The following is a 72,089-nucleotide window of genomic DNA, read 5'->3' on the forward strand; positions in this document are numbered from 1 at the left end:
AGGGCCTTCCTACAGCTGATCAGTGTTAAAAGGCAGTGTGGGGGTAAACCAGTGCACTCCAAAAACAAATGGGTAGACCGGTGCCTCCAAAAACAAATGAGTAGACCAGTGCCTCCAAAAACAAATGGGTAGACTGGAATGCTCCAAGAACAAATGGGTAGACCGGTACAGCTCTGCAAGCAGTTAAAAGCCTGGTAGACCAGTACCTCTGCTAAATCCTAAAGAATTGTCACATGACCATCAAACCACGCCCACAAAATAAGCCACGCCCACAGAACCGGTAGTAAAAGCAGCCCCTCTGAAAACACAGAATACATCTCAATAACTCAATTAAAAAAAGAAAGAAATCCCTAAACCGAAATAAGTATTAACTATTTCCACACATTTCCATATACATATATGTATATAACATTATATTGTTGGAAGAAATATCCTTCTGGGTTGAAGTTCCAAGTGGGCAAAAAGACACTGGATTCATGGAAGTTGCTTGGAAAGAAGGTTTATTGATGAACAGGATCACATGGCTTGGAGATCTTGGGCGAAAAAAGGGGGAGAGATGCTGAGAGTCCCTGGGTTTTATACCCTCTCTGGCTTTGAACTTCCTGGGGCACAGGAAGAGTATCGTGATTGGTTGCTGTCAGAGGTCATAGCTAGCTCTTTAGGTTGTCTGTGTGTTAAGTTTGGTTGAATCTTGCTGGGTGATGCAATAAAGGGCAATTAAATGGCTCTGCCTGCAGGAGGTAGATCTTTATTATGTAGAATAGACTGGCCCAGGCCTTAATGGCTCATTGACAAGGGGGGGGGAGCTGAGTTTCTGCCTCCCTTTTAGGGGAAATATTCTGCCCTTTTAATATTTCCTAAAAATTTTCATTTTTCTAGGAGAGGGGTGGGTGCTAACCAGGGGTGAAATGCTCCCGGTTCAGACCGAACCGGTAGCGATGGCAGTGGGTGGTTCGGAGAACCGGCAGCAAAAATCCCAGGACGCCCCTCCCCATGCCCAGCTGAGCCGCACAATCATCAGAGGCTTTTTTTTTTTACTTTTAAAAGCATTTTTTCTACAATCTCTTCAGCCACAGAGGTTGTAGGAAAAAAAATGCCTTTAAAAGCCTCTGACGATCCCAGCTGAGTTGCCTGATCGGCAGAGGCTTCTAAAAGCATTTTTTTTCTGCAACCTCTTAAGGTTGCCTCTTTAAAAAGGCACCTTTGAGACAATCTCGGCTAGGGATTTAAAACGGGATCTTCCTGGATTTGAATCCTTTTGCTTAAACATGTACAAGATAACAAGTATAGGTATTAAATGGTATAGGGCAGAGGTGAAATCCAGCAGGTTATGACAGGTTCTGGAGAACCGGTAGTGGAAATTTTGAGTAGTTTGGAGAACCGGCAAATCCCACCTCTGGCTGGCCCCAGAGTGGAATGCAAATGGAGGTTTTGCAATATCCTTCCCCCAGGAGTGGGGAGGGAATGGAGATTTTGTAGCATCCTTCCCCTGCCTTGCCCACCAAGCCACACCATGCGCACCAAGCCACGCCCATCAAACCGGTAGTAAAACAAAAATTGGATTTCACCACTGGTATAGGGGTCTCCAGCTTGAGCGGAGGGATAGACTAGAACAGGGGTCTCCAACCTTGGCAACGTTAAGCCTGGCGGACTTCAACTCCACGAATTCCTGGCTGGGGAATTCTGGGAGTTGAAGTCCGCCAGGCTTAACGTTGCCAAGGTTGGAGACCTTTGACTAGAAGACCTCCAAGATCCCTCCCAGCTCCGTTACTCTGTCCCACAGCATACACGCAGGGGTTGGAAACGAAAGGGAATGTTGTAACCAGAATATTATATTAGCTAAAATTTCTGTAACGGATTTGGTGAGTAGGAAGATAGAGGAGAGGAGAGAAGAGAAGAAGTTTTTTTGGAGATAACACCGAAATGTCCCATGGAAGAAATGAATGATGTGTTCAATGTTGAAGAGCCTGAGTGGCGTAGGAGACTAATGCCTCCTACTAAGGCAGCATTTAACATCCAGCTGCCTGCAAGTACTGTGAGTTCAAGTCTCACCAGGCTCAAGGTTGACTCAGCCTTCCATCCTTTCTAAGGTAGGTGAAATGAGGACCCAGACTGTGGGGGCAATAAACTGACTTTGTATAAAATATACAAAGGCTATTGCTTAATGCATTGTAAGCCGCCCTGAGTCTCAGGAGAAGGGCGGCATATAAATAAAAAAAAAATAAAAAAAAATGTTGGTCTTTTTTAAAAAAAAACTTTTTTAAAAGGAAACGAAAGGGAATTTGGGGACTTGTTTTGGACAAGCTAAAACTTCCCAGAGACAGCTGCCATTCCCACACACACACACACACCAGCCAGGGATCGAGGGCGGCGGAACAGGTTTGTTTGGCACGTGTGGAGGCTTGCCTTGCCTTCGGGAATCGCTCCTGGATTCGGGCGCATCGCTGGCGTGCCCCACTTCCAGCTGCCAATGATCCAGGGCTACGGAGAAGGGGCGGAGGGTCTCCCTTGCAAAAAAAAAAAAAAAAGAGGCACTCCCTCCCCACTCCAGGGGAAGGATATTGCAAAATCTCCATTCCCACTCCACTCCTGGGGGAAGGATACTGCAAAATCTCCATTCCCACTCCACTCCTGGGGGAAGGATGCTGCAAAATCTCCATTCCCACTCCACTCCTGGGGGAAGGATACTGCAAAATCTCCATTCCCACTCCACTCCTGGGGGAAGGATGCTGCAAAATCTCCATTCCCACTCCACTCCTGGGGGAAGGATACTGCAAAATCTCCATTCCCACTCCACTGGGGGTGGGGGGGAAGGATACTGCAAAATCTCCATTCCCACTCCACTCCAGGGGAAGGATATTGCAAAATCTCCATTCCCACTCCACTCCTGGGGGAAGGATACTGCAAAATCTCCATTCCCACTCCACTCCTGGGGGAAGGATATTGCAAAATCCCCCTCCCCTCTCCACTCCTGGGGGAAGGATGCTGCAAAATCTCCATTCCCTCTCCACTCCTGGGGGAAGGATGCTGCAAAATCTCCATTCCCTCCCCACTCCTGGGGGAAGGATGCTGCAAAATCTCCATTCCCTCTCCACTCCTGGGGGAAGGATATTGCAAAATCTCCATTCCCACTCCACTCCTGGGGGAAGGATGCTGCAAAATCTCCATTTCCTCTCCACTCCTGGGGGAAGGATATTGCAAAATCTCCATTCCCACTCCACTCCTGGGGGAAGGATATTGCAAAATCTCCATTCCCTCTCCACTCCTGGGGGAAGGATGCTGCAAAATCTCCATTCCCTCTCCACTCCTGGGGGAAGGATACTGCAAAATCTCCATTCCCTCCCCACTCCTGGGGGAAGGATACTGCAAAATCCCCATTCCCACCCCACTCCTGGGGGAAGGATACTTCAAAATCTCCATTCCCACTCCACTCCTGGGGGAAGGATACTGCAAAATCTCCATTCCCTCCCCACTCCTGGGGGAAGGATGCTGCAAAATCTCCATTCCCTCCCCACTCCTGGGAGAAGGATATTGCAAAATCCCCATTCCCTCCCCACTCCTGGGGGAAGGATACTGCAAAATCCCCATCCCCTCCCCACTCCTGGGGGAAGGATACTGCAAAATCTCCATTCCCTCTCCACTCCTGGGGGAAGGATATTGCAAGCCCAGCCGGGGGGAGGAGGCAGGGGGGTGCTTTCTAACCCCGCAAAACCCACGGATCTCCCCCCACCCCACCCCCGCCGGTCCTCCCCCCCTCTTCTTTGCCCAAAACGGGACCTGCCGTCCCGCCTCCTTTGCCCTGCATCACGTGGGAAGTTCGCCCCGGGGTCCTAAACCGGAGCAGCCGCGCCTTCGAGGGGAAGTTGGTGCGCGGAAGAGTAAAACCGTGTCTTAAGTTCTTTGCTGGCGCTAAACAGCTGGAGGGCATCGCGGCGGCTCCAGATTCCAGCTGTTTGGGAGCAAGTTTTTTTTTTCCTTTTTCCCCGCCCCGCCGAGAGGGCCACCATGAACCCGAGGTTGCTGCCCTGGCTGGTGCTCCTGGCCCCCTTCTGCCTTTCGGGTAGGTGATCCCGGGAAAGAATAAAAAACCCCCCCTCTCTCCCCTGGAAAGTAAGTGACAAGGGGTGACCCCCCCCAAAAAAATCCACTTTCTCTCTTCGAGTTTTCCCTCCGTCCACGTTTCCCCCACTCGTGGCTCTCCTAGGACGGTGATTCCCATCGTTCCCCCACCCCCACCCCCTCCAGATTTTGGGGATCCAGAAGGGATCCAGAGTGACTCTCCCAGCTGTGGGATCGTCGGCTTCCAAGGGACTTTTGGAAAGGGTAGAGACTGAGCCATGTGGCTCGCGATCCCTTGGCGACGTGCCACAAAAGCAGTTTCAATTCGGAGTCAAACATGCCTGCGCTGGAAAAAGAAGCCAGCCGTTCCTCTTCTGGTGGATCCGGTCTGGGGGGTGATCCGAAGTGATCCGAAATCCAGTCCAATCCCTGAACTATAGAAGAAGCTCAGTAGGCGACTTGAGGTCATCGACTCGCTCTCAAACCCCCAAGCCTCTGTCGGGGTTTTGTTGGGAGGTTAACAAGCCCCCCCCCTTCTCCCGTGTATATTGCTTTGAATTCCTGGTTCAAAATGAGATCTAAATAAAATAAATATTAGAACCACCATGGATAGGTAGGGCAGGTTGTGGACAGCTGGTTCCTTTTTTAAAAAAGGGAAGGCAGAACCCATCAGATGATCAGTCCCTCGTTAAAAAAAAAACGATTTCCTTTTCCAACTTTCGATTTACTACTTGTAAAATAATATCAGGGGATAAAAAAGAAACAAAGCGCATCTTTATCCTTGAGTGTTTTTTTCAAACTTGGCAACTTGGAAGATGTGGGGACTTCAACTCCCACAATTCCCCAGCCAGCATGCTGAAGTTGCTGGGAGTTGAAATCTTCACCTCTTCCAAGTTGCCAAGCATGAAAAACACTATTCAAAACGTCAGGAAGTTTGCAAAAGTTATAAGGTTTTTTTTTGTTTTTTTTGGAGGGGTGAGGGGGGGTGTCAAAGGTCAACTGATGGAAGAATCCAGGGATGACATGAATAGGAATAGGTGGTGGCTTATTTGGAAAGAAATTGGAAAAAACAGGTGGGAATGGGGGATGGAACGGGAGGGACGGAGACACGGTTGATTGATTGGAACAGGAAAAAATGTACCTACCACATTGTAAATGTTTCTTTCAAGCTCCATTTATCAAAAGAGATTGTTCTGTTTTCTCTAGGGCCTCATTTTTGTACAGATAACTAATTTTGTTCTGGAAGTCTCATTGTCTCTTGTAAATGCTCATAGTTCAGCCACGCTGAACTGTTCGTTATTATTTTTCCAATGCTAGGGTATTTGCATTGTTCATTTGTTAACAGGGTTATATACATCATAATTACTGCAGCATAATTTGAAAGGCGTCAGAATACGCGGCAATATTGTGTTTTGCCTTTTCTAAGACGGCACTGTCAGGGGTGGAGAGCACTCTTCCTAAAATCCAAAGCAAGGCATGAACAGAGCTTGCCATATTGAGTCAAAACACAGATAAGGGAGCAAGTCTCATCAATTGCTAGACAACTTGCTTCTTCCAAGTAAGGCTATAAATCTTAAGCTTGGTTGCTAATCCAATCAGCCGTGCTCAAATTTGGACAAACTTTTTTGCACCATGGAAAAAGCATATCCTGCAAGCTGAGCTGTACATATTCTGTGATAGTATGAAGTGAACGTGGCTGCATATATACAAACAAATATAGTCACATGTATTCTGTTCTCTCTGTTACTTACTGCATTTTCTCCAAATGGACATCAGGCAATAAAAGAGGGGAAGATTGGGGAAGGAAGGGAGGGAGGAAGGGAAGGAGGGAGGGAGGAAGGGAGGAAGGAAGGATTCTGATGCTCCTTGCCAGCTTCTTTGGTGATTTTTTAAAAAGCTTCTGGACACTTGCTGAATTTCAAAAAGGAAGGAAGGAAGAGAAAGGAGAGATAAAGAGAAAGAAAGAAAGAGAAAGGAAAGAGAGAGAGAGAGAGGGAGAGGAAAAGGAAGGAAGGAAAAAGAAAAGAGAAAGAAAAAGAGAAAGGAGAGAAAGAGCAAAAGAGAGAAAGAGGGAAAGAAGGAAGGAAAGAAAGGAGAGAGAAAGAGAAAGAAAGAGAAAGAGAGAAAGAAAGAGCGGGAGAGGGAAAGTAAGGAAAGAAAAAGAAAGAAAGGAGAGAAAGAAAAAACAAAAGAGAGAAAAGGAAAGAGAAAAAGGGAAGGAAGGAAGGAAGGAAAGAAAGAAAAAGAAAGGATAATAAAGGATCAGAAGCATAAGCCAGGCCTATCAATAGCATAGTCAAGCTGATGTTAATGATGATAAGTTAACAGTTTGGGAAAAGCAGGCGGGAAGACACAATTCTTGTAGTATGTGTTGGGCAGACATATTGGCAAGCATCCTTGTGGTTAACTTGATGAGTTTGTCACAAGCGTTTGAAAGGAAATCATTGTCATTTGGAAGGTCTGAATCAGAGAGTGGGAGTGGGGCTTGGGGTTTTTACTGCTCTTGTCTAGAGATCCCAGTCCACTCTTTAGAGGACCACAAATGGACTGAAAGTCAAAGACCTTTGGCCGAAGACTCCCAAGTGAAAAAGCAAATCATTCCAACAAAATTTCTGAAGTCGCTCGACAATGAGATGGGTGGCATATAAATTTAATAAATAAATAAACTCGATGTCCATGGGCTGAATCTCGTCCCAGAATAATCTGACCAATACTTAAAAAGATTGTTATTAACGCACCCTTAAAAGAGTATTCACGACACGCAAGGCAATGGAGAAAGTCACACAGGCAAATTTCTTGTTTTGAAAAATAAAGAAAACAATAACTTTCAAAAGTGAGGTTGGGCTCGAGTGCAATGAGGTGCATAGTAAGTCCTACTGAGCTCAGGCTGGTTTAGGAGATGGTTTTGTATAATGCATCATATGCTCATTGCTCACTCTAATACAGTGTTTCTCCACCTTGGCAACTTCTGGACTTCCAACTCCCAGAATTCTAGGCTGGCTGGGGAATTCTGGGAGTTGAAGTCCAGATATCCCAAGATTGAGAAACATAGTTCTAGTTGCAGGGGTGTCAAACTCTATTTCATTGAGGGCTGCATCAGGCTTATGGTTCACTTTGAGGGGCAGGTGGGTGTGGCTGGGGTGGCATGGCCAGCTGGACATCACTTGGGGCTGGGGGGGGCTGGGGGGGATCACCAAACCCATGTCCACCAGAGGAGTCTTGCCATCCCTCTTAGGCCATGCGGAGGACCCCTTGATGGTGCCGCAGGCATCCCCGGAACCTTGGGTAGTAGATGGCAAGTGCCCAGTCTTGCCCAGACTACCCCAAAGGGCTGCCTGGCTGCGCTTACCTCCTCAGCGAGTGCGTGAGGGCTGGTGTCCTGGGTGAAAGGAAGCGCTCAGAACACAGTTCCAAGGGACACTGGGCCCCGCACACACTCCCTGCCTCCTGTGCGCATGTCCAGACAGCGGGAACGAGTTGGTGCCGCGGATCTAAGGCTGGCTGTGGTCTAGCCCGGATGGACACCACCAGGTTGCAGATCAGTACTCGGTTGGCCTGGGCTAGGCTGAGGTAACATCGTATTCAGAGGTGGGTTTCAGCAGGTTCTGACCAGTTCTAGAGAACCGGTAGCAGAATTTTTGAGTAGTTCGGAGAACCAGTAAATACCACCTCTTGACTGGCCCCGTCCCCATCTATTCTCCGCCTCCCAAGTCCCAGCTAATCGGGAAGAAATGGGGATTTTGCAGTAACCTTCCCCTGGAGTGGGGCAGGAATGGAGATTTTACAATATCCTTCCCCTGCCACGCCCACCAAGCCACACCCACAGAACCGGTAGTAAAAAATTTTGAAACCCACCACTGATCATATTGATAATATCATTATAAATATACAGTTCTTGAAGCCAGTAGTTGCATAGGCATTAGGACTAGCATCTTGAGTAGACTTATATAGGATGGCACAAAATAAACATGAACCAAGCCAGTACTTCTTCAAGAGGCAAGAAGCAACCTCTCTTTTTACTATCTGGCAAGGCAGTTTCTCTCTTACTCTTGCAGTTTGATATTTGGATTATATTACTGCCATTGACACAAACTGTATGAATGTTGTGTTGCTGTTCGTAGGCTAAGGCTAATGGAAACTAACCCAAATCTGGCAACAGAATGGGCAGACTGCTTCTGCTTTAGGAAGATATTGTAGGATGCAAACACATAATCTTTTGTGGTCCGAGGACTTCATCTCTCTTTTTGAGTGTCATGCTGAAAATCGCATGTCAAACATTGGGTGGAAACATCAGGCAGTTAAGATTGTTCTCTTCTGTCATCTTAAATATTAAAATTTTTGATAGTTGATGGCAGATATTAGAGGGGTTGCTGTGTAGAAGAATCCAGAAGCTGTGTTTTTTATTGCCTTTTGCTGTCTCACTTCCATCTTTAGTTGGGCAATCTGTTTGCACAATTAATATTTCCAATTGCACAATCGGGCTTGCTAAAATTTATGATAGTCCGAAGTCATAACAACAATTTGCAGACTTCATTTTGGACAGTATCTGAACTAAGAAATAGTAGAGAGCCATCAAGAGTGCCCTTGACGGGAATATTCAAAACTCTTAGAGAAACAATTAAGGCAGAAACATTTTTAAACTCTGGGAAAAGTGATGGTATCAGGCATCAAGCTGGCTCCACCCTGACTTAATTGGAATATAAGAAAGAAGGAAGATAAAACACAAACTAAGTTTCAAGATTCTGTTACTCTAGCCCCGTGATGGCGAACCTATAGCACACATGCCACAGGTGGTATGCACAGCCATATCAGCGGGCACGCGAGCTTAGCTCCGGCAGGCATGCGCGCACCAGTCAGCTGGATTTTGGGCCTTCTGGGCCCACCAGAAGTAGGAAAACAGGCTGTTTCCTACATCTGGAGAGCCTCCGGAGTGGGGGGGGAGTCGTTTTCACCCTCCCCAGGCTCCTAGAGAGGCTCTGGAGCCTGGGGAGAGCAAAAAAACAGGCCTACTGGGCCCACTGTGCCATCGCGTGCCAAAAGTGGGGGCCGCGTGGAAGGGCGCATAGAATTATGGGTGTGGGCACGTGTGCGCAACCCACCCTCTCCCGCATTTCCCCCGCTTTTCGCACGTGATAGTAAAAAGGTTAGCCATCACTGCTCTAGGCTATCTCAGTTTAACAGGGATATAGTCTTCCTCTGGAGTGGGTTTCTTTCTAACGTACTTCATAGACCTGAAGGAAATAAATTGTGGTCTGCGAGTAATTTCTAGTTCAAGAAATCATGGTTTGAAAACTGGACTGAGACTGGACACAAGGTTGTATTGGGTACAACCAATGCAATAAATTAAAGTTCATCGGGTTGATTGTTGTATCTGAGCCACAAATCTCTTGGTAGATTTCCAAAATTACATTTGTGCTATGCAGACTTTTGTTGAAAATGATTTTAAAGAACAGCCTAAGCAGTGCTCACCACAACTAACAAAAGCTGCCTCGCAGCTTTTAAAAATATGCATGTGTGAGAGAAGCCTGTGCTTTATCAAGCCATGGGGAAAATGTACTGTAGAGACTCGCCGAGACGAAGAGAGACTTGTCTGCTAGCATTAAAATAAACATTAATCACAACATTTGAACCACTGGGCTCTCTGTAGCTGAAGATTTCTTCAACTATATTGTGTTGCTGACTAGGGAATTCTGGGAGTTGAAGTCCAGATACCTTAAAGTGGCCAAGGTTGAGGAACACTGAACTAAAGAATATAACAAATATGAAAAGGACAATATACAAAAAGGAAAGGAATCAGGGATGCAATTTAAGGTAACAAATACACCAACCTTGCTAGTATAAGTGGTCCTCAACTTAAGATAAGTCACTTAGCAACCATTTAAACTGCAAGTTATTTTCAGTTTTCAGCAAAACCGTGCCATAGTCAGCAATGGGTTCTTAACAGATTAACAGAGTTGGAAGGGACCTTGTAGGTCATCTAGACCAACCCCACCCTACCCCCACCCCCGCTCAAGCAGGAGACCTTACACCATTTCTGACCAATGGCAGTCCAGTCTCTTCTTGAAAGCTTCCAGTGATGAAGCTCCCACAACTTCTGAAGGCAACTTCTGTTCCATTGGTTGATTGTTCTCACTGTCAGAACATTTATCTTTATTTCCAAGCTGAATCTCTCCTTGTTCAGTTTCCATCCATTGTTCCTTGTTTGGCCTTTGGGTGCTTTGAAAAATAGCTTGAACCCTTCCTCTGTGCAGCCCCTCAAATATTGGAACACTGCTATCATGTCTCCCCTGGTCCTTCTCTTCTCTTAACAACCATGGCATTCATTTAATGATCACCGCAAAACAGTTCGTAAAATTGGTTTATTCACAACATATGACCATAATGGGCAAGTTCCATTACGGCCGTATGTCGAGGACCACCTGTAAGCAGTCAGAAAGCTCTGCAACAGAGTCTTTGTCATTAGCTAAATTGGATTTGGCTTACTTTCTGCTCTTCTATAACTTTTTATTCATTGCTTCCAGTGTTTATTGGGTTTTTTTAAAAATTAGGTTCTTAAATTCCTCATTCTACATAGACTAAGAAGTTTTTTTTTCATCTTGCCTCACATACACCTATATCTTAATTTAATTCTGAAACATTCCAGAAACATAGCAACCTATTAATGTCTCAATGCTTTAGGCTACATAGAAATTAAATTTAATTTCTAACCACCTTTTCTCAGGCGTCTCTGGAAATATATATGGCATTCAAAAAATCTCCCTCCATCCTTTCTCTCTTTGGCTTGTCTTCCATTTTTACCCAGGAATCTCTTTAACAGTTAAAAAAAAATAAGTGGGTGGTTTCTGGCTTTATATATTCTATTGTAAAATGAGGATTTTCCCCTTGTACAAATTCTGACTTCAGAATACTCCCGAGAAATTGATGGATGGTGGTGGGAGTTGGTCATGTCATCATCCTAATGACACTGAGTACAAAAATAGTAATGGAAAGGAGTTTGTTGGGAAAAATTAAATCTACCATTGTCTGTAAGCTACCACAACTACTATGAATCTATTCTAGCAGACAAATCCCATCATTCAAAGATGCAGAAGACTTAATGCATCCCAATTCCCTGTCGATGGAACAGTGTAGCTCAGGGTTGACATGAGGGGCCCTTAGTGCTCTCTGCATTTGGTTGTTTTCTTGCAGACTTTTCATTACCAAGCTATATAACATCATCAGTTACATGGCTTAAATGCTTAATTAAACTGAATTGAGATAAGCTGCCTGCTGTTATCCCCCATTTTAAAATTCTGCTGTGTATTTTGCATAGCCTGAAATAATTGTCATTTATGCTACTTTCTTACCTCTAGACGGGAGATATGAAAGGCTGCCTCTTGAGGGGTTTGAAAACTTTCAAACATATAGGTAGCAATCAGCGGAGTACAAAATATTTTAGGTCAACCTGCACTCTTTTTTTTTTTTAAATTTGAGATAATTTTCTACATCCTCACGTTTATTTATTATTATTTTTTCACCACAATCATTCCACTCTGTGCAACATAAAACCGTAAAACATTCACAATAGGTACAATATTATTGCATTGTGAATACAATAATAAAATCAATAAAAGTTCAAAAAATTCAACCCAAGAATATGAAATGAACAACCTTATTATCTAAATATTATCAATATCTAAACTAGTTAGATATTCTCTAACTAGTTTAGAAAGTAGGTTATTCCTATTTTATTTTGTTACCACTTGCTCAACAGGTGTAGGTCAATACTAATTTCCAGGGGAGGGCTATTCCACATGACACAAGAACATCTGCTGACCTCTGATTTCAGAGTAAAAAGTTATTGTTATCATTATATATGTATCATATGGGTCAATTCTAGTTGAAGGACTGAGTCCTATTTTATAGATCATATTAGCTGATAACCTGGCATTGCCCAGCTATTTATTTATCCCAATCCTGTATTAGACAGGAAGAGAAACTTCACCCTGAGCCCTGATTTCGATGAGAATTAAATTAGTTAAAAATGTTTTCCCTGTGCCCCCAGAATTGTCAAGTAAAATGATACCACCTTGTTGTTTTGCCAGCTGATCCATGATCATTTGGTATGCTTTTTTCTGATCTTGATTTAGAAGTGGCTTCTTGTCCAAGATATTTGCATTAAGATGTTCGATGTTGTAGTTCTTTTCTCGTATGTAATCTGCGTGAAGTACGTCGTGTCGGTCTCGTAGTGGTGCAGGCAGGCCAAGTTGCAGTAATGTTTTATTGATCATGGCCATAATTTGTCCTCAAGAATAATCAGAGCCTTGTTGAAAATGTCCGGACCAAAAAATTTCTAATGTTGGATTTTCCCCCTTACCAGAGGGAGCCCCCTTGTGGAGTACTGTGAAGCCGTTACCATGGCAATTCCACTGTGCTGCACAGTAGAAGCCATTTTAAGGCAGTACAGTAGAAACCATTTTAAGGCACAACAGGCCTTAAACAGGTATCTTAACAGAACACACACTCCGAAGGGTGTTAGGGGTGTCTTCCCCCCCCCCCCAGTATTTTTTTCCAGAGAGTAAGTCATCTGTGTACCAAGTTTCATTGAAATTGCTCGAGGCGTTCCAGAGTTATGCTGGAACATACACACAGACACAGAGCCATTTTTATAGAAAACCAGTATTTTAATTTCTACCCCAAAACCTATTGGTAATTAATACAGGGCCTCATAGGTGAAATATGTTAATGGAATTTTTCATGGGCCATTGCAATTTGCATGAACTTTAGTTTCCTGTTGATTTTCAAAATTATGTCCTTGATGCTCTCTGAGCTTGGTTGTTTTCTGGCAGATATTTCATTACCTAAATAGATAACATCAGCAGTGCTAGAAGGAAGTAAAGTTTGTTCTCTGTTTATGTACAAGTGGCATTGCCCTGTCAGTGTTAGTGGGAGTCCTACTTTTCTTCTTGGTAGTTACTTGATTAGGCTGTTTACTATTTGTGTGCATTGGTAGTTCCTTGACTGGGGTATTGTTTAATGCTTGATTGTTGGTCTGGTATTAATCCTGGTGTTAATCTGTTTATCTGGAGGTTGATTACAAGAGATATTTTGGTCTTTTTGTTTCCTTTTTAGTTAGTAATTGTCTCTTTTGAGTGGTATGTATTTTTATTTATTTTATTTTGTCACGCATGTATAAGATAACAGATATAAGTATAAATATGATTATGAATACAGGAAATGGATGTGAATAAATGGGGACATTAGGACAGGGATGGTAGGCACCTTGGTGCGCTTATGCACGCCCCTTACAGACCTCTTAGGAATCGGGTGAGGTCAACAGTAGATAGTGTAAGGTTAAAGTTATGGGGGTTTGGGGATGAAACCACAGAGTCAGGTTGTGCATTCTAGCATTGACCACTCTGCTGCTGAAGTTGCATTTTCTGCAACCGAGTTTGGAGATTTTGGAGATGTAGATGTTGTTTATCTCTATGTGCCTGTTGATGGCTGATATGTGTAAGATCCACGCTTCCATGAATTCTTTAGTGTTGAGAATATCGTTGGATTTAGCTTGGTCTAGATGCTCAGTTTCCCAGTTACCCCTAATTGGGTAGTGAAATGTCTGCAAGTTACCCCTAGTTGGATAATGAAACATCTGCAAGAAAACAACCAAGCACAGAGAGCACCAAGGACTCTACAATGCAACCCTGGACTACAAATATTCTCTTGTACTGATCTTTAAAGGGTATGCAGAGTCCCTTGGGAGTTGGGCAGCATAGAAATATGATTAATTAAATTAAATTAGTTGTCCAGTTATCCCCTTACTAGTTACCCCTGGCTTCAGGCAGATCTATCATAGTGCACCAGCAAAGGCCTTCCTGACTATGGTTTTCACTTGCCCATCTAATGGTAGTAGTGAGTCCTAGAAGACCTGAAAGTTACACACCTGTTCCCTCAAAGGCAGTACCAGCCATTCAGAAGGAAACATCAAAGCTGACAGGGAACCTTAGCGAACAAACAGCAGCTCTGCCTTGCTTGGATTCAACTTCAGTTTGTCTTCTCCTATTGAGACCTTGACAGTCTCAAATACTAGGGCAGGATTTCAGTCATATCCCAGTAGATTTCATTGGGGTATGGACAATACTGCACTCTAAAACAGCGGCCCTCAACCTTTTGGGCACCAGGGATCGGCTCTGTGGAGAGAGGTTTTTCCGTGGACCAAAGGGGGCGTGGTTTCATGTGCTGCCTGCAGCCCGCAGATGGGGCTTTGCTTGTTGGCACTGCCCAGTTTCTGGCATGTTGCGGCCCGGTGCCAGTCCACGGACTGGGTGTTGGGGAGCCCCTGCTCTAAACCCCTGCTCTATAGTCTCTCCAGTAGCTTCATGTAGACATTAAAAAGGAAGGAGGAAAGAAGTGATTCCTGTTGGGACATCACATGTAAGATACCACCAGGACGAACCCTCTTGCCTCCAGCTAAAACTGGAACTGTCTGTTAAGGAAGAATTGGAACCACTGAAGCCCAGCACCCTGAATTCCCAAGTTTAAAAGAGGCATAGGAGGATACCATGTTCAATGGGACTAAAAAATCCTGAGAAATCTAATAGAACCCACAAGCAGTACACGCTACACCAGTGCTGGTATTCAGCCGGTTATATCTGTTTTGGGCAAACCGGCTGCGGCAGGCTCCATCCACCCGCCCAGATGTCATCACATCCTATTTTTGACGCTATGCACATGCGCGGAAGAATGCATGCGCTCACATTTGCGAACCGGTAGCGAAGGTAAGTGAATACCACCCCTACTCTACACCTCTAGGTCCCGGCATTCGTAATCAGCCAAATAACATGATCTCTGTTCCCTTGAAAAAGGTTCAAATAATCCACTTATATGGGGTACAAGAAGCAAAGACTGGAGACAGGACAATTGTTGTCTAATACTACTGAATCCAGGGAGGTCTTCTTCAGGAAGATGTCAACTACAGTTGAAGTTGTGTAAAAGTGTTGTACAATAATATATTGTTATCTCTTTTCAACAAATGTCGATTTTGGATAGCTAAAATTATTACGAGTGTGGGGACCCTCACATGTTTGGAAACATTGCAAATATTACATTGATGTGTATCTGTTTTATTTCAGGGTTCATACAGGGAACTGACGTCAATACCACTGCTGTCCATTTAAACTCATCAACAATAAGTAATTCTTCAGCAACAGGTAAACTTCCTTCTTCTTTCACCATTTTGTCCTGCAAACCCCCTTCAAAACACATTTAAATTCTTTTTTTCCACTTTTTCTTTTTTCCAAATCAAATGTGTTATAAATAATCACACCTGGAAAAGAGATGTTAGTCTAGAGCCACCATTCAGGGCGATTTCATTTTTTTCTTCTGTAGGACAGATCTTGTAACAGAATGTCATGTTCTCTGTGTCTTTTTTTTTTTTTTTTTTTTCAAATTGAAAGATTGAGAGGCAAACTCTATGGCTTTTATCTTGGGCAAACCCCTCTCAACCAAGGGGATTTATTGCACTGGCTTTCAAGAGCTAAGAGAAAGGGAAGTCTGTCGCTGATTACTGTCCTTTCAGAGTGGAGAATAATTCCTAGAAAAGAGTAATGGGCGTTGAACCAGAATCGCATTTCTCGATCTCAGAAACTTTTAAGATGTGTAGACCAGGTGTGGGTCCTACTTACCTTTACTACCGGTTTGCAGCGGGAGCGCACGCTTCTGCGCAGATCACCCATGATGATGTCGTGGTGGGTGGGTGGAGCCTCCCACCTGTTTTACTACCAGTTCTGTAGAACTGGACAAACCCGGTAGCAACCCACCACTGGTGTAGACTCTCAGTGGGGGAAGCCAGTGGTGGGATTCAGCCAATTCGCACCACTTTGGGAGAACCGGTTGTTAACTTTCTGAACAGTTTAGCAAACTGGTTGTTGGAACAAATCGTTAGGGCAGAGAACCGGTTGTTAAATTACTTGAATCCCACCACTGGGGGAAGCTGAGAATTGAAGTCCACACATCTTAAAGTCATCGAGGTTGAGAAACTCTGTTCTAGGTAGTGCTACAGCTTTAGGGAAGAAGTTACAAAATCCTAATGCTGCCAGGAACCCTGTAATTATGCTTTGAGTATTGTATATTTGCTAGGATTGGTACATGAGGCATAGAACTGGAGGTACAGGTTGCTGTTGTTATCTGCTTTGGGTGGAGGTTTGCTCACAAGCTATCACAGAAAGAGAAAGAGACAAAAACTTAAACCCGTGAGTTAATAGAGGCACTTTCGGATCTTTTTGTTCTTTTCTGGCTTTATTTCCTGGAGCAAAATGACGGCATTTGAGAGAAATAAAGAGCGTTCTTGTTTTCTGTAGGCGTAATTAGACTCATATGTCAACTAACAAGCATGTCCTTCCAAACAAGTGTTTATAAAAGCCATAACGGCGCACAAACTCTCTTAAGGGCAGTGTAGCAAGCATAGACATCTTCCCTGTACAGGCAGTCCTCGACCTACAACCATTCATCTAGTGACCGTTCAAAGCTACGACGACAGTGAAGAAAGTGACTTATGACCGTTTATCACAGTCACGGCCGTTGCAGCATCCCTGTGGTCATGTGATCAAAATTCAGCAGCTTGGCAACCGGTTCGTATTTATGACAGTTGCAGTGTCCCGGGATCATGTGATCCCCTTTTGCGGCCTTCTGACAAGCAAAGTCGATGGGGGAGCCAGATTCACTTAACATCCATGTTACTAACTTAACAACTGCAGTGATGCACTTAACAACTGTGGGAAGAAATGTTGTAAAATGGACAAAACCTCACTTAACAACTGTCTTGTTTAGCAAATAAATTTTGGGCTCAATTTTGGTCATAAATCAAGGACTACCTCTACTATACTTTCCTCTCTCCAAATCCTGAATTCCCCTACTATGCTCCCTCATTTCGATCCTCCACCCTTCGATGTCTCCTTTGCTGGCTCCAGCTTGGAGATCCTCTAGATCAGTGGTTCTCAGCCTGAGGTCCGTGGTCCCCTGAGGAGCCATGATGTTGTCACACGGGGTCCGCAAAGGCTTTAAAAAATGTTAAATATTGAGTTATGTCTTGGGGTCCATGGCCATGGTCCGTGGCACCAAAAGGTATTTAAAGGGGGGTCTGTGGTGAAGAAAAGGTTGAGAACCAGTGCTCTAGATCAGGGGTGTCAAACCAGTGGTGGGCTGCAACCGGTTTAATAACCGATTCTGTGAGCACGTGCTTTGAGTGCGCACATGGGCTTCACATGCACACTCACCTAACACGCTTGCGGGCAGCGTTCAAAATACAGCAGTTTGAAGCTCAGCTGCTTACCTTCTAAGGCAGCCCTGGTAAGTAGAACAGTAGAGGTGCAGAAATCAGTTGTGCTGTGAGAATCAGCTGAGCCAGAAAGAAGGAAATATAGGAAAAGATAGAACAAGGGCAGGTGGGCGGGGCCAACTGATCATCAGAACTACCGGTTCGCCCAAACCGGCAACAGCCCACCACTGTGTCAAACTCACGTCGTCACGGCGGTGTCACGTGACATATCGGGACTTTTTTCCCCTTCACTAAACTGGGCGTGGTCAGCACGTGACGCATTCGACCCACGGATCGGGAGTTTGATAGCCCTGCTCTAGATTATGGACTTCCAAAGTTCTCTTTATGGCATAGATACTGCTGAGAATCCGGGGAGTTTGTGAACAGTGACTCAATCATTACGCAAGCCGTTTCTCTCCCAGCCTATTACTAATTAAATCTGCAAAGCTATTTATTGAATCCCAACTTCAGGTGCATTGAAGTAGTAAATATTGTGTAAGCCCAAAGCCACGACTGATTTGATTACTGATGATGAAGAAGATTGAGAAAACTAGGGTACAAGTGTACTGAGAGGTTGGTCACGGTTATTGAGTAGAGCAGTGATGGTTAACCTTTTTGGTGCTGAGTGCCCAAAGCGCATGCGCACATGCACGAATGCACATGCATGTGCCAGAACCCTCCAAAATGCAAAGTGCCCCCCCTGTGCATGCACCCCAGCCCCATGCACGGGCATGCGTCCCCCATGCATGTGCCCCCCCATGCCCCATTTTGGGTCTCGAAAGCCTCCTGCACCAACCTGGAAGCCAAAATGGGGCACAGGGGCCGTGTGAGGCCCCCCTGCCCCATTTTGGGCCCGGAAAGCCTCCTGCACCAACCTGCACCCCCCCATGCATGTACCCCCCCGTGCATGCGCACACGTCCTCATGCACCCCACCAAAGACCAGCTGGCCATCGGGAGGTGCACACGCATGCATTGTGTAGCTGGGCTGGGCTGACAGCTGGCGTGCCCGCAGAGAGGGCTCTGCGTGCCACAGATTTGCCATCACAGGAGTAGTCTAGAGCAGCGGTCATCAACCGGTCCACAGACCACTAGTGGTCCACGAGAAAATTTTGGTGGTCCGCAGAAAAATTATTTGCATTTTTATATTGTACTAAATACTATTTATCTTTTTTAAAAAAATTCATATTGGTGGTCCTCAGGATTTAAAATTATGAATTCAGTGGTCCCTGAAGTCTGAAAGGTTGACAACCCCTGGTCTAGGGTATTTCTTGGAAAAAATAGCATGGCACAAAAGAAAAGATTAATTAAAGTGAAACAAGAATGACTGTAGGAAAAGCAAATCTTATATCAATCTCTCTATTAGAAAATTAGTGGATGTAAAACAGTGGAAGATGCTTCAAACAGAATGAAAAGACTTGCGTTTCAGAGGATCACAGAAGAACTTAATTTCTGTGCTTCTGAGGGTGCTGAGCATTGGAGTTTAGACATTTCTGGAGGTCTTCCTGTTCTCTACCCTGAATTCCAATTTTGTATACATCACAGTGAAGATGAAAGAAATAGGACTTTATTAATAGCTTCCTACAGTGGTGAAATCTAAAATTTGTTACTACCGGTTCTGTGGGCGTGGCTTGGTGGGGGGGGGTAATGTGACTGGATGGGCGTGACCAATTTTTTTTTTTTACTTTTAAAACCATTTTTTCTACAACCTCTTCAGCGAAGAGGTTGTAAAAAAATGCTTTCAAAAGCCTCTGACAATCCCAGCTGTGGTGCCTGATCGGCAGAGGCTTTTTTAAAAAGCCTCTGCCGATCAGGCAACTCAGCTGGGATCGTCAGAGGCATTTAAAAGAAAAAAAGGGTTTTTTTCTTTTAAAAGCCTTTGACGATCCTCTGATGATCGCGCGGCCCAGCTGAGCCGCGCGATCATCAGAGGCTTTTTTTTTTACTTTTAAAAGCATTTTTTGGCCAAAGAGGTTGTAGAAAAAAATGCTTTTAAAAGTTAAAAAAAAGCCTCTGATGATTGTGCGGCTCAGCTAGGCATGGGGGGGGGGGGCAGGGATTTTTGCTACCGGTTCACCGAACCACCCGCCTCCATCGCTACCGGATCGGGCAATCCGGTCCAAACCAGGAGCATTTCACCCCTAGCTTCCTATCTTTTGCCTACACAAATTCAGAATGTGTATGAGAGAGAATGTTATGTGTGCTTGGATTAATAGTTAAGGAACTACTAGACTAAGACTAGAGAGACTATGATTTTAGTCCTACATTAGGCATGAAAGCCACCTGGGTGATTTTGGCACACACACAGTCCTAGAAAGGGGCAAACTGAAAATGTTGCAAGAAAATTGCGTAGTCTTGTCCATAGAGTCATCAGGAGTCAGGATCCACTTGAAGAAAAATTCAAGAATGAAGGTTGCATTTTGCAAAGATTGACCTTATTCACCAACTTTTGGTATCTTCATTCTTTTGTATCTTATGCTGAAAATGCAAATCAGGGAATAAGATTGATGAGTTATAGGTTCCTTGGTGCTTTCGGAACTTAGTTATTTCTTGCAGGTTTCGTTACCTAACTAAGTAACATAATCAGAACATATTGCCGCTTCTGACTCTTTCTAGACATGCATTGCTTGCAGTACATGAAGTATATATAGACTTTATTTCGGTTTTGGTTAAATGGGGGGTGTCATTAACCATCAAAATGTTTCCTTTCTGTTTCCATTCAGCCTAAGAATTGCTTTTCGCTCTCTGTTTCTCTCATGCTTCACAATGGAATATATGTGTTATGGGGGAGGGGAGAGGAGGGGAGAGTCTCCAATTTCAAAATAAAACATGTGGAAAGAGAAATGTTAAAGCTTCTCCAAATTACTTTCACCCTAATCAAAAATTGGACCTTATATTTATAGTAAAAGTGGTGAAAATGTTAAATTTAGCTAGTTGTATAATGTAGTAAAAGGGACGTGGTGGCTCAGTGGCTAAGATGCTGAGCTTGTCGATTGAAAGGTTGACTAGTGCCTAGTGCACTAGTGTTCGAATCCCTAGTGCTGCATAACGGGGTGAGCCCGCGTTACTTGTCTCAGCTTCTGCCAACCTAGAAGTTTGAAAGCACGTAAAAAATGCAAGTAGAAAAATAGGGACCACCTTTGGTGGGAAGGTAACAGTGTTCTGTGTGCCTTTGGCATTGAGTCATGCCGACCACATGACCATGGAGATGTCTTCGGACAGCACTGGCTCTTCAGCTTTGAAACGGAGATGAGCACCGCCCCCTAGAGTTGGGAACAACTAGCACATATATGCGAGGGGAATCTTTACCTTTACCTTATAATGTAGCAGGCAAAAGAATAAGACGATTATCTTATTTTTAAAAATCACATGCTATAAAAGGAAAACATGCCTTGTTTATTAACATTTTGAGAAGTGATCTGCACATTTATTGTATCTGTTTCTATATTTCATACATGCGTCATAAAAAGGTCATGTCATGAGGTAAGTATTTCACCACGCGAATGTCCTGATCCTTTTGCCCATAATTAATGTTGTCTTTAAATGATATTTGAGGCAGGGGGACATTGGGTCTCAAATGACAAGAAAAACAACGAGTTAGGCTCATTTCAGGAAGTTTCAGTTTAATCTTTGAAACCACAGCTGATTTCTCTGCAATGTGCTAAAGATAAAACCATTCTCCACAACTTCCGTTTATAAAGGCTGCTGCAAAATCCCCAGAGTGGTTCTGCAAATGAGCGATATGTTTTCACCCCCTCTTTTCCCTCATGCAAATAACAATTCTGACCTAAGCATTGGTAGGTGGGGTAGTTGGATACTTCATGCATAAAAGATGTTTAGGAAAAGACACTCGGAACAGATTATTTGCATGAAGAAAATTTCTCATTTATTTCCTATCATTTCTGGTTATGGATCAGCTGTTTTGTGAATAGGCAACTGTCCCATGTTCGCCATGCAGTAGATGTACATGCAAAAATGCTTGCAGAATTCTGAGGAGTGTCTACTCTTGAATTGTTGGGGGAAGGGGAAGAGAGATTTTATTTAATGATAATTTAAATTTCTTTGAACAAGGAAAGTTTAATACTAAAGTCGTTACTTAAAAGAGTGATGGATTTGCCCTTGGAGATCCTGTTTTAGATCAGAGTTCTCCAATCTTTCTGGGTTGGTGGCCCATAGTGGGAGGAGGAGGGAAAGAGGGAATGGTTTTGCAGGAGGGGCAGCTGCATATGTGCAGGGTGCACGTACCTGAACACCAGTTGCTCACAAGAGTGGGACTGAGAGGGCACACATGAACGGGGCCACAAGCACCCGCAACAATGCTTCCGTGAATGGGACCACAAGCACCCATGACAATACTTGTGCTAGAGGGTCCACGAGTGCCCATAACACACGAGTGGGGACACTGGTGCCCGTACAAGTGGGGTCATGAGTGCCCACAACTCAAGCATGTGCGCACACACCAACCAGCTACTCACGGTGGCCAATAGGCTGTGGCCCACAGTTCGGAGACTCCTTGGTCTACATTATCTCCAACCCTGTGGTTATAATTAAACATGACAGAGATGAAAAGCTCAGCCTGACACTCTTGGGACACTCTTTTCCAATGTGTTGACTTTCTACACAGAGGCCTTCTGCTTCCTTTTGAAAACACTCCTTGTTGTGGCCTGCCAGCAGCCAGCAGAGCTGGCAGCAGATTCAGACAGTGAGGAGGTTGGGGAGGAATGTGGGCCAGTCCTGGAGTCTGGGGAAGGCTCGGAGTCAAAGACAGAGAGAAGGCCAAGGCCATCTGGTAGTTTTTTGCTGCCTCTGGAGTCTGACATCAGCGAGGCAGAAGAACAGCATGAGCCTGTTCCCAATGTGCGCAGAGCTGCCAGGAGACAGGAACAATTCAGGAAACAGGATCGACTTGGGAGTAAGGCTTGGAGATGATTGGCCCCTCCCATAAGACATAAAAGAGAAGTGAACGGGACGTGAGCTTTTGCAGGAAGCAATTAATTCATCTGGCCAATTCAAGATTTGAAAATTCTGTTTGTGACTCTGTGCCAAGTTTGGCCTTGCCCTGGGTCTGGAAATTAGCTCTTTGGCAGCGTTCCACATGAGATAGGTGGGTGTTGATAACCTTCCTCTGAAAGACTGTTTATCAAGCCTTGTGGACTGTAAATGAAAGTAATTTACAGTCATATGAATTAAAGAGGTTTGCCGGGAGTAAATTTTAATTTCTAAGGAAGCCTAGGTCAGAACCTCTGGATTTGCAAGCCAAAATGATGGTTTTATCCCGTCTGTTCTATAACAGATATAAACCCAAACATGAACTGCAATGTCCTGGTGACTGCAGATAAATATTTGCATTCCTTTTTTTCGTTGGGTTTCTGGATGGCTCACAGACTCTTCTGCAGAAGATGTTTCAAACATTTCATAGCTTATCCTGTGCCAGTATGTCAGTGCTCTGTCTCGTTAAGGGACAAGAGCTATATATTTTAAATTGTGACATAACACATGCTGCCTTTCCTGTCCAAGAAGATTCATTCCCTCCTACCACATTTTTGTTGTCACAAGATCTCAGTGGGTGCCACTCTAGTCTGAGTGGTAGCAACTACAGCTCAGCATTGTCTAATGAACTCAGATAAACAATAAGCCAGAGGCTGACCAGATTAGCTCAGACAAACATCTAGGACAGTGATGGCTAACCTTTTTGCCATCATGTGCCAGGAGAGGGGGGGGGCGGTGGAGGGTCGCGCGTGCATGTGCCCACGCGCATGCGTGCGCAAACCCCCCCCCCCCACTCCTGGCACATGATGGCCTGGTAGGCCCGTTTTTCTTTCTTATCTGGTTCCAGATCCTCTCTGTGTATCTGGGAAGGGCGAAAACAGAGAGAATCTGGAGCCAGGTAAGAAAGAAAAACGGGCCTTCCCCACCCCGCCCCCAGGCCCTCCAGAGGCAGGAAACAGCCTGTTTCCCTACTTCTGGTGGGCCCAGAAGGCCCGAAAATCAGCTGGCTGGCGTGCACATGCGCCCCAGAGCTGAGCTGGTGTGCCCACTAATATGGCTCCGTGTGCCACCTGTGGCACGCGTGCCATAGGTTCGCCATCACGGACCTAGGATTTGCATTTCCTGTTTTGCCTATAGAGCCAGCTATGACCCCTACATGACCCCATAGGAATCTGACAACAGTCAATAGAATATATGTTCTTGCACAGGAATAGGAAGCTCAAATACAAAGCCCAAAGAAGGTATAACGCCCCCCCCCCCACTCTCAACTCCATTTTGTCAGCTGCCCAGAACCATAAACCCATGTGGTTCTGCTTCATCAATAAACCATCTTTCCAATCAGCCTCTATGTTTTCAGTGGCTTTCTCCCAGCTTGGACCTGAACCAGATGGATATTTCTTCCCACAATAGAAAAGAGCTTTCACATTCTTTCTTCATAATGAGCAATACAGTAAGTGCTTATCTAGGAAAGTACCTTCAATTTTTTTCCCGTACAATCTGTCCATATTGAGTCAAAAGTATCCATAAACGTGAAGAACTGCATATAACCCTACTCTGGGTTTATTTTTATATTCCTTCACCAGATATCATAGAATAGCGGTCACCAACTGGTGGTCTGTGGACCACTGGTGGTCCGCAAGAAAATTTTGGTGGTCCGCAGAAAAATTATTTCCATTTTTTTAAATATTGCACTAAATCAGGGTCCTCAAACTATGGCCCCTGGGCCGGATATGTGCAATGAACATTTGTGTTGCTGCAGAGAGTCTCCCCCTTCAGGATCTTTTTGTGCGGGTTGGAGGGGGGCAGAAATTCTGACTTGGGGTCTGCTTCAGCCTCCTGGTGCGGGGCTTTGGGCGAAGGCTGGAGGGAAGTGCTGCTGGTGGCAAGGAGCCAGAGGGCCTTGTTCCAGTGGGACTGCATCATGGCCTGGAACTGGCTGACCACCTCAGCCTGCTGAGCCTCCAGGCGCCAGTACCTGGCCTTGCACTCCTGCAGGTCTTCCCTCTGCTTGGAAAGCCTATTCTTGTAGTCCTGAGTGAGGTACTTCTGCTGTGCCTCCTTCTAGGTCAGATCCAATTTGAACTGAGCCAGCTGTTTTGCCAACTCTTTCTCGTGATGGCTGCTTAGCTTCAACAACTGCTAAGGAGCCCAGGAGGGCAGGCAAGGAGTGGCTGGCAGGAGAGGGGTGAGTAGAGGCCAGCGAGGTGCCCCTCGAAGTGAGTGACATCGAGTTGGCCACGCCCACCCAGTCACATGACCATCTAGCCATGCCCAGCCAGCCAGTCATTAGGCAGATCATATTAGTGGTCCGTGGGATTTAAAATTATGAATTTAGTGGTCCCTGAGATCCAAAAGGTTGTGGACCCCTGTCATAGAATGTAAGTTCTACCTGTAGGACATCCTGGCTTAAAACCTGCCTGTTCATATCCCATAATATTGGAGCTAGATACCTTCCAATGTAGGCGCTTTGCTTATTTATTAAATTTATATGTTGCCCATTTCGCCTGGAGATGTTATACTTTTACGATGTGCATTCCTAATAACACTCAGCAAACTATTTGGTCTATAGTTAGAGAGATCTTAATTATTCTCTGTAATAAATTATAATATGCAGGATGATAGTTGGTTTCCAGTCTTTGGGTGTTTGATCTATTTATATGAACATACATAGCTCCTAGGTCAGGTATATTACCTGTCAGGTAGCTTTGATGAAATCTGTAGGAATGTCACCAGAGACTGTCTTGCTTTCATGTGGCCATGTAACGTTGGAAGAAATATCTTCTGGGTTCAGTTCCAAGTGGGGAGAAAGACACTAGAAACATGGTGGCTGATTGGAATTATGGTTTTTAATGGTGGACAGGACCACATGGTTTGAGGTCCTGGACAAAAAGCATATGGTTGAGAGAGAGCATATGGTATATACAAGACCGCCTTCTGCCATCAACAACCTCCCACCAGCCAATACGCTCCCACAGAGAGGGGCTTCTCAGGGTGCCGTCAGCCAAACAATGCCGACTGGCGACCTCCAGGGGGAGAGCCTTCTCTGTGGGGGCACCAGCCCTCTGGAATGAGCTGCTCCTAGAGCTCTGTCTTAGCCCCGACCTACGTACTTTTCGCCGCGCCCTTAAGACCCTCCTGTTCCAGCAAGCCGGACTGGCCTAATATGAATTTTATTGTGGGTGTATGTGTGTTTTAAATTTGGGGGCCAATTTTATATATTGATTTTAATTTGGTTTTAAATTTTATAAATTTATGTGTTTTAATATGGCTGTACACCGCCCTGAGTCCTTCGGGAGAAGGGCGGTATAGAAATCTAATAAACTTGAAACTTGAGAGAGAGAGAGATTTATATCCCCTGTTCGGCTTTGAATTTGAGCTTGTATTCTGATTGGTTGTCAGACTCCCATGGGGCCATGCAGGGGTAACTTTGTAGGCTGTCTGTGTTCCAGGCTTGGTTGACTCTTGCTGGGTGATGATGTAACAAAAGGGCTTTGGGCAATTCCTACTGTGGCTCTGCCTGAAGGAGGTAGATCTTTATTATGTAAAATAGACTGGCCCTGGCCTTAATGGCCCATTGACAAAGTGGGGGGGGGGTGAGTTTCTGCCTCCCTTTTAGGGGAAATATTCTGTCCTTTTAATGTTTCCTAAAATATCTCATTTTCCTAGGAGAGGGGTGGGTGCTAACTTCCTACACTCCTAAGAAATAATTGGAAGCATGAGCTTAAGATCAGGGGTGGGTTCTACTTATCTTTACTACCAGTTCGCAACGGGGCTGCGCGCGTCCTAACCACTCCACCACCACAGCTAATAATAAATAAAAGATTTATTGTGGTGTTCTGCTGTGCCTGTTAGATCAGGTGACAGAAATCCAGTTTATAAATCAGTTTATAAATGAAATACCATATTTTTCGGACTATAAGATGCACCGGAGTATAAGACGCACCTTAGTTTTTGGGGAGGAAAATAAGAAAAAAGCTGATTGGATCGGTCTCCCAGAATACCCCCAATCAGCTGTTCTCAGAGGTGAACGTTAGCAACAGGTTCGTTGGTTGTGAGCTCTGTGCCTTGCTTTTTTTCAAGCCTCTGAAATGGAGGTTTCAGAAGCTTTTTTCTCAGCCTCTCAAATGGGGATTTCAGAGGCTTTTTTTCCAGCCTCTCAAACAGAGATTTCAGAGGCTTTTTTTCCAGCCTCTCAAACAGAGATTTCAGAGACTTTTTTTCCAGCCTCTCAAACGGAGATTTCAGAGGCTTTTTTTCCAGCCTCTCAAATGGAGGTTTCAGAGGCTTTTTTTCCAGCCTCTCAAACAGAGATTTCAGAGACTTTTTTCCAGCCTCTCAAACGGAGATTTCAGAGGCTTTTTTTCCAGCCTCTCAAATTGAGGTTTCAGAGGCTTTTTTCAGCCTCTCAAACCTCCGTTTCAGAAGCTGGGCAGGGCTACATTCGGACTATAAGATGCACCCAGATTTTCACCCTCTTTTTGGGGATAAAAAGGTGCATCTTATACTCCGAAAAATACGGTACATGACACAGGTTTCCATTCAGGATGTAGCAGTAGCTCATATTTCCTTTCCATTCTCCAAAATATGTGGTTCAGGACTGGCGTATTTTTGGTCACACCCACGTGAAAGCTATCAGTCCCCTCAATGGTGAAAATGTAACTGCAGCAAAAATTGAATAGGAAGGAACTTGCTTATTTCTCATCTCCATAGCATACTTGGTTTGCCAAGATGAAAACGAACAATGGAATGTAGTTTCACAAGTTTTGGAAGAAAGGGTATTTTCTCATGACTGGTAAACTACAAACTGGCCTGTTGATTTGTATGAGAAAGAATTTGGCTATTGATTGCTAGGGAGGTAAAAGTATAGAATAAACCAGCTACATCAAGGAATGAGTAGCATCTCATCTTTGTAACAAAGTAATTTGTTGTTGTGTAAGGGAAGGTGTATTTAAGCTACATTATCCTTATTAGTGCTGTTGCTATTCAATTAAAGTTGTATTTTTTATGGGGATTTTGTCCCTCTTCTGTTCAGACATGTTCAATTAGAAGCTGCCCGGACGAGTCCATGTGGTTTTGTTGGCAAGGTTTTTCAGAGATGGTTTGCCATTGCCTCTTTTCTAGGCTGGGAAAAAGTGACTGGTTTAAGGTCATCCATCTGGTTTTGTGTACAAGGTGGGACTACAATTCCCAGTGTCCTGGTTTTTAGCCTGGTGTCTTAACTCACTGCACCAAATTAGCTCTCATTTTCTGGTTTAGAGAAGTTCAAAACCTATTCTTCTAATCATAATGAGAAAACATTCTGTATTTTTTTGGGACCGTAAAGATCTGGCGATTCAAGGGGTGGTCCATTACTTCTCCTGAATACTGCATACCATTCCTGGTTCCAACATTTTTACTTCTGGAAAACTCTAGGACAGGGGTGTCAAACTCGATTTCATTGAGGTTGTATTTAACCTTGGGGGGCTAGGGTGGACGTGGACGGGGTGGGTGTGGCCAGCTCAACGTCACTCGTTTTGGGGGCATCTGTGGTGGCCAAATGCTAAGGCAGGACTTCCCTCAGACCCTCCCTCACTCTCATTATAAACTACCTACATTCCTTCCTTCCTTCCTTCCTTCCTTCTTTCCTTCCTTCCTTCCTTCCTTCCTTCCTTCCTTTTCCTTCCCTCTTCCTTCTCCTTTCTTCTTCCTTCCCCTCTTTCCTTATTTTTCCTTCCTTGCTCTCTTCCCTTCTTTTTCTTTGTCTTTCCTCTTTTCCTTTCTGCTTTCCTGTCCCTTCTTGCATGCTCAAATGAAAAAGGGGAAATATTTCTCCTTTTGTTCTATTTTTAGTTTGTTTTGCTAGCCCTCTGCCAGCGAAAACAGAGCTCGTGGGGGCACACGCGGCTTGCCTGGGCCCTCTTTTTGGTTGTGACGGCCTCCTGCAGCCTTCTGAGTTTAGGGGGGCCATGCGTGGGGCCTCCCGAGCTCCATTTTCTCTAGCAGAGGCACCGCGGGACGGTCCATTGCTGTTTCCAGGGGGGGCCCACGCACCAGATCTAAGCACCCCGTGGCCAGTTTGAGTTTGACACCCCTGCTCCAGGAACATCCACAAAATGGCTGGATTGGCAGCTTCTTATGATATTTCTGTTCCAAAAATAATAAGAATCATGCATCTTTGTTACAATACTTTTTGATATATTGATAAATCTATGCTGTAATACAAGCATTATTCTAAAAAGCTTACATATCTTTCTAAACCAGCAAAGACTATGACTGTTACCAATGCTACCCAAAAATCAGTGAAAACCACGGCTCATCCTGAAGTGACTTCTAAGATCCAAACAATCACCAACAAGACCATCCCTGCTGCACAATCTACCGTTGCCTCCCAAACAGATAAACCCACATTACCTGGCAGTACAAAGCATTCGCCAACTGAATCTGGGACACAGAAGACTGCTGCAGTTCCTGTAACTAAGCCATCGTCTGCTTTGGTGACGGGTATGTACCGACATTTCACTTCCTACTTGATTGTTGTCTAGATAGCATCTGCAGCTCACCTCATTCAGTTCATCATGATTGTCTTTGTCTTTAAAAGAAACTTTGCCAGAACTTATAGAAATGAGGCACATCTCTTCTTAGGTTACTCTAAAAAAATCAGAATATTATGGGGAATTGATTACATTCATGAGCATTTGGTTTGTTTCTGACGTACGACCTTAATACCAATTCAAGAGAAACTATGTAGTGAACTAACAAAATGCTATAACTTTTCCAACCAGATGTATTTCAGAAGTATTGGGATGACAAGTCCCAGAATTCTAAGCCAGGATCCAATGGAGGACAGTCCAGCTGCTTCCCAGGAACAAAACTGTTCTTTAACAATTACAGTTCTGAAATACAGCAAGGACTATAAAAGTTTGCCTAACTAAGAAAGTGTGTCACCTAAACATCAGAAAGGAACAAACTTATCCAGTCCCTCCTAAAAGCAGATTCTACAAAGGACATCATTAATAAAAAGGAAACCCCTTCCTAATAACTCTTGAATGCAAATTTGTGTTTTTCATATGCCTGTTGGAGTATGACAGCCATCGACTCTTGCCTTTGGCTATGCTGTCATGGCTTAATGGCAGTTGAAGTCTAAAACTACTGGAAGCTGCAAAACTCCTTTTTCCTATGTCAGGCATGTGGGATGGGAAAACTGTCAATATATGTCCAGAAGGGGACAACATAAACGGAGTGAAGGCCAGAGATTAAATTTCTTTGAGGGAACATTTAAGGTGGACTCATGTAGAATGGAGAGAACAAAATTAAGAGGTACTGTGATATCCTTCTCGAAATATTTAAAGCCAACCAGCTCCAATGACAAGGAAGGGATTTTTGCTTCAAATTAGGAAGAATTTCCCAATGATTCCATCGACATGTGAGATGATACGAATTATCTTCCAAAACATGTTGACATTAATTTAATATCTCCAAGTGGTGTGAAGGACGGGATGAACAAAAGAGCAACATAGGCAAGACCAAGCAAGCATTTGCTTTCCTGTTTCTGTTTGGAGGTGGCCAATTCTTACTGAATATTCTAGAGCTGGGGTGTCGAACTCAAGGCCAGGGGGGCGGATCCAGCCCGCGGGGTGCTTAGATCTGGCCCACGGGCCCACCCTGGAAACAGTGAAGGATTGGCCCGCAGTGCCTCTGCCAGCGAAAACAGAGCTCAGGGAAGCTGTGCACCGCCCACCCAGACTCTGTTTTCGGCCGTGATGGCCTCCTGCAACCCTCTGCCAGTGAAAACAGAGCTTGGGGAAGCTGCGCAGCTCACCCGGGCTCTATTTTCAGCTTTCACGGTCAAAAACAGAGCCTCAATGAGTGACATTGAGCTGGCCACGCCGCCCCCCCCCCAGCCCCCCGAGGTCAAACACAACCCAAATGTGGCCCTCAATGAAATCAAGTTTGACACCCGTTCTAGAGCATTCACAAAATTGTTATTCCCATTTTAACATCATTAGAAACAATGACTCCCAAATCTTTAGCAGTGGTGTGAAGGTGCTGTAGGGGTATTGAAAAGAGGTTCTCAATTGTCCACTCCTGCTCTAAAAGTCAGCCAAGAGAAACCCAACTTGGTCTGAGCTATGGTAAAGAATAGACTCTTGAGATAGGTTCTTACAACCCAACAGAATTCATGTTATTTGCCTGTTAAAACAGTGGTCTCCAAACTTGGTAACTTTAAGACTTGTGAACTTCAACTCCCAGAATTCAAGTCCACAAGTCTTAAAATTGCCAAGTTTGGAGAGCCCTGTGTTAAAGGATTAAATCACCACTTTTAAAGTAGAATAAAGATTCTTCTGAGTTCATCTGGTTCTTCCATAGATACGGTTTTCTTTAAAACATTTCAGAAACATTTGTTAGTAGTTTCTTCCAGAAAGTTGGTTGGGTTTTTTTTTTTCTTGTTCAACTTCCTACTCTCTTCTACAGAATGTATTTCCTGGTAAATTCCTGACCAATTACTAACCATAACCAACCTACTTAGTTTCTCAAGATCAGCCAACGTCAGCTACATGTCCTTAAAAAGAAATATGGTAACACATAATCAGACTTAAAAGAACAAGAACCGGCAAGCAAGAGCTATACAATATACACGCTTATAAAAAATGAAAAATTAATACTTCAGCAAAAGTGTATGAACGTTTTTGTCTTTTTTTCTTTCTTTAAACCATTACAGAAGCTTCACCAATTCAAGGCAAGTCATCGGGGTTCAGTGCCAGCAGCTTCATTGGTGGCATTGTGTTGACTCTGGGACTTCTCGCCTTTGGCTATATTGGATGCAGATTTTATCACACAAAAAGAGGTGTTCAGTATCGAACCATGTACGTTGGATGGAATATTTTTTATCTTTCTCTAAGTGTAATACTGATCTTTCTCTAAGTGTAATACTGGCCAAGGTTTGAGGAAGAATGTAATCTGCCCAAGCACCAGAGCAGGGGTCGGCAACCTTAAAAACTCAAAGAGCCACAAAGGGCTTAACCGGAAGCCCCCCGTTCAATTCTGGAGCTGACCGGAAGTCCGATTCCCCGCACCATAGAGTCTCCTCCTCGCGCGGCATCCTTTTTCCTCTACCTGTCCTAACTGAAAGCCCTGTCAGTTGTGACTGGAAAACCTGCCCCTTGCCATAGAATCTCTTCCTGGTGCGCCTTGCTTTTCCTCCCCATAACTGGAAACTCCTCTCAAAATTGTGGCGGTGACAGGGAGCCGCAGCAGAGGGATGAAAGAGCCACATGCAGCTCCAGAGCCGCGGGTTGCTGACCCCTGCACTAGAGAATACGACACGATACAGAGTTGGCAGGGCTGACATAATTGTATTTTTGTAATACAATAATGAAACTAATGGTAAGATGATGGAACCTGTAACTTCAGACGTGTTAACCCAGCAAGGTAGAGCAGACCAAGAAACCAGAACTTTTCTCAAACCCAGGCTGTCAGCATCATTCAACCATAAAACTCACTGATTGAATTGCTTGAAGTCAGCAGATAAATAATGCCCAAGACTGAGCCAAAGCAAATCTTAAATTAAATTGATCAGTGCTCTCACCTGATAGAAGGAGTTTTTCTATTCTTTTGTAGGTCAGGTGGACACCAAAACATTAATGTATATTCTGCCGTTCTCATCCAGGCATACTTCTCCAACATTTTAACGCAAACTCAGGCACAATATTACACCCTTCTGCTAACTGTGTGGAATCTTGATTTTCCCTCTAATAATAATAGAGTAGAATAAATAGGGTAGGGATAGGGATAGGGATAGGGATAGGTAGAATAGAATAGAATAGAATAGAATAGAATAGAATAGAATAGAATAGAAGAATAGAATAGAATAGAATAGAATAGAATAGAATAGAATAGAATAGAATAGAAGAACATAATTGGAAGGGACCTTGGAGGTCTTCTAGTCCAACCCCCTGCCTAGGCAGAAAACCCTACACCACTTCAGACAAATGATTATCCAACCTCTTCTTAAAAACTTCCAGTGTTGGAGCATTTACAACTTCTGGAGGCAATCTGTTCCACTGATTAATTGTTCTAGCTGTCAGGAAATTTCTCCTTAGTTCTATATGGCTTCTCTCCTTGATTAGTTTCCACCCATTGCTTCTTGTCCTTCCCTCAGGTGCTTTGGAGAATAGCTTGACTTGCTTGCTTTGGAGATAGCTTGAATAGCTATCATGTCTCCCCTAGTCCTTCTTTTCATTAAACTAAAGATACCCAGTTCCTGCAACTATTCTTCATATGTTTTTGCCTCCAGTCCCCTAATCATCTTTGTTGCTCTTCTCTGCACTCTTTCTAGAGTCTCCACATCTTTTTTACATTGTGAGTGAACCCTAAGATTGGACTTGTCATCCTAATGAAATAGCAATTCTTAAGAACGAGGTGTTAGTAATTTGTCTGGTTGCTTTCATCTTAGCTCTTTTAAGTTTTTATTCCTCTGAAAGGCGAGACTAGCACCCTCTTACACAAGAGGAAATGTCATAGTACTAAACCCTTTGTAACCCTTCCTAACAACGAGAGTTCTTTTGTTTATTCTGTGATTACTTCCTTTTGTTGGCTCAACATGAGTAGAGGCCAGGAGCTCTGCAACATCCCGTCTTATGAACTATTTCAGCCCCTGGATGGACCCTACTTTTTTCTGTTACAGCGGAAAGCAAACTCTTTGTCTCCTGCTGTTGTTCACAAAAGTATAGGCCGTATACCGGAGCACGTAGCTGATCCTAAAATAGAATAACTTTTTCTTCTGCCTTTGAAGGAAACCGCACTCTTTCATTTTGTGCTTCCTTGCCACCCGACTCTAATTCCAGAATTTTGCTCAACCAAGCTTCTTTGGATTATTTTTAAGCATCCAGTAAAAAAAGGAGGCATTTTCTTTCCTTCCAGTAAGACCAGACACTATTTTTGCTTTGTGGTGATTGTGGTTCCCAGATAGTGCTGGCTCTTTGTGGTTGTCCAGACAAGAAGCACAAGCAAAATCTTTTTATTGTGAGGTTCCATTAACAAAATCTCCGTAAGACTGAAAGTAACTCTCACCTCCTTTCCTTTTACTCTCCGGAAAGCTAAGGCTGGCTCCCTTCTGAAATGCTTATCACTTCACTTTACTTTATTGATTAGCCCTTGGGCCATATTAAAGTGCAGCGTTCCAGACACAAATTATTATTAAAATCTAATAAAAAACAATTTAAAATGGAATTGGATAAAATATAATTTAAAATGAAATTGGAATAAAATACAATAATTTAATATAAAGGTAAAGGTTCCCCTCAAACATACATGCTAGTTGTTCCTGACTCTAGAGGGCGGTGCTCATCTCTGTTTCTAAGCCGAAGAGCCAGCGCTGTCTGATGACAATTCCATGGTCATGTGGCCGGCATGACTAAACACCGAAGGCGCATGGAACACTGTTACCTTCCCACCAAAGTGGTCCCTATTTTTCTACTTGCATTTTTCCATGCTTTCAAACTGCTAGGTTGGCAGAAGCTGGAGCAAGTAACAGGAGCTCACTCCGTTCTGCAGTGCTAGGGATTTGAACTGCCGACTTTCTGATCGACAAGTTCAACATCTTAGCCACTGAGACACCCCGTCCCCTTACTTATATTAATTTAATATATTATTAAATAATATATTACTTATAATGATATATTATTAGATTAGATTAGATTTATTATATTATATTTATATTATTATATATGCCGATCTCAGCCGAACCATTTTGCTTAAGTCCTGTGCTGTGTTAAATGTTATTTTCAGATTCTGGCCGCACATAAAGTAAGTTGTTTTGATATGGATATCCCAATGGTTCATTCATCTGATATATAGACCAAAATACCTGTCTCTCACCCTCTTGTAGGCAACAATCAAATAGGATGTGAGCCAGGTTTTCTACCTCTGGCGCTCTGCAAATGCAGAGACATCCATTGTAGGGTATAGAATGGAATCGCCCATATCTGACCATTGTGTCAAGCTGTTCGAATCTCGCTCGCGTAAATATCTCCCTAAGATGTTTTGGCAATTGTAACTTCAAATAGCTGTCTGTTTGAAAAGTACGTTTGTACTTGCTCAGCCATTTGCTCTGCTTATCACACACACATGGATTTCCCTTCTATAGGTTGAGATAACCTTTACATAGCAGTTATCGACTCCGTGGCTTTTCTTCCTGTTTCCCAAGGCCATTCCCACACACCATCAGACATAGTTGTAGATTCCTATTCATGGGAGGAATGTTCTACCAAACGCAGGACAACTTTACAGTTCAATTATTTTTAACTTCCGGAGATTCTATTTTTTCAGTTACAGTAGGAATTTTACCAAGCTGTATTGGTAAAGAAACCACAAGGTGCTTGTTCCTTGCCCAGATACCCTGTTCTCCACCTTCATTGTTTTTACTATTGAAATAATTTCCCCCACCTCAACTTCTATTTGTATATTTAATTGCATCCCATTGGAATGAATGGACAAAGGATACATGCATAATAGGGAGCATATATTACAGGTACACCTCATTTACTGAACACAATTGGGATTGACATATCTTGGTTGTTGAGTGAGGCAGTAACTAAGTAAAATCATGACTGCTTAGGAACTTCCTTCAGCTTTTCTTTGCTTTAAAAGGACTATAAAACTCATAAATGCGAGGATTGATTGCAGAGTTGTTTTTTTCATCACCTTTCATCATCAGTTGGCTCTAGTGATTAAGACACCAGGCTAGAAAATGGGAAATTATGAGTTCAGGTCAGTGGTGAAATCCAATTTTTTTTTACCACCAGTTCTATGGGCGTGGCAGGGGAAGGATACTGCAAAATCTCCATTCCCACCCCACTCCTGGGGGAAGGATATTGCAAAATCTCCATTCTCACCCCACTCTGGGGCCAGCCAAAGGTGGTATTTGCCAGTTCTCCGAACTACTCAAAATTTCCGCTACCAATTCTCCAAACTGCTCAAACTTTCTGCTACCGGTTCTCCAGAACCTGTCAGAACCTGCTGGATTTCACCCTTGCTTCAAGTCCTGTCTTAGGCATGGAAGCCAGCTATGTTCTGACCCAGCCTTAGCAAAACCAAGAAACAGAACCCCTTGTCCCGAAAAAAACCCGTCTTTATTTAGCATTCCCACACCGAAAAGTCCAGGCAATAATCCTTCCAAGGGTTAACTGAAGTACAGACCTTATCAGCCCTTGGATAATTGCAAGGCCAGGAACTTCCAGCCACGAAGCTGTAAATCAAACTCTCAAGCAGGCTCTGAGACACAATCACAATGAAAAAATCCTCCCCTTTAGCTTCTATTTATTCCCCAGCCAGGGAGGGGCCATTCAGCGTCCCCGTGTGCCTTTCTTTCTGAGTTGGCTCCTGGTACTCAATTGTTCTCCTCTCCTGACAGCTCTGTGCATAGGCGCATCTGTAACAGGCCCCAGCTGTTCATCTTCCCCACTTATCTCCGACTCCGAAGGCAGCTGGGAAATGTCGGACTGCCCTGGCTCTCTCTCTGCTTCCAACACAGAGCATCCATCATCAGAGCCTTCCCCAGACTCCAGGACTGGCCCAAGTTCCTCCCCAATCTCCTCATTGTCTGAGTCTGGCAAGCCACAACAAGCTGGATGATTTGGGGCTAGTCATTCTCTCTCAGTCCAGCCCACTTACAGGTGGTTGTTGTGAGGAAAATAGGAGGGAGGTGTGTTGGATATTTCACTGCCTTGAGTAAAAATAATAAAGGCGGGACATAAATAAACAAATAAAACTGTGAAGTTGCTAAGCAATGTAGTTGCTAAACGAGAACTATCTGTGTTCTTTTCTATCACCAAGTTCATTCCTCGTTGTATTTCACTGACATTTTTGTGCTCAAATTTAGTAACAAGCATCGTCAAATACAAGGGCTTGCACAGCCTAATATTCAGTCCCATTGGTCACGTTTTTGGGGAACGCCAAAGAATGAAATCCTCAGCAACAGATTTGTTATGAGGAATTACAGTGGCTCTGTTCTCATGCTATGATCAACATCTCCAGTCACTATATCATGCTGTCTATATAGTTTATATGAAGATTCAACAGTGCTCTTGTTAATTTATATACAATCATAATAACCTTAAACACTGGAGTGGTATGATGGCCTAGAGGTGGAGCTCTCGCCTCACACTCAGGAGGCTGTGAGTTTGATCCTATATAGAGGCAGATATTTCTCTCTCTGGGCACAATGAGAATATTGCTGAACAAAGCTCCGCATTGGCGACATTTTAATCTGGTCATTAAAACGCTGTACTAGCTCCATTCAGTTGCCCAGACTCCAAGGGATTATGGGGCCGTTAAATGATGATGATGATGTTGATAATAACCTTAAACACTGTGTTGATCAGTAGAACCTGGCTTGTTTGCTAAGGTCTAAAGTTTTTTTCCTAGCACAAACAATGGCCCAGAAAGTTTTGTATATTTGTTAATTTCATTTAATCATTCTGTGGCTCCCAGTGAAGTGTATAACATAGTTCCTTTTCTTTTCTTTTTCCTCCAGTGATGAACATGATGCCATTATTTAAAGTCCATGCTGAAAAGACAGAAGGCCACGCCCGTTACTCCTGCTTTTAGGGACACTTTCTCTCTGGGAAAATATTATCTGATCTGATATTGATTGTTTTGTCTCTTTTGACATACATTGATCTTCAAATCTGGAGAACTCCACAAGGGCTTTCTTTGAATATTCAGAGTATCTTCAATGAAGCGTTTCAAGGAATTGAAATTATACCTGGTTTTAATCGCTCTATTTTGAAAACCTTTAAAGTAAGCATTGTTGCTTCTTAGCTCTTTTTCTACAGAAGATTGGAGATGACAAGTCCATAACAGAACACAACTTCAAGTATTGGATCCTGAACCTTTTTGTTTTACTCTCCAGTTTTTGTTTTTGTTTTTCATTCAGGAAAACAAATCAGACATTTGCTGGACAAATAAGAGTAACCCTTTCCACAGAAGTCACAAAAAACAGTATTTCCAGATCACCTGTGTAAGATTTGTGGAATATCATTGGAATATTGTTTCGTTAACAATCTGGGGAAGCTCAAATATTCTACAGGTAGCCCTCGGCTTACAACGATTCATTCAGTAACTGTTCGAAGTTACAACGGCACTGAAAAAAGTGACTTATGACCGTTTTTCATACTCAAGACGTGTGAAAAACACATTCAGATGTTTGGCAACTGACTCATACATATGACGGTTACGCTATCCTGAGATCCTGTCATCATCTTTTGCAATCTTCTGGCAAGCAAAGTCAATGGGAAAATCAGATTCATGTAAAACCATGTTACTAACTTAACAGCTGTAATGATTCCCTTAACAGCTGTGGCAAGAAAGGTTGCAAAATGGGGCAAAATTCACTTAACAAACGTCTCACTTAGCAACAGAAATGTTGGGCTCAATCGTAAGTCGAGGACTACCTGTATTTGCCTTGTTGACTATTTATGATTTTTTTTTTTTACTTTGTGGTTCCCAACAAACAAATCCAACAGATAGGAGTACAAAAATGAATTTGACGCTTTTGAGATGGAGAGATCATGTTTTTTAAAAACATGATAAACGTTTAAAAACATGATAGATGAATAGGACTGTCCTGAAAGAAGATTCATATAAAATTGGTGTCTTCAGATTTTTTTTCCTGGAAAGGAGGGCCAATTTCTTCCAATTTGAAGGCATTCTGAAATCATTCATTTGAGGCCCATCTAATGCAGGGCTATCAAACTTCTGGCCGGTGGGTCGGATGTGTCACGCGTTGGCCACGCCCACGCCCGGTTTAGCAAAGGGGGAAAAAGTCCCAATACATCACGTGACACCACCCTGACATGCGGGTTTGACACCCCTAATCTCGTGAGATCCATACTTTTTGAAGTCACCATGTCAGAAATTCACCAGGTCGTATAAGTTAGCTCTTAGACAAGAAGCTGTGTGACTTAGCTGTTAAATGCAGACAATTGTGTAATTAATTATTCATTGTCTGTGTTTACACTTTTCACAGAGAAACTGATTAAGGAATAAACATCCAGAACATTTACGCCAATAATTATTTAATAACTTAGGCAATTTTGTGTGCTATGTAGTAATCATCAATGATAACTCATTTATTCCATGCTGTCCAACATCCAGAGTGTATTTCCGAAATGAAACAAATTCGACATTGATCAGGCATGGGGCACTTAAAGCATAAATGTGCTCTGCACAATTCCCCATCTGATTGATTAAATTTTCAAAGCAGCTCTCAGTGGCTTCCCTCAAGGAACCCAACATTCAGAGGACAAATATCATCACTGCTCTCCAACCGTCTTGGAGATGAGACCTTTTTTCCCTTTCTTCAGAAGGCATAAAAGCAGTCTCTGTTGCTGCCAATGGAAAGTATTATTCACACAAGTTGTTGCATGGAAGAGATTTGAATAGGAATTTCTGTAAATTTCTGAAAGGTCTTAACTCTTTCCAATGGTGTGAATCCCCCAGTACAACATTTTGCCTTATATCTTTCATTAATGACAGTACATAATTGCTAATTATAGAGTTGCTTATGGAAGTAGAGTAGTAGAGTTACTTAATGGAAAGTGAAGGGATAAAACTCACCTCACCACAGAACTACATTTCCATCCGTCAGTCAAGACTTTAGGTAGCCTCTACCATGATAGTTTAAATGGAGTTTGATAAAAGTACTGTAGACATTGTAATCTTCTTTATTTGATCTTTGCTGAGTTTCAACCACTGTTACAAGAAAGAGAAAGTTTACATTGTATTATATAATTAACTCTCACTGCGGCGGGGAGTATCTGTCTTGATGGACTACTTTGGTCTTAATTCTACCTCTTCGTAGTATGATCTTTGCTTCCACACTTCCTTTCAAAGCCCCATAATAATCAGATTCCTCTGGCCCACTACACACGACTTAAATAGCAGCACGCAACAGCCTTTTTTGTAGTTTTCTTCACTGCTGTTTAACTTTACAAGTGCATTGGGGTGCGTATTTCACAGCTGCAGAAGATTGATGCGATAAAAGGGTCTTTTCCTCTCTTTTTTGATTCTCTCTGTATATACCAGAGTAATTAATGGCCGTGGTACTTGCTTTGCTCACTGTAAGATGACTACTAATTGCATGTCCCCCTTAGGATTTCAGTGATATACCGAAGATGCAGTAGAGAGCGGAGCTGTGGTTGAATGTGTCCCTAACACACAACAACTCACAACTTGCAATTTTTAACATACGCCTTTGGTACTGGTAGTCTCTAAAGGCCATTGCTTATTCTGTAATACAATTTTAAAATGCAGGTGGTCCTTGACATACGAGCACTACTGAGATTGGAACTTTTATCAACTAACCGATGCAGTTGTGTGTCATCACATCTCCATTCCCAATTTTTATGATTTCCTTTGCTAAGGAAAAGAAATAAATCTGGCATCTCCCTTTGATTCGACAGCCGGCAAGGCAATCACATGATCTCAGGACATTGAAACTATCATAAACAGATGCTGGCTGCTAAGTGCCCGATTCACAATCCCATGCAAAGATTGTAAGTGTAATGATTGGCTGCAAGTCACTTTTTTCAGCCCTGTCGTAACTTCAAGCAGACGTTAAGTGAACGGTCATATGTTGAGGACTTCCTGTACTTTTTTTTTTTTTTTAAAGCAGAATCAAGACCACAGCAGTATGCTTGTGTCCCCCTCTCTCCAGAATAAGTAAACGATAATACAATCTTCTTAGGGAATTTGAGAGATGAACTCTGATTTTTACCCCATCTTGAAGTCCAGTAATTTTTTTTTACTTGGCTTCATATGAATCTGCTACACCAATGATCCATGCAGGAATGTTACCACTTTCAAACTCTCTTGAACTTGCCACTTCAGATAGAAGGCTAATTATTATGATAGAAATAAATTTCTGATTCTGTTCACATGACACATTGGGCTAAATGGTCATTGACTATCTCATGAATCAACGGATGGTGCAAGTGTGCGAATGACGGTTTGGTGTGTGGACGAATTAAGCTAATTCTGTATGTTCTATATACTATTAATATAAGTTTAGAGTTGTCCTCCTTTAAGAAAAGGAAAAATAAAGTCTAAAAATGTCGGTCTTGTTCAATTAGTATTTCTGGGGCCTGTAAATGGGATACTGGGGCAGCTGCAGGCAGCCTGTATTTGAAGTGAATAGTTCACCCATTCCCTTGCATTTTTTGTTAAACTGGTAGTCCTTGATTTACAACTCTTTGTTTGGTGACTGTTCAAAGTTACAACGGTACTGAAAAAAGTAATAATTTATGAGTGTTTTTCACACTTATGACCGTTGCAGCATCCCCATGGTCACGTGATCAATATTCAGACAATTGACAATTGACTCACATTTATGACCGTTGGAGTGTCCCAGGGTCATGTAATCCCCTGTTGCGACCTTCTGACCAGCAAAGTCAATGGGGAAAACCAGATTCACTTAACAACCGGGTCACTAACTTATCAACTGCAGTGATTCACTGAACGACTGAGGCAAGAAATATCGTAAAATGAGACAAAACTCACTTCACAAATGTCTCCCTTAACAACAGAAATTTTGGAATCAATCGTGGTCGTTAAGTCAAGGATTCCCTGTACTCCATTCTGAATAAAGATTCTAAGAAAAAAACAACTCTGTTCAGGGATGTGTATGTGCCTGGTTACAACTCATGAGATTTCTGTGCTGGAACAGTTCTTGTGTAAGACAGAATGTGGAAACTCCAGGTTGACAATGTTTGCAATGCAAAAAGTGATGCTGAGATGTAGCAGAACATTCTCTGCTCTGCACATTGTAAATCCATATGGGCTGAAGCTACACTGAAGGGACACAATTTTATGGGTTTTGGGGGGTGGGCAGTTAATTAAAGTAAGCAAGACATCAGATCTGTGCGTTGTGTCATGTCTTATTTGAATACTGCAGTAAGTGTGGCCCGCCAGCGGCCTGCACAGATTATTGCTGATCCCGACAAGGAGGCTGGTGTGGTGCTGCGCCAGTAGCCTGTGCAGCCGGCGTTTGAGTTGGACAGCAAGGAGGCTGAAGAAGATGTGGTGCCAGAGGCAGGGATTCAGTCAGGGCCTTCAGAACCTCCAGAGGCTCCTTTAAATGAAGAGGAGGAGCCTCTTCTCAAGGCACAGGCACACAGAGCTGCCAAAAGGCAGCTTTTGGTTCCTCAGGAGGAGGTCTTGAGAGTAAGGCTTGGGGCTAATTGGCCACTCCCTTAGCCTATTTAAGAAAGAATGCAGCTTGCAACAAGCTGCAGGAAACAACTTTAGTTCGCTAATCATCGAGTTTGGATTTCTCTGCAGCATTGCTTCTGGGCTTTCTGCCAACTCCAGTAAGACTGACTATCTTATCTGTGGAATTCTGGCAGGCTGTTAAGAACGCTTATTAACAGCCGGCATTTGCTAAAACTGCGTTATTGAGTAAACTAAGTTTTGTTCAGAGTTTGTGTGTGCTGCGTTCTTTGGGATCTGTAGCTGGGGCAGAACAGTAAGAGTGACTGCCTTCGCTAGAAGGAAGTCCTACGTCCTATCCAGCTGAGACTTTAAGACAGTAAAACACTCAATTACATATGAGGTCATTCTACTCCATCTCCTAAGTCATGCATAGCAACAAAACCTATTGGTCCTGGAAGATGTAAGCGTACGTATTGGGATGTACGTATGTTTACCCCAACTGGAAGGCCATGTATGAACCCGCCAGAATTTTTGGCATTCAGAGAACAGGCGCAGAGTGTTTGGCCCATCAGTAATTATATTTCATCTAAATCAAACTGAGTTTCTCTGAGTTTTATCCGTCCTGGCCACAAGATTATTAATAATTTTTTGATGCATTTGCTTTTCTAGTCTCTTGATAGTCTGGGGAAAATATTCTACAGCGCACAATCACAGATTCCATGTCAAACAGTAAGTACCACAATGGCAAGCTAGTAAGGGATTTGCACCCCAATACACTTTCCCCCCCAACCCACATCCCACTCTGCACCACTGCCCATGGTACTAATTCAAAATACCTTGTCCTCCCTCTATCAAACAGTCCTTTAAGTCCTTGAAACGTAATCGTTAGATTTATATCCTATCTTCCCTCTTTAAGAAATCACATCCTACACAGGAATCTCAGTTTATCTATTACTAACAGTCAGGAAGATTCAATGGAAGGGTGACTGGCCCTAAGGAAAGGCCATTTCCTCTAATCCTTTGCCAGTTTATAGGTTCAACTAGATCATCAGCAAGGACCTTCAGCCTTGGACAAGATCAGCAAATATTCCTTGATGCTTCTTTTCAGCTGAGATACAATCCTGTTCACTCAGCCAATTCATCACAACTATCTAGTGCAGGGGTATCAAACTCAAGGCCTGGGGGCTGGAGCTGGCCTACAGGGTGCTTAGATCTGGCCTGCAAGGCCGCCCTGGAAACAGCAAAGGACCGGCCTGCGGTGCCTCTGCTAAAGAAAATGGACCTTAGGAGGGCTGCAGGTGACTCTCCCGAGCTCCATTTTTGCTGGGGGTTGCAGGAGGCTGTCGCAGTCAAAGACTGAGCTCGGGAACCTGTTTTCACTGGCAGAGCACTCAGGCTGCCACAGGCGCCCCCAACATGAGTGACGTCAAGCTGGCCACACCCACCCTGGCCCCCTGAGGTCAAACACAACCCTGATGTGGCCTTCAATGAAATAAGAGTTAGACACCCCTGATCTAGTAGAATGTACATATTGTGTTCAGAGAACACAGAAGTGAATAGTTGAGAAATTCTGCCTTTGCTTTGGTACCTGTTATATTTTTGGCATATTCACTGAAGAGGATTTTTTAAAAAAATCTTTTATTCTGGGCATACGTGAAACCTTTGGAATGTCCTTCGCTTCTTTACCAATCTCAGCTTCTCCTGAGCTTTGACTTTCTAAAGAAAAATCCCATGGCAATTCAATTACGGAAAAATTGGTCATAAACATGTTTATAATGTGCCCATTAGGCTATAAGGGTTTGAAAAGCATTCGGAATGGAAATCTGTACAACATTATGCTATGAAGGACCAGGACTCCAATATTAATTCTTTATAGTGCCAATAAAGGGCAAATATATGCAGTAAGAGGCATAATCGTTGCGCCCATGTAACACCTCTCCTGCGCGAGCTGCACTGGCTCCCGGTGGTCTTCCGGGTGCGATTCAAGGTGTTAGTCATCACCTTTAAAGCGCTCCATGGCTTAGGGCCTGGGTACCTACGAGACCGTCTTTTGCCACCAATAGCCTCCCACCGACCAGACCAGTTCGTTCTCACAGGGAGGGACTACTCAGGGTACCGTCAGTCAAATTATGCTGACTGGCGACTCCCAGGGGGAGGGCCTTCTCTGTGAGGGCTCCAACCCTTTGGAATGAACTGCCCCCGGAAATACGGAATATCCCTGATCTCCGTGCTTTCCGCCATGCCCTCAAGACCCTGATGTTCCAACAGGCGGGGCTAAACATATGAACATGTGAATGATTTTTTAAAATGTTATCTAATTCTGGGTTTTATTTAATTGGCCAAACTAAGTAATAATTTTAATTAGCAATTTTATGATGTTTGTGTGTCTATATTTTTCTTGGCTGTACACCGCCTTGAGTCCTTCGGGAGAAAGGCAGTATAGAAATATAATAATAAATAATTAATAAATAAATAAATAAATAAATAAATAAATAAATAAATAAATAAATAAATAAATAAATAAATAAAATACAAACTGCCCAAACAAAATATCTGAAACTGCACTATTAAATATATGAACCAAGAAATAGGTATGTAGGGGAGGCAGTAGTTCTTGAAATTCAGCTGCTCTAAAGAACAATCTCTTCTTCAGGCATAAATAATTAAAAAGACTGGCAATGAACAATTTTTAATTTGCTGATTACATTTGTGTACAGGTAGTCCTTGACTTACAACAGCTAATGTAGTGACCGTTCAAAGTTACAATGGCACTGAAAAAAGTGACTTATGACCATTTTTCACACTTATGACCATTGCAGCATCCCTGTGATCATGTGATCAAAATTCAGTTACTTGGCAACTGCCTCATATTTATGACTGTTGCCGTATCCCAGGGTCATGTGATCACCTTTTGCAATCTTTGTCAGGCAAAGTCAATGGAGAAGCCAGATTCACTTAACAAATGTGTTACTAACTTAACAACTACAGTGGTTCACTTAACTACTGTGGCAATAAAATGCGGCAAAATTCACTTAACAAATGTCTCAATTAGCAACTGAAATGTTCGGCTCAATTGTAGTCATAAGTCGAGGACTACCTGTAATCTACTGAACATAATAATTTGCAAATCGAGTTTAAAAAATGTTCTGCATAATACTTGGCAACATTGCTTAATTTCACGAAGGTATTTAACACTATTTCAAGATGCTTATGAATTATGACACATAATTACCTCTGTAGTTACTCAAGTATTCTACAATGAAAATAGATACAACAGACCCAGAATGTTTCTTTCAATAACATCAAAGTTTTATTTATGGTAAATAAAATATATTTTCAACTAGCCAACAAGTTACACCAAGCAATCTTTCCAAACTTTTCAAATTATAAATAGCAATAGCATTTAGACTTATATACTGATTTTTACAGTCTTTTACAGCCCTCTCTAAGTGGTTTTACAGAGTCAGCATATTGCCCCCAACAATTTAGGTCCTCATTTTACCCACCTCGAAAGGATGGAAGGCTGAATCAACCTTGAGCCTGGTGAGATACGAACTGCCAAATTGCAGGCAGCCGGCAGGCAGCAGAAGTAGCCTGCAGTACTGCACTCTAACCACTGCGGCACCGAGGCTCAACACCTTCTTTTATTTAATAGTAGCAAACATTAATACATGAATCACCATTCACTTTTTATGTCACTCCAAACCATTATGAAATCATGTCCTAAAAAGGGCCAGCCTATCCAGATCCCCAACTAGAGTCACTTGAGAGATGATTGACCTCACAAGCCATCAACTTTGTGACCTTCATCAGAATATTGAGCTGCAGTTTAGATTGTATTTTGCAGATACTTGAAGCATCAGGATGTTGTGAATTAGCTTAGTGTCGTTCAGGAAGCATGAAAATGTATCCTTGGGGGGGAAAAACAGCACGGTTGGTCTTCTTCACGAAAGAAATGTTCGCACGGTACCCTTGATGGTTCCTCTGCATATCGGGCATTTCCTAAGGGAAGGGGCACATTCCTTGCAAACAACCAAATGGCCACAGGGGATGAAGACAATGGACACTTCCTTGTCCATGCAGACTTTGCAAGTTCTCTCCTCTTGCAATCGTCTCAGTTGTTCTTCCATAGGTAAACCTGCAATTAAAGACTCTTTATAATCCATGCAAAAATGACATTTTGAATTATGCTTTATTTTAATGAAGGCATTCCTCACTTCTCTGCCATTCGCAACCCTTCCTCTTCCTAAATCCATGAATTTATGAATGAAAGCAAATATACGTGTCCCGGGATAATGTTGTAGGATCCAGTCTGGGTTGTTCACTGGGACCCAGAGGTTTTGTGTTCTGAGCTTTTGGACTCGTGCTGGAGCCCATCCTCAGAGAACTTCTCTCTCACCAGAATGTGTCACTGACACAGGTTGGATCCTATCACCAATTTATATTGAGACATTTTACTGAAGAAAGGAAGACTATTCTATTTCAGGCCCAAAGATTTCCCTGTCCATGTGCATCCATCTTATCAAATTAAATTTTGAAATACTCAAAATATTAACCTGGCTCAGTTTTATAAACATTCGTAACTCCTATTATGAGCTATTTCACTGTAACCTGTTTTCTTAAAAACATTGCAATCCTTATATTCCAAATGCCACTCGTGTCTGTTTAGTAAATTGTTTACCTGAAACATCTTCCGTTGGAATGTATGTCATTTTCTTCTCCACTAAAGAAAGCAAGTTAAATATTGTTAGATCAAGTAACAAATTACCTCAGATTCATTAGAATGTAGATAAATACTAACACCCCACCCCCTGCTTAACACTTATGAGAATAACAGCGAATTGCTTTTGGGAAGTCTAATCAACAGAATTTCCTCTGCATTATCTATTACATATAAGAGGAAGGAAACTGTTTGCATCTCTTACCTATGAAAAACTCATAAATCCATTACAGTTGGGATTTACAGTAGACTAGGGTTACCACTTCTCAAGAAAATGACAATCCAAAGCATTTCTCTAAGAAACTCACCAAACAAATCCTTGTATAATGCAGGATCACACTCCTGTAAACAATTTCTGAATATGTCTGCTGCAGAATTTCCTTTCACCAAGATGGTATCAATCAGTTCTCTAGCTTGCAAAGATGTCTGTGTTTTTTGTTTAATAACTTGGTGTTCCTGGTCACTTATTATTTTGGAACTTAATAAACTTTCCAGGATAGGAAGCGTACATGTCAAGCGCTGAAACAATGCCATTCGATTCTTTCTGATTAAAGTCAGTTCTGAAATATAAGAAATGAAAAGATGACACAGGGCAAATTAGCAGTTTTAGCAGAAAATGTGAGTAAAAATGGACATTTCTCCAGGTTTTGAACTTATCCAGGGGAAGTACACAATGGGGGCATCATGAATGTAATACAGTATTTCTTTTTTTACCTCATAAAAACATACAGTTTTCCAGATTCACAAAATCCAACAGATCTACTATCTTTGTTGAAAGAAACTTAACACCGTTTTTAAATTCAAACTCCAATTTACTTTAAAAAGATGACTCTTACAATAGCACATAAATTAGCATAATAGCATAGCATTTAGCTGGTGAAACCGACGGATAGGAGTAGCATGATCAATATATTAAATAAATATACCCAACTACTGGACGGCACTAATAATTTCCCATTTTTTATACAAATTAATTAATGCAGGTTTTGTCAGCTGTAGAGTTTCACCACCCTCCCCCAAAATAGCTAATAACCCTATTTTGGCTCCAGTGCACATAAACAATACAGCCATTCTTGTAAAGTCCTACGTTGGCTTGAGAAGTTATTTTGCCCTTTGTTATATGAGAAACTGCCTTGTATTCAGTCATCACAAAACTATAGCAACTGTGTTATCAAGAGGTTCTATTATATGCATACGTGTTAGAAAACTGACAGCATCTATATTAATCAGGCTAAGCCCTTTAAAAGCTCTGTGGGTTTTTTTTTTCTTCCTCGCCCTAACATCTTGGAAAAGGAACAGATAGAATATAGGTAGAAAGTTTCACAAATGCTACTTCGTTTGGTGTCACAATGGTAACAAACATGTCCAGGCAGCTATCAAGATTTACAGGATAAAGTCTTGAGATACCTTAGTTATGGCATACAGCTTTGTAAATACAGTAACAGGATCCCTTTGAAAATTATGCAAACAAAATTCTTAAGAGGACTTGTTAAGTTTGCTCCAGGGTGCCTGCACACTGCTAAGCTTGGAATCTGATCTGATCTCCATTGAGACTCATCTAAATATTTAGAATAGAATAACAGAGTTGGAAGGGACCTTGGAGGTCTTCTAGTCCAATCCCCTGCTTAGGCAGGAAACCCTACACCACTTCAGACAAATGGTTATCCAATCTCTTCTTAAAAACTTTCAGTGTTGGAGCATTCACAACTTCTGCAGGCAAGTTGTTCCATTAATTGATTGCTCTGTCAAAAAATTTCTCTAGTTCTAAGCTGCTTCTCTCCTTGATTGGTTTCCACCCATTGCTTGTTGTCCTGCCCTCAGGTGCTTTGGAGAATAGCTTGACTCCCTCTTCTTTGTGGCAACTCCTGAAATATTGGAACACTGCTATCATGTCACCCCCCCGTCCTTCTTTTCATCAAACTAGACATACCCAATTCCAGCAACCATTCTTTTTGTTTTAGCCTCCAGTCCCTTAATCATCTTCGTTGCTCTTCTCTGCACTCTTTCTAGATCTAACAGATTGGTTTAATCTATTTTGAGGGTCTTCTATCTACTCTGGCTCTCCAATATTCATGGCTAATGTGAATAACTTTGAATGAAAATGCTGTGGTCTCTCTAGGTATCGGAGTTCATTAGACTCTGAAAATGCTCTGAAAAAAAGGGGGGGTCTTTGACTCAAGCAGCAGAATTCATCAAACTGAAGCTGTGAAACTTTTTATATACCTGATGTTATTTTTTCTGATGGATCCTCCTTCTCCTCTTCCTTCTTCTCATCTTCTGCACTAATGAGGTCAGAGACAAGATCGTTTACTGTTTTGTAATTCTCCCCTGTTGTTAAGATTTTACTCTGAACTGTTTGCTTGACCAGTCTTCTGCTGAATCCCATCTCCAAAACAGCTTCAACCATGGGTGTTTTCATGATGACGGCATCTTCTGAGGTATTTTCACCAGGTTCAAAATGGATAACTATTCAGAGAAAAACAGTCTAGCATTATTTCTCGAAATATCAGTATCTTACCAGGTTCAAAATAATTAAAAACAAGACAAATGAAAAAGAATCACTTCTGTACTGGATCCCACATCTAGTATACCTTGTTTCCCCCAAAATAAGACATCCCCTGATAATAAGCCCAATCGGGCTTTTGAGTGCATAGCAATAAGGCCAAGCGCTTATTTCAGGGTTCAAAAAAATATAAAACAGGATTTTATTTTCAGGGAAACACGGTACTGGAAATCCAAGTTCTTTTTCCTAAAAAAGAGGCATATGTATTCCAGCTACAATCTTCAAACACAGAATGTGAGTATATGAAGATGTCACATCCTGAATCAAGCCTTCAGTCAATTTAGTTTGCTATTCCCTATTCTCTCTCAGATTCATGTCAGCTTCATTAGTCCCACTGCTTGAAAAAGTTATAATTAGACAATAAGGCCTCAAATTCAGGCCTTGTATACACTACTGAATTATGCCACTTGCTTTAAGGTTTAAACTTAGCCTCCTCAACAGATCTTTTATTCTGTTTTATTCTGTTATTGTGATCTTGTGTAGACATGGTAATTTAGAAAATGTATATATAACCATATTCACCACCAGAGGGCTTTGGTGATTTAAAAAGGTATATATTTGGATATCTATGGAGATTTTAAGCAAGCAGCTAAAAAAGGTTAATTTTCACTTACGTTTTATAGCGCAAGTTGATTTTATTGCAAAATTGAATGTTTCTGGTTTAAGTTTAAATTTGAATGGTCAGCGTCAGAAATGTTTGACTTAAAAACCATGACAAAGTATCTTACTAACTTAGTAAGAATAACAAAACCAAATTGCTACAGACCATGTGTTAACATCTGAGTGCTAGATTCCCATATCAATTTTATAAATGCTATCAAAATTCTGATAAGAGCCAGTCTGGCATAGTTGTTACAAGGAGTGGGCTAGAAAATCAGGAGATCTGACATTAGAGTCCTGCCTTGGCCACAAAATCAGCTGCATAACCCTGGGTCAGTCCTTCTCTCTTAGCCTTAGGAAGGAGGCAACGGAAAACTGTCTGAAAAACTCTAGGGACTATCCAGGTAATCACCAAGAGACAACTCTAACGCAAAGGCACAAAATAAACAAATCAAAATACTTACTTGGTACTTCTGTATTTTCATCTACAGGTGTATCTGCAGTGGATAACAACTGCAACACAGATAAGAAAAAAAAACAGATTTTTAGAAGGAAATGTTTGCTTTTTGAAAGGATACATTGCTCACAAAGAGTTTGCTAACAGTTAATACTTTTTTTTTATTTATTGCAAAAGTTTTACAATTACATTTTCACCCCTTTTCCCCCCCCCTCAACCCATCCCAAACTTCCCAACCTCGCCCTCCCTAACCCTCCCCTCCCCCCAGACTTCCATACAATATACTCAGATCAAGAGAAAAACCCCCCTTTGTATAAAACTTGAACCCCTTGAACAGTTAATACTTTTAACCAATCTTTCTCAATACAATTCCACGGGATAGATTGAAGCTGCAACATTTGAGAACTGTCCACATGTTGTAGTCCCAAATTATCTGGGTGCCACTAATTTGGGGGAACTGGTGAATCTTCAGCCTAAATATCTGCATGTGCTTTGATTAAAATGCCATGCTACACTGCACTTGATCCTAGCTCATTATATAAATGTTGCCATGTTTCTGTAATCATGTGCAAGATCAATCAGATACAGATAGTTCTCGACTTATGATCATAATTGAACTCTGAATTATGGTCATAAGTCATGCTAGTCATTAAACAGGTCACCATGCGACTACACCCGATTTTAAGATCTTTTCAGCTGCAGTTGTTAAGTAAATCACAGAGGTCTTTACATGAATCATTGTCCATCATGGGCTTTTTTATTTTGCTGAAATCAGAAACAAACACCAGTTTCCAAGGGAAAAAAAACCCGTAAATCAGTCATGAGATCACAGGATGATCCAAACAGCTGTATATGCAGAGCAGTTGCCAAGCACCCAAATGCAATCATGTGACTGTGGGTGGGTGAGTGGGAGGAGTCCATCAGAATTTTGAATTTGGGTTGTAATAACCCTGGGGAGGTCCATCGTAACTTCAAACAGTTGCTAAGCAACCAGTGTCAAGTCAAATACTACTTTTACTGCTTGTCCACAACAGCCAACAGAGCCCATGCCTGTTATTTATCCAATTTTATGTAAGTTTTTTTACAGGCAGCATATTTATAGTCTTTAATCGCTCAATCTTTTAGCTCTATCATCAATCTTTTAACTCTTAACAAAACAGTCTAGGAGCAGACTGTTTTCTCGTTATAATGCTTTATTTCACAGCCTCTGTGGTCTTGGTTAAAGCCTGAAACAAATGGATTGCACTGTTCTTTTACAAAACCACAGTGTGGTGTTCTTGCTAAAGACAATATTAGTAAGGGGGCTCTAAACCTTCCCTCCTACTTCAAAGTACTGCCTGCCAGAGCTTACCCTATTCTTGTAAACACAGTCTGATCAGATAAAGTTCAAGGTAGCATACAATTTTGAAAACAGGTTAATTCTCTCAACAAATGTATGCACTATGCTGCAAAAGAAAAAGCACATCAGGCTATTACGGAAAATGCAACAGTACTTGCATACCTGTTGAAGAAGATGAGGATACCTTGCTTGAACTTGGCGGACAAACTCTTGACCTTTCCTATAAATCAGGTATTCACAACTAGAAGAAAAAGTATACCAAGCTTAAGTTTTAATATGCAGGATATCAGCTCTTTTAAGAATATTTATTAGCCACAATGCTCTGCTTAATAAGCCAAAGATTAAAACCTACCTAGGACAATACACTGAAGCATTAAATATAGTCAAGCTGTCAAAAATGGAATTTAGATGTGAAAAACATTATTACCCAATCAACACTGAGAGAACCAAAACCAATTAATCCCCTCTATGAGGCAGATACTAAGTATATAGTAGTCTTTATTTTATATTCAATTTATATCCCGTTTATTACATCTCAAAATAATCCCAAATTAGTGCCAAACATCTTCACTACCAATGGAATCTTTATTATATGCAATTGTATTAGAAAATCAAGAACTTAATTTTTGAATAAATCCTATCTTAAGAGCTGTTTGGCCCGGAGCCTTAGAATGGTGAGCCAAAATTTTATTCATTCCTAAGGTTTTGCTTAACCCCATGGCCAAAAGGAGTTATTTATTCCATTCTCTGGATTAAAATCACTTTTTAAAAAATCTAACTTCAGTTATTCAGAATGCAACCTAATCAGTACAGTACTTGATTAGAACTTAGGTAGAACAGCTTTGTTAAACACTTTAGTATCTAGTGTTCTTTAAAAAGGTAAGTATTGTTTAACCCAGCAGAACTTTTGAAAATAACTTTTGAAATAGCTAGAGTAAGAATGCTTTTATTCTTGAATCAATATTTAATATCTTGCTTTCCACAGCAGTTAAGAATATGCTCCAGGAAAGCAAACAAGATTTCTCCCTCAGCATGTTTTCATGATGGCTGTGTAAATACACAAAAAAAAGGTCTATGAACAACCTCTTTTCAAATAAGTAAAGAAACCATACATTTTTCTCCAACAATATATGGCAGCTGTATCTAGGATGAATAATATGCAGCCACATCTCGATGGATTTTCAGATAATTCTGACCACCTTAAAGTTCAGTTCTAAGCAAGTTATGACAGCTAATAATTCCATGTGATCTCCAAAACTTTAGTTTCATTTCTTGAATAGCAATGTTCCTTAAAAATAGATCTCACTGAGGAATCCTTTTTGGAGAAACAGTTCTACTTTCAATAGGACAAAAGTATTACAATAACCTCTTTGTTATTACATTTTTAAAAAAATGAAAGGTACCTTGGAAACCATTTAGCATGCTCCACCCATGGATCATCCCCAGTCTCCCAACACCTGAGTCCACCATCGCAGCAGAAGCATTTGACATCATCATTGCGACCTTAACAACAACAACAAACATTTCATGGAGTAATTAGACAGAAAGACAAATGGTAAATTTAAACTGTTGAAAAATCCGATTAACATCCAAAACATGAAAGAACAAGTTCTTACCCACATAATAGAAGCCAGCATCTGCCAGTTGCTGTGGATGAACTGGAACCGTAACTGGCCAATTTTTGAAGGTTCTGAAACGGCCTATGTAGTTTTGCATGCCCAAATTAAAGCCAGTCAAACTTGAACAGTTCTGAATTTGTTCCACAAAAGGACAGTTTGGGAAATGCCTTTGATGTTCTGATATAGCATTGTCCTTTGGTTCCCAATTACTCAACTGACCACCACACGCAAAACAAGCCACCCTGTCTGAAGGGCCTACATAATAAAACCCAGCTTTGGCTAAAGAAGATGGGGACAAAAATGTTAGGGGCCATGCCTTGAAACTGAGTAATCGGCTTTCTTCCGTGCTCATCATAGGGTTGAAAGCCTTTGGTCTCAAATGCGACAGATCTTCTACTGCTGCAGATTTAACTGGATTATGAGGAAAACTGGAAAAGCTTCCACTGTAATACCCAACTTGACCCAAACTTAAGGCTTGCATTGAAGAATGTGAAAAGTTCAGTCCAGAGGTAGCTGGAGGTGAAAAGGCAGAACGAAACGAGGATCCAAGGTTAGTCACTGAAGTCAGACTCTGAACAAAACTGCAACTGGGATAGAGTTGCTTATGCTTCTCCAGGGCACTGTCACCTTTTTTCCAGTTATCCAACATTAAGCCACAATTGTAACATTTCACTTTGTCTTTCAGACCAGTGTAATAGAAACCAGCTCGAGCAAGACTCCTTTCAGATACTGGTACATTCGATGGAAAAGTGGAATATGTAGACATCCTGTAAAGTTCACACGATAAGTCATACTTCAGTTCTGTCACCTCTGCGTCATTCTTCAGTTTTGGCAGAAATGAGCCAATAACATTCATGATGAAGATAAAACAGGAGAGGAGTAAAGGACGAGTCTGAAGTTTGGGAGATAATTTTGTGCAATTCTTATCAACTTCCAGGCCATAATAAAATAAAAACCTGAAAGTTAACGTTACATGCAATGCTTATTTTCTTTTTTTATTACTTCACTTTAGTAGTTCCTTTTTGACAGGGTAATTTGTTCCCAATTTCACAATCCAGACTTTTTTAAAAATATGGTAGTTCCCTTTTCTTCTATAATTACAGAAGTCTTAGTAAAATGAGGGAGGAGCATATTTAAAATAAAGGAAGTTTGAAGAAACAATTAAGGCTTTAATTATAAATCTGTATACATGGGGCTTCTCTCCCAATGAATCTCAATTCTTTCCAAATGAAATAATGGAGGAATATTGTTTAAACTTTTATTTCTGAAAGAGCAAGGTCAAAATAATGGATCTAAGAAGGACTATCCGTATGGTACTACAGAAAAGCCAACTTAAATCAAATGCACATCTTTGAATACCTCTCCTTACAATAAGAAACCATTTTTTTCTTATCAATATACCACTTCACTCAGTAATACTTCACAAAATTCCTCAAAGGTTATCCTGACACATATGAATGAAATGTGATCAAAGGAATTTTGGTCACCAAAAATTCTTCTAACAGGCTTGGACTGTTGTCTTTTTTATATTCTCACTAGTATAGTGAATTTTCAGTCAGGCTGCATTATTATTATTAAAGGATTACTGAATTTAATAAGTTTATGGAGATGTCGAACCCAAAGCAGCAGTTTAAATTCATTAACCAAAATATCATTGCAGATAATGTTTGATAAGTGGATGTAGCTGTCCTGCATAGTGGCAAAAACCAATTTGAATATTTATGCACAAAATTATCTCCCAAACTTCAGACTCTAGTCCCTTCAAGGGGCTTAAGCAGCCATAATGCAATATGGTATTCACAAGGAGAAATGTTTACAAAAAGACTTAAAAATACGTTTTTTTCGGGTTTCTGAAACCTGCATGAAAAGAAAAATACGTAAGCTCCTTTAAACAACAATTAACTTTGTATATAAACTGTTAGAAATAATGCATATATAAAGTTTAAACTTTATTCCATGGTTATGTTTTTGGATTAAAAGTTTAAAACTTGTGGTTCATCAGTCACAAAAGACTAGAAGTGCACAAAATCCTATTGTATCTATATTAAATCATCAATTTACAGATGAGTTACTCAACCTTTGCAAATTAAAATCTTCCAGAGTTCAACTTCTAAAACTCAGGTTGACTACATAGCTCTGAACAAACCCCAACACTCTTTAGTATCTTAAACTTATACTTACAATTTCCTCTAGATAAAAACTTTAACTCAACTGTGCATTGTAGGTATCACTAGAAGGCAACGGCTGTCTTCTTTTTTTTATCCATGTTATAAAAATAACCCTGGATTTTCAGCCTCCTTAAAATAAAGTTGCTACAGTAAACAAAAAAAGATCCACCTCGGGACCAGATCATCTAGTGCAGGGATGGGCAACTATGACAACTTCAAGACCTGTGGACTTCAACTCCCAGAATTCCTGAGTCCATAGTTGTCATAGTTGCCTAATCCTGAGCTAGTGCTTTCCAAACTTTTACATCTCTTTGTGGCAGTCAGTGTGGCTAATACCAGTTGATGTAACTGCAGTCAAAAACACTTAAATTTAGAATCAGATAAGCTATTCTTGATTCCTCAAAAAGAAATTGCAGAAATCTGTTTAGACTAACACAATTTTTGATCACAAGAACCACTTTAATATGGCATACACACACATATATGTTTGATCCCTTCTGTCTAATTATAGAAACATCAGTGAATATGTATATCTTATTTAGAAAAGAGGTGGAAAGGAATGGTTTCATAGAGTGAAGCCAAACCAAAAAGATAAATATACTTTAGGATACAAATGTAAATGAGGTTCAGGCAAGTTAATAATTTATTAAACTTTTATGTGAACTCTCAACAAGTAATTATAATAAGAGATCCAGAATAGGTGTAACCCAACTCAGAAACCAGCAATTCGGGGTGAACTGGCAATGCAAGACATTTAGAAGTATAAAGAGATTTACAAATGGGAAACCTATGAAGACACCTTTGTTGTATTACTTATGTCCTACATTAAAGACTGGAGCTGGAAAATGAAGAATGGATGAGAGCACAAAGGACCCCTCATTTCAACCCTGAGCTACCAATACTCTCCTTTATCAGTATCATTATAATTAAAGGTGTGGACTGACTGCTAGGAAACAAATATAATTAAATTATAGAAATCTTAACTGAGCAGATCAGTAGGACTGTATAAAAAGAAGAGGCAGATTACCATCAAATGAAGCCATTTGCTATATCATATCTTGTTCATATCTAGCCGGTTTTTGTTAAAATCACAGAAGTAGTGTTAAACAGATCATGGACATGATCAAAAGCACTAATGTTTATGCGCCTTTAGTCAACTGTATTTAATTCCTACATTCATCTGAATCCAGTAACTCTGGGCACTGAGAATTACCCACAAGTTATTCTTTCATTATCAGAAATTTCATCTTCTAATCTAAAAGATCTTCTAAAGGATCAGGATGACATTTGAACCTCACTTTTCTAGCTCTATAGAAAAATATACGCTATATTCTTGTCCTAATAAATCCAGCCAACTTCATAAAACAACATTTTGAAACTGTATTCAGGGAAAACCCTGAAGGCTCCTAAGAAGCTTATCAGCAAGGACAGACTTGTTTTTAGAAAGATCCAGGGACTTCAACATCCTTAGACAGCCTTTCCAACATGAACCTTTCCAAATGTATCACTGTACCCCTAATAATTTATTCCCAGGCATCTGGGAACTGTGGAAGACCCAACCCTGATGTAAGTAGAGGTCATTAGATTGGTTTTGGTCAATTCACTACAATCATCTTCAGATTCAGTATTCATTATGAGGACCCAAATTGTTGGGGGTGATAGGCTGACTCTGTAAACCGCTTAGAGAGGGCTGTAAAGCGGTATATAAATCTAAGTGCTATTGCTATTATCTTAAAACATATAATCCTCCAGATGTTGCTGGAGTTCAGCTTTCAGGATCATCACCACTGGATATACTGATGAAAGCTGCCATTCCACCCTACCCAGAAGGCAAAAAAATAATAATAAGAGGTTAAAGCCTCCTTTGAATCAGGTTTCACTTCTGGCCACTGCACAATTGCACTCCTATTATTTGGGGGCTTGTCGATCAGAAAAGGTGGGCAGTTCAGCGGTTCGAATCCCTAGTACAGGTCTCCTGCGTGAGCTGGGGGGGTTGGACTAGATGACCTCCAAGGTCCCTTCCCACTCTGTTACTGTTAGTTATTTAGCTGTAGCCCTGAGATTTCCCTGTGGTCTTCTTTCCCCAATTGCTCAACCTCTCCAACCACGTTTAGCAATCGGGGATCAGCAAGGTCCACGCCCCCCGCCCCCCCCCCCCAAAAAGCACAGGCAGCGCCCAGTCTCAGAGGCGGGATTCACAATTTGCCCTTGTTAGCAGCTGCACTTACACAACTCTTACGCAGTCAAAGCTCAAAGCTTTCTGCGCACCCGGAAAATGGGTAATCAGCAAGTCGATGTGAAAATAGCAGCTTCGATTACACAAACACGTATATACACATACATACCTGTATGTGTGTGTACGTACACACAGAGCACCCCAATATCTCAGCCCCCCTCCCCCTCCCTCCCCCATTGTCCAGAGACGCCGCCGCAGCAAACCCCGCCCACGCCGCCCCACGCGTGCGCAGCCCCCACTTACCTCCGCAGCCGACGGTTAGTCTTTCATGCGAAGGGCGAGCGCAAACTTTGATATATATATATAGAGCGTCGCGAGGAGGGGAAGAATCAAAACGGACGTCAAACCACCAAGGCGTTGGGCGGAAGCCCCGCCCCCGGTTTGGGGAGTATGAAAAAACGGAAATTCGAAACAGGGCTCCGCCCCCATCCTATTGGAAGGGGAAAAAAACAGAGGGCGGAGCCTTTTAGTCTCCGTGACGGCGTGACGGTTCTTATAACAAAGGGCGTATGGGCTCCTCTGGACGCGCATGCGCCAACTGGGTTCTATGGGGGGGCGTGGCTTCGTTTGTGGTGCTGTGTTGTTGTTTCTTTTCCAATTCATTCGACTTCCGCAGGGTTGGTTCGTTTCCCCACTTCGGGAAAAGGAGCCTGATCTGAATTGCAAACGAATCCAGAATTTTCCTAATCGGATGGCCTCCCAGCGAGTTTATTTGCAGAGTTTTTTTTTTTAATTGACTCTTTGGAAAGAGTTCCGTGGATCGTGGGAACTTCGAAAAAATTCCGGATCGGGATCGGGGGAAAAACCCACGATTCTCCTAAATAGGCTGGGGGTGGGGGTAAGAACCGTGACGTCCCCGAGTCTCTTTTATTCATTATTATTATTATTATTATTATTATTATTATTATTATTATTATTATTATTATTATTATTATTATTATAATATCTTTGGTGAGATTCACAGCCTTTCACAGTCTGGTAAATTTAGAATTTCTAAATAGCGGGGTATTGCTCCAAGGGCTCCAATTACAATCAGGACAACACACGATTTCTTTTTCCACAGTCGCTCAACTTCAAGTTGCAAGTCCCGGTACTTTGTGATTTTTTTTCTTGCTGCTTATCTTCAATCAGTGCATCACCAGGTATTGCAATGTCAGTGAACCACACTGTTTTCTTTTCGACTATTGTTATGTCAGGTGTGTTGTGGACCAAGTGCCTGTCAGTCTGAATCCTGAAGTCCCACAAGATCTTGAGTTTCTCATTCTCTAAAACTTTCTCAACCTGATGGTCCCAGTGGTTTTTGCTGTACTCAAATCCAAACTTCTGGCACAATTTCTAGTGAATGAGCTTAGCAACATGGTCATGGCGTTGTAGATAGTCAGTTTGTGAAATTTTGCTGCACCCACTGATCAGGTGGTCGACTGTTATTATTATTATTATTATTATTATTATTATTATTATTATTATTATTAGTTAATCTTTAGTGAGATTCACAGCCTTTGAGGCTGGTTAATAGCTCAGCAGTTCAAGTGCTAACCAAGGACCTAGGAACTGTTAAGGTATCGTCAGAGGATGTAAGCTGTTCCGAGTAAGGTGGTTTTTTGTAGAGTCAAAATGTTCAAGTCCGGTAAATTTAGAATTTCTAAATATTATTATTATTATTATTATTATTATTATTATTATTATTATTATTATTATTATTATTATTATTATTATTATTATTTCTGCTAAGAGACCCACCATCGAGGATCACCGATTTTTCAGGCTGCAGGACTGTGCCCATGGCATCAAGACTTGGGAGGTGGTGGGGATGGTGGGGATTGTGGAGGAAGGGAAAAATAACCAACTTTTTGGAAATAGGTAGGAGGAGATTCGTCCAATTTTGCCCCTGTTTTGCAATGTGTCTTAAACATTGGAGGAGACTCACATGGGAAGGACCAGAAATAGAATAGAATAGAATTCTTTATTGGCCAAGTGTGATTGGATACACAAGGAATTTGTCTTTGGTGCATACACTCTCAGTGTACATAAAAAGACAAGATACATTGGGGGCAGAGGGCGAGAAAATGGAAGGAAAAAATCTTAAGGCATGCATTGCAAAATGGATTTTGGTAGGTTGCAATGCCCCCAGACTCAGTTTTTGCAGGACAAGTGTTTTAATGCTTCCTGCTGGAGTAACTTCACAGCTTGACCTCTTGATTTGGACCTAAGAAAGCAGCAGGCTTTAATAGCAATAGCATTTAGACTTATATACTGCTTCGCAGTGCTTTTACAGCCCTCTCTAAGCGGTTTACAGAGTCAGCATATTGCCCTCAACGATCTGGGTCCTGAAGGATGGAAGGCTGAATCAACCTTAAGCCTGATGAGATTCGAACTGCCAAACTTCCAGCAGCCAGCAGTCAGCAGAAATAGCCTGCAGTACTGCTTTCTAACCACTGCTCAACTACGGCGTATAATGTGGCCAGTGGCCATAAGGAGATACCAGCTTTCTCCTTATAGAATGATGGGTCATTCTGGAGCAATTATTTCTGAGCTGCTTTCAACCACCACCTTAGCTTCCACTTGATCTGGGCTCTAGATACTCTACCAGCTTCATTTTGAAGTCCTACACGGTGGCATTTACACATTGGTGCTTTTTCCCCCCCTCGCTCTGCCTATGCAGAACATGCTTAGATTCAGAAGTTGGGTGTGAATCCAGACACACTGTATTGTTGAATTCCTTATTGTGCTGGCTTGAGTTATATAAGTTATTCAAGCCAAAGTTTGACTATGTATCACTATGAATTGTGCCACATTTTGTCACAGTGTTGAGGGTGGGGTGGGGGGGAATCCATAACTAATTTTCCCAAGGGTTAAACATAATTGATGTCAGCAGTGTGTGTGTGTATAAGTTTCGGCTATTTAAGGCACGTGTGTAAGTACAGATGGGATCGAGATATACGTATATACCCTGTTTCCCCCAAAATAAGCTCCCCTGATAATAAGCCCAATTGGGTTTTTGAGTGCATGGCAATAAGGCCAAGCACTTATTTCAGGGTTCAAAAAAATATAAGAAAGGGTCTTATTTTCAGGGAAACACAGTATATATATTCTATGTCTTTCTGTGTCTATTTATTTATCTATCTATCCCATCTGTACTTACAAGCATGCCTTAAATAACTCAAACTTGGTCTCTGTGGGCCACCAATAGGGCTAAAATGCTTATTAAATATGAGGTGGATGGTTAGGAAAGTAGTAATTGTTTCTTGATGATTTTTCTCCGTGCTCAAAAGCACAGCTGAAAGATTAGTGTAAGGCTGCTGAGTTGATAGGAACGTTTTGAAATAAGGAAACATGAATCTTTTTCTTCTAGGAAATTCCAGATCAAAGCAAGCTTTCGTTTTGGACAAAATTTTCGGGGTAAATTAAAAGGTAAAATTTCTGATTACTTTATGATTATCACAAGATGGAAAAACTATCATTGGTCATGCAGAAAATCAAGACTGGTGTTTTATTTCAGTATAAACACCATTCATTTTAAATCTGGTTTTGTAGAGTTAAGACTTTGAAACAAAGATCCATTCAATTAGGTACAGAGAGTTCAAGAACATTAGGGGCTTTCTGTCCAGGGGAATCCCAGCAGCGATGTTTCCATTTCGGATAAGCACATTTTAAAAGGGGAATTCCAGTCCTTGAATTGTTTCCTGTATGTGTCATGGCACAGCCAATAAGCTGCGTGGCAGATTCGCTAACAGGAATCTTTTGAGTGCTGCCAACATCGTTGATCTGTGACCACTAGCTTATTTTTAATGAAGTTTGTGCCCTAGTCTTTAACAAGGCATAGTCTTTCTCATTCAGGTATCTGATTGCATGTGTTTCTATAAATGACAAAAAGTACATTCATGAGTCTCTCACTTCCCGAATGTTATGAAAATGAATGAATATGTATTTTAGTCCCAGTGGGTTTTTCATAGTGTTTCAGACTGCTTTAGATGTAAATTGATTAGGTATATATTCTATTATAGTATCCCTGTCTTCTTGTGCAGTTCAATGGAACTGTTTATGCAGCCTAATTGATTAAAGGATAAAAATCACACTGCTGGCTATTTCTTTGTCTGGCTTTGTTTAATAAATCTTCACTACAGTGCAGTTTTATTTCTAGATGTTTCCACTATACAAAATCTCTGCAAGTTATAAATAACATAGCATTTGAAAAAGTGCTTTTCTTTAAGAAACAGATTGTACGCCATGGGTGGCTATGTAAATATGACTTATAAATAAATAAAATATTGGTTAAAATTTGTGTGGATTGTCAAAAAAAAAAGTCATTTAATTGTCTGGCCTCTTAATTCTATTCAATTATGTTGTCATCACAGTAAATCATGGTTTTCATAACTGGTATTTTCAGTGACCAAAGTTTACTGCATGTGCACGCATCCTCAGCCATAAATCATCCTTCGAGGTCGGTAAAATGAGGACCCAGATTATTGGGGGCTGACTCTAAACTGCTTAAGGAGGGCTGTAAAGCACTGTGAAGGGGTTTATAGGTCTAAGTGTTATTGCTGTTGTTTAAAAAGCACACACTACAGTTAGCCAAAATAAACTACATGTGATGGTTTGTCATTTGTTCAATTCAACCTCTCTGCTCTGTTTGGAGCAGAAACAGACTGCCAAGGCCTAAGTGTGACCCTTCATAGTAGATAACAGTAAGTATGCCAGTCCTACATTCTCCCCACCCACCCCCTTTTTTTTTTTTTTTTTTTTTTTGGAGATTTTGGGAGTGATTTGGGGAATGGGGAATTCCTGGAGTTGTAAATCCACACATTTTAAAATTGCCAAGGTTGAGAAACGCTGATTTAAGAAATAAAAGTTACTCTTTAACCTTCCCAAAGCCCAAAACAGGAATTGCTTTGGTGATGTTACTGCATGGCCAGCCTTTGTCTGATAAGCTCCACAGTCATAATTTGAGGCCCAGAGGCCAAGAAAGGGGACCCAGCTCTGACTTGGATAAATTACCACTTCTTTTTCTATTTAACTTCCCCGTACTTAGGCTTTTCCCTTGCACCCTTTGTGTATTGGAAACTTGTGTATTGGATTTAGCAATGTAAGCAACCACGCGCTTAACATTCCCCTTGGAATCTCTTTGGGGCCTCAACGATGAGCTTTGCATATGCAAACTAGCGTGACATTTTGAGGAGAAAAGGGATTTTGTTTTCTTCCTGCAAGAAGACAAACCGCATAGCATGCCTGCCCTTGTTTTGGGAGAGAAGCAGGCTTCCGATTCAGTTGATTTCTCTGAATGCTATACCTAGACCACTTTAAGGGGAGAAAGGGGCCTTATGCATTGAGAAGGTTCATACCTGTTTCTTATCAAGTCGTATTTGTGTAATCTTTGAGAAAAACCCTTTCTGTTTTCTCATTTTCCCTTTTGGGTTTTCCTAACCGAGAATGAAATTTCCCCAACCATTCTTAACGCGATCTCCTTCATTTCTCTTTGATGAAGCTCTCTAGAGCAGTGTTTCTTTACTTTGGCAGTTTCAAAGTATGTGGACTCCCAACTCTAAGCAAACATGCTGGCCGGGGAATTCTGAGGGTTGAAATCCACACGCCTACCTTAAAACTACCACAGTGGAGAAACACTGTTCAACGCATTGTACAGGGGAAAAGCCCATCATCCACAAAGAACAGTCCCATAAGGATGGCTGTTAGTAACACCTGAACAGTGAAGTACTATCCTGTAAGTTGTGCATAAGCACAACTTACATTGTATTGTAAATTACATTGTATTATTAGTGCATAAGCTGTCCTACAGTCCCCATTTATTCGTATCCATTTCCTGTATTCATAATCATCTTTATACTTCTATCTGTTATCTTATACATCCTTGACAAAATAAATAATAAATTTAAAAAATAAATAAGTTGTGTTTATATTGTTGTAAATGGAAACTTCTTTTCTGGATATGGAGAATGTTTCAACCTCTAGAGCAGGGGTCCCCAAATAAGCATTCTAGAAACAGGGTCACGCAAACAAGCAAACTGCTATCTGCGGGATGCAGGCAGCACGCAAAAGCACATCCCTTGTGGTCCCAGAAAAACCTCTCCACGGAACCAGTTCCTGGTGCTCAAAACTTTGAGGGTCGCTGCTCTAGAACGGGCTGGGCAATTAATTTTCCCAAGGGGGCCCATGGGAAACTAGGACAGTTGTGGAGGGCCAAACCAATCAGACTGAAGGTACCTAGGTACATACACACAGATATGTTAAGAGACAGCTCTAGCTCTATTTGCAACATGCTGGTTGGTGAAATTGTTTAGACTTAAGAGTGCTGCCCAACTCCAGATCGATGGCTTACATTGTAAAAAATGAATTACAAATACAATAAGGTAAGTAAATACAATTAAAGAAATCAACAAGATAGAAAATCCAGATAACTTAACACCAATGCATATATTTGCAACATACATCAAACAGAGCAGGGGTGAGTTCTACTTACCTTTACTACCAGTTCACAGCGGGGCCACATGCTCTTCTGCGCAAGTGCAGAAGCATTTTGATGTCATCGGGGTCGGTGGGCGGAGCCTCCCACCGGTTTTACTACCAGTTCTATAGAACCAGTGCGAACGGGGCAACCAAACCACTGAAACAGAACCAACAGGGATGGCTCTGTTTGATGTGTGTTTCATTCATCCTACCCCAAGATTTGGGAAGGCATCCAGGTTTAAAGCCTTCCGGAACGCTATCAAGGTAAAAGCCATCTGGATCTCAAAAGAACCTCATTCCAAGTGCCAGATGCAATTTCTGAGTTTGCACAACCTGCTAAGCCGGTGTGTGTGTGTGTGTGTGTGTGTGTGTGTGTGTGTGTGTGTGTGTGTGACTAACCAAAGCTAAAACTAATCAAGTTTAGTAAGTTGTATTAATGTAGCCACTTAGGTCTTTCTTTGATTTGCCTAAGCGTGTTATGTAAAGTTAGTCATTATGCACTCCTAATATTATGTACAAATGTAACTCGGCACATTTTATATTTTATGTGTTTTGATTAAATGAGAGTTTCATTCAGGGGAACTTCATTGGTACTTGCCAGAAGGGTTGAGTCCAGTGGTGAAATTCAGCCAGTTCTATCTGGCTCGGGCAAACCGGTAGCGGCGGCTGCGGCAGGCTCCGCCCACTCACACGAACATCATGACATCGCTTTTTCTGACATTTTAAGCCTCTGCACATGTGCGGATGATGGCACATGTGAGCAGAGTGCGCGTGCAGCACATGCACATTGGCGAACTGGTAGGGAAGGTAAGTGAATTTCACCCCTGGCTGAGTCAATAACCATCATGGCCTTTGAGATAGGGATCCATTAGTGACCTTAGCAGCAAGTACAAAGTACTTGTTAGCCATTGCTTATTAAATCCAGGATGATGGGATTTCCCCCTCCCATCTAAATTGTCTCTAAACCTCACAGGGAGACTACAGAGGGAAGCAGGCATGGTGCTAAATTCCACCAGGCCTAGAGAAATCTTAGGAGGAGAAAAGTCAATCCCTTAATGCAAATATGCTTTCAAAAGAGCTAACAACCAATCACACTCTCTTTGTTCCTGGTTTTAGATCAAGAGTGTACAGGTGGCACATTATAGTTGGGGAACGGCAGTAGGAGGGCCCATGATGTGAAGGAGATAGAGCCGTGATGCAAAGATGGGTGAGGACACACCACACCCATGGACCACAATGGGTGTTTCTACTTTCCCATCTTGGGCAAATAGCTTGGGTCTTTTCAATTGTTTTTTTTTTTTTTTAACTACTTGGGAGTTCTGCCTCACCTACAATGTGTCTTTCAGCAAATTTTGTGTTGATGAAACCTGTTGGGAAATTAGCCTTAGACAAATCACTCTCATCCCAACCCACCTCACAGTGTTGTTATTGTGGGTAAAATAAGAGCAGGAAGGCGTGTCGGATGTGTTAGTTGCTTTGAGTTATTCATAAAAATAATTTAAAAATTGGGATAAATAAATAAATAACCACAATGCTGTCAGAGGATACATAGCCTTGTGCTCTGAAGTAGGAATCCAGGTTTGTTTGTTTTTTTTTTCAGGGATTTGACCATCCTGGTCTGCCGGGCTCTGAAGTGACTAATCCTGACTCTTATGAGGCTCACCGATGTTAGGATTTATACACACGCCAAAGAGTCTGGAAAGTATATTGTTATTTTGGAGAACAAATCCACAAAAATAACAGGATTGTGTTCTTCCTTTGTTCTTTTTTTCCCCTTTCACATCCTTGATCCTTGGCCATTTCCTTTCCCCAGTAAGGAACTGGTGTTAACCCCATCTCTGAGTCAACATAAAGTGACACAGGAGTAAAATTTGCCAATCCCATTGCCAATCCTTATCCTGCCTTTCTCATGCTATTCTGACTCACTGCTGTGTGATGTCTCAATTTGTGAATCTAACACTTGTGATAGACAGCACACTATAGGTCTTTTGGGGACTTGCAGTCACATGTTTCGGGAAGTGGGGGGAAGAAACATCCACTAATCAGGTCAGAAGGAATGGGAGGGGTCTGACTGGTTTCTCAATGCTGCTTTGTCTGCCCCCTCAATACTTTGTGTGGTGCCATATTTTCAAAGACATTTTATAAGACAAGCATTATTGGAGATATGGAATAAATTCAAACAGCAGAACTACAGGAAGGTTCCGATTTGGTTATCCATATTAGAAGCGTTAGTGCACCCAAATCTTATCAATCAGGGGAAATATGTCACCTATAAGGATATAATAAATGAAGAAGGGGGACTGAAATCAAGGCAAGAATTAAAAGAACAAGGGGTAGAATTGGAGTGGTGGTCCTATTTACAAATCCAATCATGTTACCTGAAAGACATGAAAGAGTGGGGTATTAATAGGGAATCAATGACAATAGATAAGATCTTTCTGGGGACAAACAATAAATTGGTAAAGAAAAAGGGCCTGGTGGCTCAGCAGACTGATAGCATTGTGATTAACATCAGCTGTCTGCAATTACTGTAAGTTCGAATCTTACCAGGCTCAAGGTTGACTCAGCCTTCCATCCTTTCTAAGGTAGGTAAATTGAGGACCCAATTTGTGGGGACAATAAACTGACTTTGTATAAATATACAAAAGACTGAAGGCTATTGCTTAACGCATTGTAAGCTGCCCTGAGTCTCCGGAGAAGGGCGGCATATAAATCAAATTAAATAAAAAATTATAAATTCTTATTGGATTATAAAATGGAGGAAGAGCAGGTCAAGGAAATGATGGTGGCATGGGCAATAAATTTTGGGTACAATATACAATTAGAAAAATGGCAAGAATTATAGGGGGAAAATAGGAAAATAACATTGGCAATACCATATAAAGAAAATTTATATAAAATGTTCTACAGGTTGCACCTTCCGCCAATGAGATTGGCAAAAATGTTTAGAAATTTATCACCAAAATGTTGGAAATGCAACCACGAATCAGGCACATATATCATATGTGATGATCATGTAAAAAAAGCAAAGGAGTATTGGCGGAAAATTCATTTATGGCTGGCAGAATTAACTGGAGAAGAAATAGAATATAAACCAGAACTATTCTTATCGGGAATCATAAATGGGAAATATAGTAAAGGGGTAATTTATTTAATAATACATATTATAAGAGCAGCAAGAGTGATTCTTGCCAAAATTGGAAAAATAAGGAAATCCCCCTAAAAGATGAAGTGCTTAAATTTTTTTTGACATGCACGGAAATGGATTATCGCTGGAATTGAAAAATAAAGGCAAGTCAGAATACTGTGAGATATGGAACAAATTTTATCAATGGTTGGAACAGAAAGGAGGGACGAAAAATATGAACTGACTAGAATTCATAGAATGGAGAACTAAGGTTATGTTTGTAACTACAATAGAATGAAAGTGGATAAGACAAATGTATAAGTAATATAGATCGAAGAATTATGTCTTTATATATGTAAATACTGAATAGACAAATGTATATAAGTAGTAACGTATATATGATATGCATCTTTTATTTTAGTATGTATAGCAAAGATAATGGCAGGACAGTTACACTGTGTCAGTGGTGGGTTCCTCCCGGTTTGGCCCAGTTCTGCCAAGTCGGTAGCAGTGATGATATGATGTCACCGAACCGGTTCTCTTTGTTTGGGAGCTGGGCCCTCCCGCCTCCCCCCCACGTTATTCTTACCTTTTATTTGGCCCCTCCCCCAATGTATTGCTGCTTCCCGAGTCCCAGCTGATCGGCTAGAAGGAAAAAAAACTGTTTAAACTCTTACTACGGGGCTTCAAAGGGCCACCCTACAGCTAAGTAGTGTTAAAAGGCAGTGTGGTGGTAGACCAGTGCCTCCAAAAACAAATGAGTAGACCGCTGCCTCCAAAAACAAATGGGTAGACTGGTGCCTCCAAGAACAAATGGGTAGACCGGTGCCTCCAAAAACAAATGGGTAGACTGGTGCCTCCAAGAACAAATGGGTAGACCGGTGCCTCCAAAAACAAATGAGGAGACCGGTGCCTCCACAAACAAATGAGTAGACCGGTACAGTTCTGCTAGCAGTTAAAAGCCTGGTAGACCAATATCTCTGCTAAATCCTAAAGAATTGTCACATGACCATCAAGCCACACCCACAAAATAAGCCACGCCCACAGAACCGGTAGTAAAAAAATTTAGAACTCACCCCTGCACCATGTCCAATGTTTTACTATGTGTTTAGTAAAAATTTTCAAAAAAAATACTTTGTGTGGTGCCCCTTGCATTTAAAATAATGTGAAATAAATATTTGGGAAGATGCCACGATAGAAACTGCTCTGGAGAAGAGTAGAAGTGTCTATGGTGTGTGTCAGTGGTGAAATCAATTTTTTTTTACTACCAGTTCTGTGGGCGTGGCTTGGTGGGCATGGTATAGCTTGGTGGGCGTGGCAAGGGAAGGATACTTCAAAATCTCCATTCCCTCCCCACTCTGGGGCCATCCAGAGGTGGTATTTGTCAGTTCTCCAAACTACTCAAAATTTCCGCTACCAGTTCTCCAGAACCTGCTGGATTTCACCCCTGGTGTGTGTGTGTCAAAAAATTAAAAATGACAGCTGTGGTGATATAATCAAAAGCTCCACATCTTTTCACATGTATCACAACTTTAATCCCATGATTGTGGCTGCCATCTTTTCTTTTTGGAAACCTCACACGCGCACCCCTGCAGATGATACATCTGGAGAAGAGGAAGACAGGTCCTCTCATAATTGTGCCACTAGGAAGGATTTTGTGGTGGAATCTCCACCTAGGCTGGGGAGAGGTGGAGTTAAGCTTAGAGTCCCTTCCACTCCAGAAAATGGCACAGGCCTGACCTATCCCACAAGCCCTTTATATTCTATACTTTGAGAATACTCTATATTCCCAAAGGAATATAGTCAATCTGATGAGATTCTTGTAAAATAAGTGACTTAACATTAAAGCTTCTGCTTGAGACTATCCACAATTGGTTTTCGTTGCCTGAACCCGACAAAGTTATAGAGAAGAACAATTGACCCTTAATAGCTGTTGGGTGACTCCTTTCTTCCTGAGATGGGGAAAGAATTACTAATACTGACAAATATAGGAAAAGTGGCAAATAAGCACACACACAGAAAGAGATCTTTGTTTCCCCACCAAATGATATAACGTGTTGAGATCTGCTCTCCTTCATGTTATTAGAAATGTGGAGAGAAGCTGGGGTCAAAATAAGTCCTAACATTGCTGTTGTTAGTTGCAAAGTCATGTCCGACCCATCGCAACCCCATGGACAATGTTCCTCCAGGCCTTTCTGTCCTCTACCATCCCCTGGAGTCCATTTAAGCTCACCCCAACTGTTTCAATGACTCCATCCAGAGTCACCTTATTCTCTGTCGTCCCCTTCTTCTTTTGCCCTCAATCGTTCCCAGCATTAGGCTCTTCTCCAGTGAGTCCTTCCTTCTCATTAGATGGCCAAAGTATTTGAGTTTCAAATACTTCAGGATCTGGCCTTCTAAAGAGCAGTCAGGGTTGATCTCCTCTAGGACTGACCAGTTTGATCGCCTTGCAGTCCAAGGGACTCGCAGGAGTCTTCTCCAGCACCAGCGTTCAAAGGCCTCAATTCTTTGGCACTCAGCCTTTCTTATGGTCCAGCTTTCACAGCCGTACATTGCAACTGGGAAAACCGTAGCCTTGACTATACGCACTTTTGTTGGCAGGTTGATGTTTCTGCTTTTTAGTATGCTGTGTAGCTTTGCCATAGCTTTCCTCCCCAGGAGTAAGCATCTTTTAATGTCTCATAAGGGTCAGGATTAGTCATTTCAGAGCCCAGCAGACCAGGATGGTCAAATCCATGGGTGAAAAAAAACATGGATTCCTATTTCAGAGTGCGAGGCTATATGTCCTCTGACGGCATCGTGGTAATTTGCTTGTTTGTATCCCCCTTTAAAAAATTATTTTTTACAAATAACGCAAGGTAGCTAACATATTCAACACACCTTCCTCCTCCTATTTTACCCGCAATAACAACTCTGTGAGGTGGATTGGGCTGAGAGAGAGAGAGGGAGGGAGGGAGGGAGGGGGAGAGAGAGAGAGAGAGAGAGAGAGAGAGAGAGAGAGAGAGAGAGAGAGAGAGAGAGAGAGAGAGATTAGCCCAAGGCTACAGTGTTCCCAACACTGTTGATAAGTTTCATCCATACAGTTGCCCAAAGTCATACTGTAGGTGAGACAGAATCCCCCCAAATATCATAAGATAGTTAAAAAGAAACAAACAACGGAATGGACTAGGGAGACCCTGGGCCTCAAATTAAACAAAGGAAATTAATTGCTGATGGGAAAAAAAAAAAAGATTAATGGGGGGGGGGAACGACTAATGGACTTCCCATGGCAGAAAAAAACAGCCACAAAGGCAGATTTTCATCATTGCTTTCCTTTCTGCTTTCACTAAATGGGCTTAATCCTGCCCAAAGGAGAGAAGATGAGAAAGGAGGCCTACAGAATTTCCTAGGAATTTTCCAAGACTTCATTTCAAGTGTGAGCAGGCGACAGAAACGGGTGCGACTGCTGTAAGGAGGCTAAATTTCATATTGTAACCAAGAACTCGTGAGGGGTTTTTCCCCATAATGCATATGAAAACAGAGTCAGGGTTTCAAACACCTTGGTACCCCCAGCTCTCCATAGGTGTTCCAGACACAGTGTTCCTATCACTGCCTGACAGAACTGGCAGAGCTGAGCCACCTTTTCATTTTGCAAAGATTAGGAGGAAGTGCAATTAATTTTTCCAAGTTCTTCCTACGGTCATGGAAGAGGAATTTCCAAATTAATTCAGAGTTTGGGAGACTTCCCTGTTTTGAGACTTATTTGGAATTGTTTTGCATAGAAGAGAACCGTTCTATTTGGGATCCTGAATTCATTCCCAGAACTACAGTTGCCAGCAATCCTGGGCAAAGTTCATTGCACAGTCATCAGTGAGATGCAGAAATAAATTGTACCAGTAGTCCTCAACTTACACAGTTCATTTAGTGACCCTTCGAAGTTACAACAGCACTGAAAAAAGTGACTTATGACCATTTTTCATACTTATAGCCCCTGTAGCATCCTCATAGTCACATGACCAAGATTTGGATGTTTGGCAACCAGTTCGTATTTATAAGAGTCTGCAGTGTGCCTGCTACAGATCGTGTGAACACCTTTTGCGACCTTCTGAAAAGCAAAGTCAATTTGCTTTTGAAGTGAAGTCAGATTCACTTAACAACTGGGTTATTAACTTAACAACTGCAATGATTCACTTAACAAAGTCGTAAAATGGAATGAAACTCACTTAACAAATGTCTCACCTAGCAAGATAAATTTTGGGCTCAATTGTGGTCGTAAATCAAGGACTACCTGTAATACAGATGCTGTAATGCAGAGGTATCAAACTCAAGGCCCGTAGGCCGGATCCAGCCCATTGGGTGCTTAGATCTGGCCTGCAGGGCCGCCCTGGAAACAGCAAAGGACCGGCCTGCAGTGTCTCTGCCAGTGTAAATGGAGCTCAGAGGGGCCTATGTGCCCCCCCCCGAGGTCTGTTTTCGCTGGCAGAGGATTGCAGGAGGCTGTCCTTTTCAAAGAAGAAAAGGGAAGGGAGGAAGGAAGGAAGAAGGGAAGAAGGAAGGAAGGAAGGAAGGAAGGAAGGAAGGAAGGAAGGAAGGAAGGAAGGAAGGAAGGTTATAATAAGAGTGTGGGAGGGTCTGAAGGAAGTCCTGCCTTAGCACTTGGCCACCACAGGTGCCCCTGACACGAGTGACATCAAGGTAGCCACATCCACCCTGGCCACGGCCACCCCGTCCATGCCCATTCCAGCCTCCCCGAGGTCAAACACAACCCTAATGTGGCCCTCAATGAAATCGAGTTTGACACTGCTGTAATGGTACTGTGTCAGGGGTGAAATTCACTTACCTTTCCCTACTGGCTCACAAATGTGAGCGCATGCGCCTCCTCCACGCTTACGCAGAACCTTCTGCACATGCACAGAGGGTAAAAAACGGGACGTGATGACGTCCTTGCAGGTGGGCGGAGCCTCCCACCGCCAGCGCTACCAGATCACACGATCTGGATAGATCCGGCTGAATTTCATCACTGTACTGTATGTGGGAGACTTTGGGGGAGCACACAAAGAGATGCTGTGAAGCGAACAGTCAGATCAGAGACACCATGACTTGCAACTGGATAGTTGATGGGATAAGAGGTTCAGAAAAGATCCTCCCTACTTTCACATGCCGTAAAGGAGACAAAGGAAATTGAAGATTTCAAGAAGAATTCAAGAGAAATTGAACTTTCAGAATTGCAAGACTCTGTCAATGTAGATTTACAATACACTAAAACTCATCTGCGCGTGATTCCTATCTGGTTT

At 41.9% G+C, this 72,089-nt stretch overlaps 2 protein-coding genes across 2 annotated transcripts; one reads left to right on the forward strand and one right to left on the reverse strand.

The window, feature by feature from the left end:
* The first annotated feature begins 3,863 nt into the window (after positions 1 to 3,863).
* Positions 3,864 to 37,058, forward strand: TMEM123 (transmembrane protein 123). Its single transcript, XM_070942885.1, has 5 exons — positions 3,864 to 4,060; positions 15,171 to 15,248; positions 28,581 to 28,820; positions 31,039 to 31,183; positions 36,853 to 37,058. The coding sequence occupies exons 1-5, from the start codon at positions 4,006 to 4,008 to the stop codon at positions 36,875 to 36,877; spliced, it is 543 nt and encodes a 180-aa protein (XP_070798986.1). The 5' UTR covers positions 3,864 to 4,005; the 3' UTR covers positions 36,878 to 37,058.
* Positions 37,059 to 44,815: 7,757 nt separating this feature from the next.
* Positions 44,816 to 57,596, reverse strand: LOC139316266 (putative inhibitor of apoptosis). The gene is made up of 9 exons (XM_070942886.1): positions 57,474 to 57,596; positions 52,824 to 54,683; positions 52,611 to 52,710; positions 51,370 to 51,448; positions 49,876 to 49,924; positions 48,472 to 48,714; positions 46,557 to 46,808; positions 46,210 to 46,251; positions 44,816 to 45,666 (listed from the first exon to the last, which is right to left on the reverse strand). The coding sequence occupies exons 2-9, from the start codon at positions 53,680 to 53,682 to the stop codon at positions 45,473 to 45,475; spliced, it is 1,818 nt and encodes a 605-aa protein (XP_070798987.1). The 5' UTR covers positions 53,683 to 54,683; positions 57,474 to 57,596; the 3' UTR covers positions 44,816 to 45,472.
* Positions 57,597 to 72,089: the final 14,493 nt, after the last annotated feature.

The sequence above is a fragment of the Pituophis catenifer genome, unplaced genomic scaffold, assembly GCF_029215685.1.
Source record: "Pituophis catenifer annectens isolate HBS135680 unplaced genomic scaffold, rPitCat1.0.hap2 SCAF_4, whole genome shotgun sequence".
NCBI lineage: Eukaryota > Metazoa > Chordata > Lepidosauria > Squamata > Colubridae > Pituophis > Pituophis catenifer.

What these genes read in the sequence shown, in the direction of transcription:
- TMEM123 (XM_070942885.1), top strand. Translation starts at nt 4,006, where the DNA reads ATGAACCCGAGGTTGCTGCCCTGGCTGGTGCTCCTGGCCCCCTTCTGC. An exon ending in GGCCCCCTTCTGCCTTTCGG is followed by an intron (nt 4,061 to 15,170) that starts GTAGGTGATCCC and finishes GTTTTATTTCAG; the next exon opens with GGTTCATACAGGGAACTGAC. An exon ending in ATCGTCTGCTTTGGTGACGG is followed by an intron (nt 28,821 to 31,038) that starts GTATGTACCGAC and finishes AAACCATTACAG; the next exon opens with AAGCTTCACCAATTCAAGGC.
- LOC139316266 (XM_070942886.1), bottom strand. Translation starts at nt 53,682, where the DNA reads ATGAATGTTATTGGCTCATTTCTGCCAAAACTGAAGAATGACGCAGAG. An exon ending in TGCTGGCTTCTATTATGTGG is followed by an intron (nt 52,711 to 52,823) that starts GTAAGAACTTGT and finishes GTTGTTGTTAAG; the next exon opens with GTCGCAATGATGATGTCAAA. An exon ending in CATGCTAAATGGTTTCCAAG is followed by an intron (nt 51,449 to 52,610) that starts GTACCTTTCATT and finishes TTTTTCTTCTAG; the next exon opens with TTGTGAATACCTGATTTATA.